At 43.9% G+C, this 70801-nt stretch overlaps 1 protein-coding gene across 5 annotated transcripts; it reads left to right on the forward strand.

Annotated features, from left to right (window-relative positions):
* The first annotated feature begins 12702 nt into the window (after window positions 1–12702).
* LOC140898599 (transient receptor potential cation channel subfamily V member 6-like) lies at window positions 12703–59689 on the forward strand. Of its 5 annotated transcripts, XM_073312640.1 has the most exons (16): window positions 12703–12789; window positions 13072–13383; window positions 29238–29335; window positions 30166–30288; window positions 31469–31609; window positions 32119–32217; window positions 32466–32641; window positions 35597–35743; window positions 46255–46467; window positions 46739–46825; window positions 47318–47394; window positions 47730–47895; window positions 48239–48305; window positions 50278–50546; window positions 52495–52601; window positions 53818–59689. In XM_073312640.1, exons 2-16 carry the CDS (start codon window positions 13256–13258, stop codon window positions 54092–54094), a joined length of 2175 nt encoding a protein of 724 aa, XP_073168741.1. In that variant the 5' UTR covers window positions 12703–12789; window positions 13072–13255; the 3' UTR covers window positions 54095–59689. The 5 variants fall into 5 exon arrangements, with proteins under 5 accessions (XP_073168741.1, XP_073168731.1, XP_073168750.1 ...); XM_073312630.1 differs by having other exon boundaries at window positions 12751–13383; XM_073312649.1 differs by having other exon boundaries at window positions 12751–13383; window positions 31478–31609.
* Window positions 59690–70801: the final 11112 nt, after the last annotated feature.

A 70801-nucleotide genomic window follows, 5' to 3' on the forward strand; every position in this document is an offset into this window, starting at 1 on the left:
TATCGACTCTAACCTCATAATTAATTTCACAGAGAGGAGGATGTGAGTGAGGAGAGTGTATTTGCTAAGCATGTCTCTGGATAAACTCAGTGACTCCAAAGAATGTAGTGTGGAAAAATGCCCTTGGGTGGATGGAGGATGCTCAGATGGAAAAACACTCTAGACACAGGGTCTGGATGAAGGTCACACTGAACAGGCCATCAATCACTGACCTACGGTATATTTGGGGCAGCCCAGGAGACCTGCCCTGTATCCCAAGACCTTGAAATTAGAAGAAGCTGGGAAGGAATGAGGGCCCACTATGCCAGTCAGTAACCCTCTTGCTCTCATGAAGAATCAAGCACATGGGATGTTCAATGCATTACAGGAAGATGAACCCCAAGTTCTTACAACTGTATCCCATAGGTTTGGCGAGTGGGGAGTGACTCCTTCACAACAACAGACATGACGGTCACATATGCAAGAATAATTTATAATATTCCCAGTTTCCTTTCCCTGTAGGTATACTTGATCCTGCTGCAGCAAGGGGGGATGAACTAGAGGACCTCTTGAGATCTCTTCCAGCCCCACCTTTATATGATTCTTTCAACTCTTCCATCACCCCAGACCGCCCCCTACTCAATCCTGTGTCCTTCCTGCTGCTTTCCCGACTCTCACCACCAAGCCTTTCCTCAAACTTCTACTCTAGGCTGAACCCCCACCCTGCTGCTGCATTCTAACCTAGGAGGCATCAGATTAGAAAATAGATGGATCACATGGTGTTGTTGGGTCTTGGCAAAGTTAGGAGGGTTTCTGAGTGAATCATGGGTGAAGCTGGAGTTTAGGAGGATTGGCAACAGCTTCTGGCATTGGGTAGAAGGTCACATGAGAATTACATCCTAGGTAGGACAGATCAGGAAAGGTTTGCCTCCTACACTGTAAGGTGTCCAGGGCAGTGATTGTCTTGGTGTCTAGTTGGACACTTTCTTCTTCTGAAATCATTGGTCATGGTTGTAAAAGGAGCCCCTGGAATCAGTGGATATTCACTCCTGCCATGTGACAGGGGTTATACCTTAAAACCTTTTTTAACCCTGACCACATAAAGCAACTAACAACAGGAAATAAAGAGCAGCCTTCAGCACTCCTGTGTGTCCCACCTTTACAACAATGATAAACATTCCATCATCAGAATTCAGTAGACAGGTATTAATACCAAAAAGCTATAGGTGTGGCAGCTTTTTTGCTGGTATTTTGGGAGATACTGCTCATTATTTACAAGGATTTAGATGATTGCCAACTTATTTGTGAAGAAGTTCATAAATCCCAAAATGTTCATGAATTTTAATGCAAATAGTCATTCATCCAAAAATTCAGACAACAAAGTTAATTGCTTCTCTTTCTCATAAATCATTATTCTTCTGTTTTAAAAGTTTCAATTGTCCATCTAAGGACTAGAAACAGTAGATGTAACATACAACCAACTGGACCCACAAACAGCAAAGAGCCAAAGATATCAATGAAACTGCTAGTTTGTGAACATCCCATAAACTGACATTTGTTTGTAAAAACTATTCAGTAAATATCTGAAAATGCTGAAGAGAGCTGACTATATTTTAAAGAATCCTTATTGAGGTTACAGGGACAAACCATCCCGATGCGTAGAAAGAATAGTAAATATGGCAGGCGACCAGCTTGGCTTAACAGTGAAATCCTTGCTGATCTTGAACACAAAAAAGAAGCTTACAAGAAGTGGAAGATTGGACAAATGACCAGGGAAGAGTATAAAAATATTGCTCGGGCATGCAGGAGTGAAATCAGGAAGACCAAATCACACCTGGAGTTGCAGCTAGCAAGAGATGTTAAGAGTAACAAGAAGGGTTTCTTCAGGTATGTTAGCAACAAGAAGAAAGTCAAGGAAAGTGTGGGCCCCTTACTGAATGAGGGAGGCAACCTAGTGACAGAGGATGTGGAAAAAGCTAATGTACTCAAGGCTTTTTTTGCCTCTGTTTTCACTAACAAGGTCAGCTCCCAGACTGCTGCGCTGGGCATCACAAAATGGGGAAGAGATGGCCAGCCCTCTGTGGAGATAGAGGTGGTTAGGGACTATTTAGAAAAGCTGGACGAGCACAAGTCCATGGGGCCAGATGCGTTGCATCCGAGAGTGCTAAAGGAGTTGGCGGATGTGATTGCAGAGCCATTGGCCATTATCTTTGAAAACTCATGGCGATCGGGGGAGGTCCCAGATGACTGGAAAAAGGCTAATGTAGTGCCCATCTTTAAAAAAGGGAAGAAGGAGGATCCTGGGAACTACAGGCCAGTCAGCCTCACCTCAGACCCTGGAAAAATCATGAAGCAGGTCCTCAAGGAATCAATTCTGAAGCACTAGAGGAGAGGAAAGTGATCAGGAACAGTCAGCATGGATTCACCAAGGGCAAGTCATGCCTGACTAATCTAATTGCCTTCTATGATGAGATAACTGGCTCTGTGGATGAAGGGAAAGTAGTGGACGTGTTGTTCCTTGACTTTAGCAAAGCTTTTGACATGGTCTCCCACAGTATTCTTGTCAGCAAGTTAAAGAAGTATGGGCTGGCTGAATAGACTATAAGGTGGATAGAAAGCTGGCTAGATTTTCGGGCTCAACGGGTAGTGATCAATGGCTCCATGTCTAGTTGGCAGCAGGTATCAAGTGGAGTGCCCCAAGGGTCGGTCCTGGGGCTGGTTTTGTTCAATATCTTCATTAGTGATCTGGAGGATGGTGTGGATTGCACCCTCAGCAAGTTTGCAGATGACATTAAACTGGGAGGAGAGGTAGATATGCTGGAGTGTAGGGATAGGATACAAAGGGCCCTAGACAAATTAGAGGATTGGGCCAAAAGAAATCTGATGAGGTTCAACAAGGACAAGTGCAGAGTCCTTCACTTAGGACGGAAGAACCCCATGCACCGCTACAGACTAGGGACCAAATGGCTCGGCATCAGTTCTGCAGAAAAGGACCTAGGGGTTACAGTGGACGAGAAGCTGGATATGAGTCAACAGTGTGGCCTTGTTGCCAAGAAGGCCAATGGCATTTTGGGATGTATAAGTAGGGGCATTGCCAGCAGATCGAGGGACGTGATCGTTCCCCTCTATTCAACATTGTTGAGGCCTCATCTGGAGTACTGTGTCCAGTTTTGGGCCCCACACTACAAGAAGGATGTGGATAAATTGGAGAGAGTCCAGCAGAGGGCAACAAAAATGATTAGGGGACTGGAACACATGACTTATGAGGAGAGGCTGAGGGAACTGGGATTATTTAGTCTGCAGAAGAGAAGAATGAGGGGGATTTGATAGCTGCTTTCTACTACCTGAAAGGGGGTTCCAAAGAGGATGGCTCTAGACTGTTCTCAGTGGTAGCAGATGACAGAACAAGGAGTAATGGTCTCAAGTTGCAGTGGGGGAGGTTTAGGTTGGATATTAGGAAGAACTTTTTCACTAGGAGGGTGGTGAAACACTGGAATGCATTACCTAGGGAGGTGGTGGAATCTTCTTCCTTAGATATTTTTAAGATCAGGCTTGAGAAAGCCCTGGCTGGGATGATTTAGTTGGGGATTGGTCCTGCTTTGAGCAGGGTATTGGACTAGATGACCTCCTGAGGTCCCTTCCAACCCTGATATTCTATGATTCTATGATTCTAAGAGATTCATAGACATTTTGGTAGGTTTGCAAATAATTCATGAGCAGAAACATGGGCCAAATTTGTTGGATACTTTTTTTTGCAGTGAATAATTCACTGAGTTCCAGCAGACACTTAGGATGATGGTGCATGAAGAATAGACTCCATCTAGAGGTTGCCAACCCTCCAATATTGTCCTGGATTATGTCATATGAGGAAGTCTCCAGGAATACGTCCAACCAAAACTGGCAACCCTAACTCCAGCTCTCAAGTTTTGGTGGCTCTACTGTTCTGACAGGAGAAAAAATGTATCTGAGTCAGTGAAGTAGGCACAGGTATGATTCAGGCACAGTGGTAGCAGATGTGTTGCGTAACAAAGTGCCATTTTTACACAGCTGTCATTTTTCAGACCTTAACCGCACTTTTAAGAAGTTCGTAAATGACAGAGAAACATGGCAAAACCTTGACCGAATACTCTCATTACATCACTAGAGGGCAGTAACTCACTTCTCGGTGCAGCGAAGAGAAGGGTTGAGAGGAATATGTACTGGTATGCATTGTTACACCATATTGCAATCATGCCACCCCTGAGCTGTGATCTCATCGGGTCTCTTAGCTAAGTAAATTCAGATTAGGACACTTGGATTGGAGACCCAGAAATAACCTCAGTGCAGCAGGTGATTCTGTAGTGGGTGCCTGTACTCTCTGAGTCAGCCTTAACTAGTGTTGTGGAATGCTAGACTGTGCAGTGCTCCCTAGCACTATGGTGGAGAATTGAGATCAGTACTGAATCAGGGAGAAGTAAGCCCCCCTACTGAGTCACCTTCCAACATAGCACTCCCTAGTATTATGCTATGTTATTAACTTCAATGCTGACTCTATGAGATGGGTGCCCTCTACTGCATCACCAGGACTACTGTCTGCAGCTTCCCCAAACTATAAAAGAAACTAAAGTACTGAAATATAGTGAATAAAAATAATGTGCACCACAGCAATATGATAATCTCAGTTTTACTGGAGGCTGCAGGGGGCTAAGTGCCTGGAGAATTTTTTGAGGCATAGCTATGAAGGGAGGAAATAACCTATTAGGTAATCTCTTATCTCAAACCCTATTCCCCCAAGCACCAAGCCAATGGAACATTTTTCCTTACAGTCTATTTTCCAGCACTTCATCAAGTCTAATTCTAAATAATTTAAGTAATGGAGCTCGCCCCATCTTATTTAGGAGACAATTCAGAGATTAGTCTATATAATCGCTAAGAAAATGAGCTTTAAATGCTCTTACTTTTATCAGCATAAGGGAAATTAAAAACCTCTGCTTCCTGTGAATTTCCCAAAGAGCTGATCTCTGAAATTAAATCCCCATGGATAAAAACAATCTCCTACTCGAATGGGAAAGCACAGATGCTTATATTTGACTGCAATGAATGTCAAAGCTGGGAGAGAGGGGTTTTGTTTTTTTTCAAGACTTTTACCCTTTTATCATGTTCCTAACTTTGCAGCTGGGGTGACAATTCAAAATTTTTGCTACAAAGTGGAATTTTTTTTAACTCCCAACATACCTTAAGACTACTGACTTAACTGCAGCTGGACTAGAGGTTTTTCATCTTCCTCTGCTAGGGTAACCAGATGTCCCAATTTTATAAGGACAGTCACGATTTTGGGGTCTTTTTCTTATATAGGCTCCTATTACACCCCACACCCAACCCAATTTTTCACACTTGCTGTCTGGTCACCCTATCCTCTGCAGCATGGGGCATGGGTCACTTGCAGGTTTAAACTAGTGTAAATGGTGGATTCTCTGTAACTTGAAGTCTATAAACCATTATTTGAGGACTTCAGTAACTCAGCCAGACGTTAGGGGTCTTTTTCAAAAGTGGATGGGTGAGGTTCTGTGGTCAGACTAGGTGATCATGATAGTTCCTTCTGATCTTAAAGTCTATGAATCTATGAGACTACTTTGGGGTCTTGTGATTTCATCAGATTTCACCAGCTACATAGATTTTAGCCTATGTGCCGCTTGGATGGGATACCTACAAGGAATATCCAGACTGCTGCAAGAGCTAGTGAAGGGAATGCTCTTCCCGCTGACTGAGTATGAAGACCATTGACCGGGCATGGTATTAGGGGCACACAGTACTGCTCAAGATATCAACAAAGACATGGGCCATTAAAGAGCCCTTGACACATGACACTCTTTGGTTTTAGTGTCCTGGCCACATCACAATTCCCTTTAAAGAAAAGTCCTATATAATTTAGTAAGGATGTTTTACCCTAAAGAATTTAAAATTTGTATGGAATTTTTAAATCACCCTATAAAATTTAATACGTCAATTAAAAATTCCATTGAAAGGCTATCAATTCTCAGTTAAATTCTGTAGGACTTTTTTCTATAGGGGTTAGTTAGGTGTATTCTAGCTTCATCAAATTACCCTTGCATTTTTCAGTTGGATACAAGATTCTTCAGTTCCTAACCTAAACTGTTATATACTTGGCACAGTTCAACAGCTAGCAAGCTCCACCTTGGTGGTGGCTGCACTTTAGTGGTTGGTGGGGTGAATGATCCATGTGTATACACCCCTTTTGTACCCCTCAAGATAAAATTTTGTAAAGAGCTGTGAGATAGTATTATTAGCATGCTCTTCCTAGAATCTCTAGGCATTGTACTGTATTTCACTACTGCTTAGTTTTGTTTTACTTCAATATGTATTTTTATGCATTTACATATTATCTTTACAGGAGCATAATGTGGCTTGGTGCTGTCTGCATATGTAAGCTGCTATAACTTGGCTGAGGAACTATTGTGTTGTAACACTATCCTTTAACATGGTAGGAATGCAGTGTAATTCAAAACCTAAAGAAGTGATGTAAATGGCTTGTTGGATGCATGTATACTCTCTATCTGAAGATGGCAGCATATCCCTGACTGTATGAACCATTCCCTTGCTCTGGAATGGCTGTATCTCTCTCATGATTTGTGAAATAGGGGCCATCTAAGAGGAAACGTTTAAGAGGTGTGAACTGGAATCCATTTGTGATTCAGATCACAAAAGCGATCCTGTAATCTTGTTTCAAGCAGGTTGAACATGAAGAAGAGATTCAGAGAGGAGGAGAACAAGAGAAAGTGAAAGAGGAAGCAAAAGAAGGAGGGCGAGTGGACGGACCACAGGACTGGGAGCCAAGACTGGAGCCCTAATCATGGTCTGCTACTTACTCTCAGCCTGGTCTTGGGCAAGTCACTTGACCTCACTCTGCCCCAGTTTCTGCAAGTGTAGAATGGGTGTGACTATACTTATAGCCCACAGAGATGATGTGAGTATTGGTTAGTCAATGGGCTGCTCAGTGCTTTGAAGATGTAAAACCTGTTCTAAATGCTAGGTATTGTTATTGAGGCAAAGAGCCTCGTGTGTCCATCAGGTGAGTGGCATGGATTGGGGAGAAAAGTTAAAGTTACACACAAGTACAACCACAAAAGAATGTAAGTTTACCAAAACGCTTTCGTCATGAGCAAGTTCTGTTAATATCATCCGCTGTCACATTTTCTGTTCTCTGTTTAAAAGAGATCTAAGTCTCTTCAGGAGCTATAAATGAGGGGCTCTTGCAGCATGTCAATACACATAGCTTCTTCCTTAGATGGAACATCCTCCCTCACTCTTGTAATATCCTCCATCACACCCATTAGCTGCTCTTCACATTGCAGATATTGTAGGAGAATAAGGTGCACTTACCATTTCCTCTTTGGAGAAATATTTGAAGCATCTCTTCTCCCTTGTATTTTTTTCTATTCCTAAGGAGATGTTTGGACCCTGTGAATGAAAGGGGGGGGGGGAGAGAGAGAGAGAGAGCTCTCTTTCTGACTTGTCACAAGTTAAATACATTGGATCCAATCCTACATTCCTTGGGCACTCAAAATTCCCACTGAAGTCAACAGGAGTTTTGTGAGAATAAGGAATGCAAGGGTCAGAGTCATTTAGACTAAAGGAATCCATACCCTATAGTGAATGAATCATTTGTGACTATAATTTAATTTGCATATGCTGGCATCAACTATTTTGATTAAAGTCAAGACAATAAAACTGCCTCCTGCCTTGGCAAGGTGGGTAGAAAGCTGGCTAGATTGTCGGGCTCAACGGGTAGTGATCAATGGCTCCATATCTAGTTGGCAGCCAGTATCAAGTGGAGTACCCCAAGGGTCAGTCCTGGGGCCAGTTTTGTTCAATATCTTCATAAATGATCTGGAGGATGGTGTGGATTGCACTCTCAGCAAATTTGCGGATGATACTAAACTGGGAGGAGTGGTAGATACGCTGGAGGGGAGGGATAGGATACAGAAAGACCTAGACAAATTGGAGGATTGGGCCAAAAGAAATCTGATGAAGTTCAATAAGGATAAGTGCAGGGTCCTGCACTTGGGACGGAAGAACCCAATGCACAGCTACAGACTAGGGACCGAATGGCTAGGCAGCAGTTCTGTGGAAAAGGACCTAGGGGTGACAGTGGACGAGAAGCTGGATATGAATCAGCAGTGTGCCCTTGTTGCCAAGAAGGCCAATGGCATTTTGGGATGTATAAGTAGGGGCATAGCGAGCAGATCGAGGGACGTGATCGTTCCCCTCTATTCGACATTGGTGAGGCCTCATCTGGAGTACTGTGTCCAGTTTTGGGCCCCACACTTCAAGAAGGATGTGGATAAATTGGAGAGAGTCCAGCGAAGGGCAACAAAAATGATTGGGGGACTGGAACACATGAGTTATGAGGAGAGGCTGAGGGAGCTGGGATTGTTTAGCCTGCAGAAGAGAAGAATGAGGGGGGATTTGATAGCTGCTTTCAACTACCTGAAAGGGGGTTCCAAAGAGGATGGCTCTAGACTGTTCTCAATGGTAGCAGATGACAGAACGAGGAGTAATGGTCTCAAGTTGCAGTGGGGGAGGTTTAGATTGGATATTAGGAAAAACTTTTTCACTAAGAGGGTGGTGAAACACTGGAATGCGTTACCTAGGGAGGTGGTAGAATCTCCTTCCTTAGAGGTTTTTAAGGTCAGGCTTGACAAAGCCCTGGCTGGGATGATTTAACTGGGAATTGGTCCTGCTTTGAGCAGGGGGTTGGACTAGATGACCTTCTGGGGTCCCTTCCAACCCTGATATTCTATGATTCTATGATTCTATGGCCTCAGCTCCTCCAGATGGTCAACACCCAAGGCTCTAGTGTTTCTACATCATGCTGCAAACAGACATGATCCTGATGTTGTCTTCTGACTCGACTATTATTGAAATAGACTTTAAAAGACAAGGGTCCAGTTTGCTCTAGGATAATACCTGGAATTCACGCTGGCTGTTGCGTAATGTAACTTTGGGTATAGATTAGGCCCTTTAAGCCTCACAATACCCCAAGAGTTAGGGAAGTATTATTATTTTCATTTTGCTGATGAGAAAACTGAGGCACAGAGAGGGGAAGTGACTTGCCCAAGGTCTTGCAGTGAATCAGTGTCAGAGCTAAAAGTAGAATGTAAAACTCTTGACTCCCAGTCCACTGATTTAAAACTACATTTCCTTGCACTGGAATGGGAAGTACTGGGATTGATTAGGCCATCTAGTACAAATCCACACAAAGCAAGATTTGATGCATGAAAATAAGAATGGGAAGCACCACATATCTGCTCAGTTAGTGCTCTACATGGTTTATGAATAGCCAGCAATTGGTGGTGATGACAGAAGTACCCCATGTGCTGAAGAGAGCAGAAGGACTGTGTTATAACCATGGCAATACTATATGACCAAACAGCATGTTCCCAGTGGTCAACGTGGTCTTGCAGTTCCCCTTAACTTGTAGTAGACATGTGCAAATGGCCATTCTCTGGCCTTGTGAGTATCTCTATTTTTCATTTGTCTCTCCACCAAATAGTACCATCTACTGATTTATCTGTGCCGTTCCACTTGCTCTCAAGGCGAGGCCTGTGCTGGCTGTGATGTACACAACACTGATTGAGCTTCCCCCAAAAGATAGGGGACCTGAATGTGTGCCACCACAGAACCATCACCCCCAATTGTCATTACCACTTGTTCTGACCATTGTGTTGTGTGTCATCTTTCCATGAGGTCACTATTACACATGCTCTGTAGCCTTCCTTCACCCACAAAGACCTTTACAATGTTTTGTCTGACAACCAGCCTTGGCCTCTGGAATGTTTTCCCATGGTGTAGCCAGCTTCCATCTGTTGTCCATGCTGGCAATTCACCTAAAGCACATCCACTGCTATAAGCAGAGAAAACGCCCTCTTGCAATGTCTGGGTGTTATGTGTGTATGTGTGTTGTGTCATGATGCCCTCCAGTGGCTGAGCCACAAAAAGGATAAGAGACCTACAATTATTGTTGGAATTCTTCTTTAGCTCAAGTGTGTTTGGAGCTGAAGGACCAGCTCCCCAAGTATGCATGTGTATGTGTTTGTGTGTGGCTGAGCTAGTAACTATGTTGCTAGTCTGCAGATGCAATGTATCCTTGTATCCACTTTCATCCATGGCTACATTGTGGTACCACTGCAAAGGGGCAGTGCTTATTGCTGCTTGGAACAGCTTTGGGAAGAAATGTGTACCACTATTCATTCCCTTTCACCTAGTCACGTCCCCTTTTAAAGTAACCAGGCCCTTGTCTCCTTGAGACACATCACTCACACTGCACTGCCCCCCCTTCCCTATGCCATTGGGCAGCAGGATGACATTAGTTACAAAATTACATTTTTCCCCCCTGCATCAGTCAAAATAGACACATTTTCCCTACACAGCATTGGGTTAGGGGGATACCTCCAGAGAGAGAGAGAGAGAGAGATTTCCCACTCCTGGCCTGTAATGGCTGTACAATCAGCACTGGATTTAACCTATTTAAATTGAAGGTGTAACATTTACACACTAGAGTCCTTCTAACTGTTAGTCTTAGCCTGCAGGTATGACAATACCCCCCCACCCTCCTCTCACCCCCCAGAGAGAGAATGCCAACTATGCACCAAGAGCCAGTAACCCAAGAGCGGGGGTGGGGAGAGCAGCTCAACTAAATGGGGACTTATCTGTCTATCTACCTTAGGTATTTGTAAGGTGCCTATCATCTTGGTATCTAAGAGCCTTATCTTACTTCGACCCTGGCTTCCCTACCCCACCCGCTCTCCAGGAAAAGCAGGAGGGGTGTGTGTGTTTATTTAATTATCCAAAGGCTGCATCCCTCCCACCACCATCTGTCTCTCCTGGCTGGCATTAATGGCTGAGCCCTCACTGACTGCAGTGAGGAATGAATGCCCGCAGAGTTCAGAGATTCATAAATTCCAAGACCAGAAGGATCATTGTGATAATCTAGTCTGACCTCCTGTATAACACAGGCCATAGAACTTCCCCCCAAATAATTCTACAGTATCTTTTAGAAAAGCATCCAATTTTGATTTTAAAATGGTCAGTGATGGTGAATCCACCACTTCCCTTGGTAAATTGTTCCAATGGTTAATTATGCTCACCGTTAAAAATTTACACCTTAGTTCCAGCCTGAATTTGTCTAGCATCAACTACCAGCCATTGGATCATGTTATATCTTTCTTTGTCAAATTGAAGAGTCCACTATTAAATATTTGTTCCCCATGTAGGTGCTTATAGGCTGTAATCAAGTCACCTCTTAACCTTCTGTTTGTTAAGCTAAATAGATTGAGCTCTGTGAGTCTATAAATATGAGGAAGGTTTTCTAATCTTTTAATCATTCTCATGTTTCTTCTCTGAACCCTCTCCAAGTTACCAACATCCTTCCTGAACTGTGGACACCAGAACTGGACACAGTATTCCAGAAGTGGTTGCACTTGTGCCAAATACAGAGGTAAATAACCTCTCTGTTTCTACTCCAATTCAAGATCCCTGTGTTTATGGATTCTAGGATCACATCAGCCCTTTTGGACACAGCGTCACATTGGGAGTTGATTATCCACCATGACCCCCAAATCTTTTTCAGAGTCACTGCTTCCCAGAACAGAGTCCCCCATTGAGTAAGTAGGGCTTGCATTCTTTGTTCCTAGGTATGGACATTTACATTTAGGGTTATTACAACACATATTGTTTGCTTGTGCCCAGTTTATCGAGCAATCCAGATTGCTCTGCATCAGGGACCTACCCCCCTCAATATTTACCACTCCGCCAATTTTTGTGTCATCTGAAACTTTATCAGTAATGATTTTATGTTTTATTCCAGGTCAGTTCAGTTTGACACTTACACTTACACTGCAGGATTCAGAGAATCCTAGGAGTTAGAGATCAGAAAGACCTGTTAGGTCTCCTGCATCAGCCTCTGCAGATTAATCTTTATTCCTCCTTCCCCTGGTTATTTTGGTGCTTTACTCACCTTTCTTCCCCAAAGCCCTCCCTTCAGATTTCTGTTCCTAACTGCTGATTCTGCTTAATGTCCAATGCCAAGTCCTTCAGACTTCACTCAGACAAAATCCCTACTGACTTCAATGGGAATGTAGCCTGAGTAAAGACTAAAGGCCTAATCCTGCTCCCATTGAATCATGACAAAACTCCCATTCTCTTTGTGAATCAGGGCCTTGTTGCAGGGTTTGGCCCATAGTTTCTTTGCTCTCAGGTAATATCCCCTACTGTCTTTGCTCTGACAATGTGGCTCCTGCTTATCAATACCCCAAGCCCATGGAGTCACTTTGTGCTTCTTTCCATCAATGAAAGAATAGTACAGACAAATGGTAAATTTCACTCTCCTTCCAAATACATTGTACTGACAAAACAAGGTAGAGCAAGAAAGTAAGAGAGAATGCAAGGGAAAAAAGGAAGAGGAAAGGGAGGAGGGGAAGTCTTTCTATACAAATATCTTTAAACTCTTCTGCCACCTCCTAAAAGATTTGGAGATTGGAAATTATTTTGTATGCGTGCACGCGGGGGTGTGTGTGTGAGAGAGAGAGGTGGGGATGGGGCAGGCCGGCCAGCTCCTTAAACACAAGCTGTGTCTCTGATGTGATTTGTGGAGAGGAGAGTTGGGAGGTGTGGCCTCCTTTGTACTGTGCCTCGGTGCCTTCCCAGCAGATAGTATCTTTCATGACACACTCTCATATGCTCACAGAGCTAGATGCTGCTCTGCCTGATCTGCTCAGTCCTCTGTCTATGATCAGATGCACCTTCCCACAGGTAGCCGGGGTGGATAAGGAAGAAACTTCTCTAAATCCTAGACCTTAGAAATGGAAAATACATGTTAGGAGCTGAAGCCTTAGATATTCCTCAGCAGCTGGGCAGGGTCAGAGCACCTGAAGCATAGGATCCCAAGTGGCTGTCTCCAAAACAGACACACTTTTGGGGCGGGTTATTTTGGGGATCAACTCGCTGCTCTGTCTGTTTTGTTTCATTCTGATGGTCGGCGTGGCTCAGGATGGCCTGCTAGCCAGAGGTGGTTACATTTTTCTTTTTGAACAGATACATCTGAGCTAGCTGTGCACAGGAGATTCCGGGAAGAGTTAATAAACAGTGCGGAGAGGAGAGGCAGCCCAGGGCCATTCAGTAAGACTGCCTTAAATCTTTCTGGGTGAGGGTTGCTGGCTTCTGCTTTGGTATAGAAGGCTGCTCCAGCTGAAGAAAAGGAGGAGAAAGGGAAAAGACAATGGGGTTGCCCCTGCCTGGGAATAGCAAACCTTTCATCCAGCTCTGGAACAGGCTCAGACACAAGTTACAGGGCAAAAAATCCTGGGCTCGGCGTCTGGATGAAATCCACCTGCTACAGCAGAAAAGGTACAGTGTCGCTCAGACTTCTTGCTTTCCCTCCTCTGCATGCTGCTTTCTCTGTTAAAGCTTGTGTGTCTCTGCCCAGGCTGTAGATAAACTCAGCAAGTGCTTGCAGCACTTGTCGATCGGCCTTTCTTTCAGACTTTTTTAAGGAGGAATATCTCTGGAGTTCAGATTGTATCTCTGCTCATCTGTGAAATGAATTTAGTGGGTCTCAGTTTCATCCCCACGAATTCATTGTGTAAACCTACTGCATGACTGGGCACAATATGTAGTTTCTGCTCAAGAGGGATGCAGCGCTAGAATAGCAGGGTGTGTGTTAGGATAGAGAGGCATTGGCAGAACTGGGTGAAGTTCCCAGGACTGGAATAGCCAGGGCGAGCACTGTAGGGCAGTATTGAAGGGAATCGGGACAACTGATTGTAGTTCCCAAGGCTGGAACAACAGGGGGCTGCAGGATAGGTGTGGGGTCCACTGACGCATTTGTGTGGGGAGCCCAGGTAGAGATTAGCAGTTGCGTTGCTGGAGGTCAATATTGAGTTGTATGTTGAAGAACTGTATGTGGGGAAACACATAGCATATGTCTTCATTATGCCTGCCTGTGACTCGCAGTATCTGCTCCTTGCTTTCACAAGTACTGATTTCACTCCCTTAAAAATATACCGGTTATGCTCTCTGTCCAGCTGCCGCTCATTCAGAAAGGTCATGTCAATATGAAAGCGTTTTTGTGCAAAACATCTGATGAAGCATCAGCAGGAAATTCATGTACTTGCTAATTATGTGTTTGTAAGTGCTGCCATAACGGCTTGCTTTGAAAAAATGAGGGCTTGTTTCAGAGGAATTGCTTCCTACCTCCCTGAAACCCTTTGCCTTTCTTTTCTCCCTGAGCACAACGGGTCCGAACCCTGCACAGCCACTTGCACCAAGTGGGTATAAAATGCTACTGGATCAGACTGATGTTTTGCACCCACTTGGCACAGGCATAGGTGACTACCCAAGGTGCAGAGCAGCAATGGGCTTAATCTTCCTCTCCAGGGGAAGTTATAGGTGCTCAGAGCTTCTGTCTGTATGAAGTATATTGCCCATCACCTTAATAAGTGTTGGATCAAGCTCTTTGCTGCTGACATTGCTGCTTGTTGTGTGAAGTGTACACTGTGCACGCTCCGTTTGTGGTCCTGTGGAATCTTTGTATAACAGACCTTTGCAGAGGTGACAGTCTTTAGCCTGATGTGTTGCACACCGTTCACTTAGAGATCTCTAAGATCTTCAGAGAGCTTGTTTTTCATATATGCTTATGAAAGCCCTCTTCAGCTTATCCCTTCCAAATGCACACACTTGATAGTTGGGGGGGGATGTGGACATTCCTTCCTTTCCAATACCCCTTCATACAGTTTATGCCACTTTGGAAGCAATATAAGCAACACTGGCATGAAGTCCCCACAGGGAGTTATACCATAGAATCATTGAATATCAGGGTTGGAAGGGACCTCAGGAGGTCATCTAGTCCAACCCCCTGCTCAAAGCAGGAACAATCCCCAATTTTTGCCCAAGATCCCTAAATGACCCCCTCAAGGATTGAACTCACAACCCTGGGTTTAGCAGGCCAATGCTCAAACCACTGAGCTATCCCTCAGCATAACTATGGAATAGCTATAGTAGATGCAGTATGTTTATAACACTAGAGTTCTGCCAGTCACTTTCCCCATGGAGAGAAGCCCTGAGTCTTATCTTTAAACCTTTATTCTCTCCCATTATTGTTTATTATTTTATTATTATTTGTATTAAAATAGCAAGACCCCACTGTGCTGAGCACTGTACAATCAGAGAACCAAAAGATGGCCCTTAGAGCTTAATCTTCTCGCTTCTGAATAAGGTGCCACTGAATTTGATCAAGCCTTTAATACAAAATATTACAGAGAGGTAATATTACAGAAGAGAGAGAAAATGCTTTTAAAGGTAGAAAAGTTTTAAGTCATACTAGCCTGTGGAAATTCTCTCTCAGAAATAGGGACAATATATAAACCTACCCAGTCCTTTCAATAACAGCTCTGTCCAGTGCATTTCTATTACCTTTTTCTCTCCAAATAGATCTAACTCCTTCCTTTGGGGAGAGGGAGGGAATGTTTTACAAGGAGCTGGAGGCTGCTTCGTGGATTTCAGTTTTGTAATCCATGTATAGGCAGAAACAGAAGGGAAACTTCTACTTTGGTGTCTTACTCATTGAACTGTTCCTAGAAATCCTTCACTTCTCCAAGTTTTTGGGAAAAAAACTAGTGTAAGCCAGTGAGGCTTGCACCACATTTGGGTCATTTTGTTTTTGCAGTCTTAGTGGACCATTCTTGATTAACTTGTTCTACTACTACTATAGAAAACACATACTGGATACACAATAATATTTCTCCTTTTCCTTTCAAAACTCCAGACTATCCCATTATAATCAGTGCTGAAACTAGTGCAGAATTTGGCTCTATTTGTCTGTCTAGTCCACAAGCCTATCTAGGATAGCAGCTGATTTTATAATTTGCCTTGTTGTGTAATATTTGTATGATGGGACAATAACAGAATTTCTTCCTGAACTCTTCCAGTTGACAAAGCAGAGGGATTGATAGCTATTTCCCCATGTTTATTTCCCTCCCCCTGCTCCCACTGTTCCTCAGACGTTCTTGTCAACTACTGGAAATGGCCCACCTTGATTATCACTACAAAAGGTTTTCTTCCCCCCCTCCCCTCCCCCACTCTCCGGCTGGTAATAGCTCATCTTAAGTGATCACTCCCCTTACAGTGTGTATGATAACACCCATTGTTTCATGTTCTCTGTGTATATAAATCTCCCCACTGTATTTTCCACTGAATGCATCCGATGAAGTAGCTCATGAAAGCTTATGCTCACATAAATTTGTTCGTCTCTAAGGTGCCACAAGTACTCCTTTTCTTTCTCCTTACAGTGTGTATGATAACACCCATTGTTTCATGTTCTCTGTGTATATAAATCTCCCCACTGTATTTTCCACTGAATGCATCTGATGAAATGAGCTGTAGCTCACGAAAGCTTATGCTCAAATAAATTTGTTCGTCTCTAAGGTGCCACAAGTACTCCTTTTCTTTCTCCTTACAGTGTGTATGATAACACCCATTGTTTCATGTTCTCTGTGTATATAAATCTCCCCACTGTATTTTCCACTGAATGCATCCGATGAAGTGAGCGGTAGCTCATGAAAGCTTATGCTCACATAAATTTGTTAGTCTCTAAGGTGCCACATGTACTCCTTTTCTTATAGCAGTAGTAATTTCTCATGTGTGTCCATCCTTCTTTGAATCTTATTGTGCTATTTCCACAGCTTAATCTTGCATTATATAACAGTTCCCATAGGAGTATCAGAGTGTAGCAAACATGACAGCATTTCACACTGAGAAAGAAGGGTCTTTGAGTTCACTTTTCCTCTCCCCTACCATTCCTTTATTGCTAAGCAGCATTTCCTCCCCTGAACAGCATGCAACTGGGCATGGGATACTGGGAACTTGGCAGCTCTCATCCATGTGTCTGCTTTGTGAGGTTATCTGTGTAATTGAACTCTGAAATTTGCACAGGATTTAGGTGTATTAGCTTATAAAAAGCCAGTATAAAGGAGATGTGCAAGAATGCAGCAATTACCAGCCCATCACCTTAACTTTTCTACCTTGGGGTAGGAATAGCTCAGTGTTTTGAACATTGGTCTGCTAAACCTAGGGTTTTGAGTTCAATCCTTGAGGGGGGCATTTAGGGATCTGGGGCAAAAATTGGGGATTGGTCCTGCTTTGAGCAGGGGGTTGGACTAGATGACCTCCTGAGGTCCCTTCCAACCGTGATATTCTACGATCACGTTAAGTATTATGGAGGGGGGTCAATTTGGGTTTATGCCGAGAAAGTTAATAATGGATGCAGTGTTTGCATCCCGAATAGTGCAAGAGGCGGACAGGGAGAAATGCATGGAGCTGCGTTGAGTGTTTGTGGATTTAGAGAAGGCTTATGACAGAGTTCCTAGAAAATTGTTCTGATGGTGCCTGTATGTACTGGTCAGAGTGCTGGCCAATGAGGAAGAGAGAAAAACAACTACTTCACACTCCCAAAATGACAATGCTCAGGTGGACACCGGACAAGACGAGAGCTGATAGTCTATGCAACAAAACAGTATGAGCCATAATGCAGATAGGCCCCATCATGGAAAAGCTGAGGGAGTATCAATAGAGATGATTGGGTCTGTGAAACAATGAAATCTGAGATATGTTGGCCAGATAGTACAAGAACCAGTAGTCATGGGACAAAGACCATGAGGAAGACCTAGAAAAAGGTGGTTTGAGAAGCTGAATGATGACGTGAAGAAGGTTGGTGTCAGTTTGGAAGAAGCACTTGACAAGAATGTTTGGAGATTAAGAACAAAAGTCTCCAATCCCAACTGATGGGACATGGTAAAGGCGAAAAAGGAGAACTGATAAAAAGTAACATTTAGCCTGGGATTTTAGTGAGCTAGGAACTAAAAATAATTCATATTAAAATAATACCTATTTTACCTCATGAGACATTGTGAGGCTTAATTAATTTATGTGTGTGAAAAGACTTTGAGATCATCAGTTAAAAAGCACACTAGAAATTAAAGGTATAATTATAATTACATGTAAATGGCATGGGGTGTTATAAAGATTCTATTGCCATGAGTTTGGGATAACCTGCATAACTTGCAGAGAGATATGCAGGTCATTCTGAAGTAGTCGCAATATGAGGTTTATATCCCTCTACATCATCACGTATCTTGGTAATGTACATATTTGCCTTAGTTTACTGGGGAGGGTGGTTGTGTGACTCTTTAGTCTCAGGTAATTCAAAGGGGGTGGCAATCTAAGGGGAATCACACACCTACAGGAACTTGGTACAATATCCCAAGAATAGCAGCAGTATTTATTTAATCTTAGCTGGCTTTCTCCAGGATAAGTAATAAATTTATACAAAATCTCTGGAATCTGATTATAGAAACTACACCATAAGAGAATTCCACCGAACACACCCAAAAATTCCAATACATAAAACTTGGGTATACAGTGCAGACTAGGAGTTAGAGCAAGCAGGTGACTGGGAACCAGGATAACTGGGTTTTCTTTCCATTTCTTCCACTGACTCACTACATGACTTTGGCTGGGAAAATCATTTCACCTCTGCACACTTCCCATTTGCCCCATCTGTGCCATAGGAACAGTAATGCCTATTGTACCTCATGAAATATTGTAAGGCTTAATTAATTAACGTGTGTAAAAAGACTTTGAGATCATCTGTTACAAGGCACAAAAGGAATTAAAGGCATTATTATAATTACATGTAAAGAGCATGGGGCGTTATAAAGATTCTGTTGCCATGAGTTTTGGGACAACCTACCTAACTTGCGGAGAGCTATGCAGGTCATTCTGAAGTAGTGCCAATACAAAGTTTACATCAACATATCTTGCTAATGCCACATATTTGCCTTGCTTTATTGGAGGGGGGAAGGGGGAAGGGGGAGAGAGAATTGTATGACTCTTGAGTCTCATCCATGCAGTTTTTTTTCCATTTGAAGTACTTTAATTACTGTGTACTCAGTGTCATAGCTGTATGAAATAAACTCAGCTTTATGCCATGAGGTTGGATGGCTCAGGATTCGTGAAGGCATACACAGAGCCTTTTGCCTCTAGATCGGTGGATCCAATCTGCCCTGTGCTGCTGGCAACAATGATAATAGCATTTTTCATCTGTAGTTCTCAATGCCATTTACAAAGGAAGTTGGTAATGTTTTAGAGAGTGAGAAACTGAGGCACATGACTGGCCTAAGGTCACCAACAAAGCCAGGAACGGAACCCAGGTTTCTTGAGTACCACTCCAGTGCTCTAGCCGCTAGTCAACAGTGTCTGAAAGTTAGTATCAGCCCTTAGCATTTCATTGGCCTAAGCGAAATGATCAGCGACTTAAGGCCTACATGTGCCATGGAGCTACAGCTACATGCTTGCCCCCTTGAGCTTCATTCCCCTGAAGTCAGTCACAGTGTTTGCAGAACACAAACAAATGGCCTGTCACTCCACCTACAGGCTGTGGGATAGGCACCTCTCTTCTTACGTCTCCTGTGTCTGCACCCCAATGAAAACAGTAGGCCAAGATTTTCAGAAGTAGTAAATAAGTGACCTGATTTTCAAAGGTGCTGTGCAAGCAGCCCTCGCTGAAGTGAGTGGGAGTTGTTGTGTGTTCTACACCTGTGAACATCAGTCCTCTCTCTCTTTTTTTTTAATCTAAATAAATATGGATTTAGGAGTTTAGCTCTATGCAGCCAAATTTTTAAAATCTTGGCCTTCATGTTTTCTCTGGGAAAGGTGTGGAAGTGCTTCTCCATTACAAGCAGCTGTCAGGGGAGTGGGCCTGTTCTAGGCCTGGCTGGTAAGGTTAATGAAGACCTGCAAGGAAGGGTCTTGTGATTCAGGACTAGCTGGTTCTTACTGAGGGGGTTAAGATTTGTGTTGCAGGATGGGAGATAAGTTTCAGAGAACAATTTAAACTTGCTATTGTCTTGGTGGATGTACAAATGATGAATTGCTGGCGCAGTTCTAGTCTCTTAGTACACACCTTAGGTCCCCTAGTGGAGGAGTCCTGGGATGTGGTTCCTGACTGGATACTATCCCCCAGGAGGAGTTTCTGTTTGCAAGCCAGGTAAGTAGTTTAACCTTTGAAGGGGGGACGCCTGGGTTTGCAACTTCTTGTCTGTAAGTATCTGTAATTAGTAACTCAGAAACACAATGAGTTTTATTTAATCTGAGTTTTATTGCTACACGTTGTTTTCACATATTCATGCTGATAGGCACCTTAGAAATACCTAACATACTTATTGTAACAAACCTGAGGCCACCTAAGACTTCACATTTGTCACTGAGCTGGAACACTATGGCTTTTTGGTGCTTAGAAGTAACATCAGGGATAAAACATGGATTCTTGGCCTCCTGCCCAAAAGCACAAGCCCCAACACTTCAGAATGGGGTCTGACATGCAGTTGGCAGTTCTCCATGTCTCTCTCTCTCTCTCTCTCTCACACACACACACATACAGTTCCCAGTCTCTCTCTCTCTCACACACACAGTTCCCAGTCTCTCTCTCTCTCTCTCTCACACACACACACACACAGTTCCCAGTCTCTCTCTCTCTCTCTCTCTCTCTCACACACACACACACACACACAGTTCCCAGTCTCTCTCTCTCTCACACACACAGTTCCCAGTCTCTCTCTCTCTCTCTCTCACACACACACACACACAGTTCCCAGTCTCTCTCTCTCTCTCTCTCACACACACACACACACACAGTTCCCAGTCTCTCTCTCTCTCTCTCTCTCTCACACACACACACACACAGTTCCCAGTCTCTCTCTCTCTCTCTCTCTCTCTCACACACACACACACACAGTTCCCAGTCTCTCTCTCTCTCTCTCTCACACACACACACACACACAGTTCCCAGTCTCTCTCTCTCTCTCTCTCTCTCTCTCTCACACACACACACACACACAGTTCCCAGTCTCTCTCTCTCTCACACACACAGTTCCCAGTCTCTCTCTCTCTCTCTCTCTCTCTCTCACACACACACACACACAGTTCCCAGTCTCTCTCTCTCTCTCTCTCTCTCTCACACACACACACACACACACAGTTCCCAGTCTCTCTCTCTCTCTCTCTCACACACACACACACACACAGTTCCCAGTCTCTCTCTCTCTCTCTCTCTCTCTCTCTCTCTCTCTCACACACACACAGTTCCCAGTCTCTCTCTCTCTCTCTCTCTCACACACACACACACACACAGTTCCCAGTCTCTCTCTCTCTCTCTCTCTCTCTCTCTCACACACACAGTTCCCAGTCTCTCTCTCTCTCTCTCTCTCACACACACACACACACACAGTTCCCAGTCTCTCTCTCTCTCACACACACAGTTCCCAGTCTCTCTCTCTCTCTCTCTCTCTCTCTCACACACACACACACACAGTTCCCAGTCTCTCTCTCTCTCTCTCTCTCACACACACACACACACACAGTTCCCAGTCTCTCTCTCTCTCTCTCTCTCACACACACACACACACAGTTCCCAGTCTCTCTCTCTCTCTCTCTCTCTCTCTCTCACACACACAGTTCCCAGTCTCTCTCTCTCTCTCTCTCTCACACACACACACACACACAGTTCCCAGTCTCTCTCTCTCTCTCTCTCTCACACACACACACACACACACACAGTTCCCAGTCTCTCTCTCTCTCTCTCTCTCACACACACACACACAGTTCCCAGTCTCTCTCTCTCTCTCTCTCACACACACACACAGTTCCCAGTCTCTCTCTCTCTCTCTCTCACACACACACACAGTTCCCAGTCTCTCTCTCTCTCTCACACACACACTCTCACACAGTTCCCAGTCTTTTTCCTGGAAGCCCTTGTTCCAAAGTATTGAAGTTTCGGTTCCCCATCCCTTAGTCCCATCTCTCCATACCCCAAATGGTTACCCATTCATTTTCTCTCCTTTTCATTCCGTTCTTTCCCTTCTTATCTTGGCTTTCTAATTGAAAAGTAGTTTTGCTCCTTTTCATATTTTTTGCCTTTCTCATCATTCTATAACTCACCTGAAGGCTACATGCTGCTGGACGAGAGGAGGAGGGACTCTGGTGGTAGCAGGGAGGAGGGGGAGGGATGTCTGTGGGTGATTCCATAGTGCTGAGCTGCTTCTGTTCTCATGGCTGTGCTGGGGACCATAGGTACAGAGGAGTGAAGCTTGGGCCAGTGGGCTACTTCTGAATATGCGTGTTAACCCTGTTTATGTTAGAGCTGTGAGGTGGTATTACATGCTACCACAGGACCAGGGAGTAAAGGTTGGTAGGTTTCAAGATTCTGTCTGAGGCTTTATCTGCAGCTTTCAGAGGTACAGCAGGAGTTTGGGGTGGATCCAACATCAGGGATCTCTCTCTGCCCTTGCTGCTCCTCTTTTCAGATTTCACCCTTTGGACTAGTCTCATGTCCTTGTGGTGAGCCCAGTCTCAGATGTAAAACCCTGACTACACACTAGATCGTTTGTTTCATTTCAATCAATACACTGGCTTTGCAAATATAAATTCTTTATTTAAAAAAAAAAAACCATAAAGCCAAATTCCCCTGGGGTAAATTGCATTGAATTCTATGGGGTTATCTTAGGGATGGTTTGGGCCCATATCCTTTCCCTCCTTACCCTGTCAGCCAGGGTTCAGCTTGCAGACTCTTTAAAGAACTGGCTAAGAAGCTGTCAGTACAGAGGGAAGCCACCCCTTCTTGCGCTTTAGCAGAAGATGTTTGTGAAATCCCATGTTTGGAACCATTTCTATTAGGAGGATACAGTGACTCTCCCAGTCAGTAGTTGACCCACATGCTCCCATCCTCACTGTTTCCTGTTGGGTTTTCCCCTGCTCCTTACTTTACCCCCATCCAGCTGATGAAAAACAAAGTGTGACTTCTGCAACATATTACTGAGTCATTTACTAATAATTATATCTAATAAATGCTGCACAGCTTTGATACACAGGACATAGGCTCAAGGAGTAACTGCAAACAGCCACATTCCTTCCCTTGCTACAAAGAATCCAGTTTAAGTTTCAAGATCTTCCTCATTGCCCACTACACTGTGGTGTGGTGGGGTTGTGCTTCCTTATAGCTTATGGGACAGTCCCAATCCAGTCTTATAAAGGGGTGTTCACTAATTAAAGACAAGTCTCTGCAGCTCCCAGGAGGCACCCTCAACTTCCTTGGCTTTTCCAAACCTCTGGAGACTGGGCAAGCAGGCTAGAAATCCTGGGCGGGATCTTTGTGAAATTCCCTCTTCTTGCCACTGGTCAGACCAGAAATACGCAGAAACAGCCTTCCTGTCTTCCAGTCATGTAAAGTGGAGCCAGAGGAGGCAGCTCAGTGAAACAGGGAGTAAAAATTAGTTGACATTTAAAATATTCCAGAAAGAATTAATATTTTCAACTGGCCCAAGATTTTGTGACTTTTTTTGGTTTGTTTCTCCCATTATCTGAACTGGTTCACCCCTTTCCTGATATTTACACACTTGGAACACTGCTGTAGCTTATAAAAGTCTGGTTCATAGTTATAATTATATGGTTTGGATGACTGCCAATTTCCCCTGTTAGGTGCCAGAAAATTAAATGAGGATGCATGTGGAGCAAGTATGTAGGTTGAGGTAGTATAATTCAGTGGTTACAGCAGGGAATTAGGAGTCAAGGTTCCTAGGTTCTAGTCCTGGCTGAGCCACTGATTTTCCTGTGGGTAAGTCCACATTTTGAAAAGTGGCCACTGATCTGGGTGCCCAACTCAAGACCCCTAAAATTAGAGGGTATTTTTGAAAAAAATTGGCCTAATCTCTATAAAATGAGGATAATAATTAATATTTTTCTGAGAAGAGACTGCTGAGCTTCAGTTCATTTGCAAATTTGACACTATCAGCTCAGGGTTAAACAAAGACTGTGAATGGCCGGCCAACTACAAAAGCAGTTTCTCCTCCCTTGATGTTCACACCTCAACTGCTAGAAGAGGGCCTCATCCTCCCTGACTGAACTAACCTCTTTATCCCTAGCCTGATTCTTGCTTGGATATTTATACCTGCCTCTGGAAATTTCCACTCCATGCATCTGAAGAAGTGGGTATTCACTCATGAAAGCTCATGCTCCAATACATCTGTTAGTCTATAAGGAGCCGCAGGACTCTTTGCCGCTAATACTTGGCTGTCTCTCAGAGGCTTCATTAGTAGTTTGCAAGGGGCATACAGATCCTTGTATGAAAGGTGCTACAAAAGCTTATCTGCATCCATGCCCTCCCAGAACAGTCTGTTGCCCAATCCTCCCTTCTCCTGCAGTTCATTCTAACAGCAGAGGGCTACCCAGTAAAGCATCAACATGTTAATTATAGCATTGTTAGTATTGTCCAAATGTCTTCTTAGCATGTCCTGGTTTTTGGGGACTTTTCCAGGAGCATAGGATCTTCCTGGGCCAAAATCCTGACAGCACAGTACTACATCTTGCAACCTTGCTTCACTTGTCCTGAAGGTTATGTTCCTGGAGTGTGATTTCCTCCCACCTTGTCTGGTCCTAGCCATAATGTCATTAAGTCCACCTGCTTTAAGCAACAACATACAAGTAGGCTAAACAGAGCATTCCTGTAACCGAATATGTGCTAGGGCAGTGGTTCTCAAACTTTTGTACTGGTGACCCCCTTCACACAGCAAGCTTCTGAGTGCGACCCCCCACTTATAAATTAAAAACACCTTTTTATATATTTAACACCATTATAAATGCTGGAGGCAAAGTGCAGTTTGGAATGGAGGCTGACAGCTCTCGACCCCCCCATGTAATAACCTCACGACCCCCCGAGGAGTCCTGACCCCCAGTTTGAGAACCCCTGTGCTAGGGGTCAGAAAGACACTTACAAGATCACACTTTAACCGCTCCCTGGCTTATTCAGGATTGTTCCCTATAGTCTGTTCTCCAGGGCTTTGTTCAACCTTGTTTTCTATAACTCAGGCAATGAGGCTCATACTGCTTCCTCAGTGACAGGAAATATTTCCTGATATTCAGTAGGAAACACACCCCTTTGTTCACTTTCACCACTTTATTCCAAGTCCTATCTGTACTCAATTCCTCCCCTCCCTGCTGTTTGCAGCCATCAAATATGCATAGGTAGTTACATCCCCCCACACACCTTTCTTAGTTGTGACTTAATCAGACTATTTTTTCCACTTATTCTTCTAATGTTTCCTGATTTTTCTTTCTTCTCTGAATTCCCTCCAGTTTGTCGACATCCTTCTGGCACAGAGATACTCAAAATTCAATGTCACATTCTAGGTGTGACTAGATGAGAGAATGAAAAAGTGGATTTCAAAAGAGCTTTTAGTTTCAGGGCTCTAAGGTAGTGCTAGCAACAGAGAGACTGAAATAAAAAATTTCATCAAGAAAAGAAATCTGATTTTTATACTTTACAATGTCTCCAACTTAAAACATTAGTTTCCTTGCAAGTTCCCTGGTAATGGTGTGGTGTGGTGTGGATTTGCATGTCAGTTCTCCATTCAATGGATTGCTGTTGAGAGACCCTGGCTGTGTGCTACTTCTCATCTCTGGGACTGCCCATTCTAATAATCAGAGTGGGTTGCAAGGTGATTTTTGTGAATAAACAAGGCTACTTCCTTCCATTATGATTATGTGACTGACCATGGGTGTATTGGTGAATATGTTCTTGAGTCCCAAATGTTTTAAAAATGTTAGAATCCAGAAATTCATCCCACAAAGTGCATAGTTCATTATCAGCTATTTCTTATATATTTAAAATGGTTTGGTCATCCCATAAGGGAGTGGAAATGATACCATAAGACTTAACAGTATGTAGCTCATTGGCCAGTTTGTAATGCCCTGCCATGGGCCATAGGAGCGATAGAACTACTTAAACTAAAGGAGAAGTGTTGCTAGATGCTAACATTAGTAGTTGGTTATCTTCTGTGGACTACCTACTAGAGGCTCCTCATGAATAGTGAAGAGTTGAAGAGAACTGTATGTAAACACTGCATAGGCTGAAATTTGTTCCCATAAACCACTGATTCGCAGAAACCAGGACTGGGTATTGTATGATTCACAAACAGAAAAGGGGTAAACTCATTGGATAATGTGTTCGGACAAATTCCACCAGTTCTATTAACAATGCAAAGCACCTTTTGTTTTGTGCAGCACCTTTCATACAAACAGAGCCCTGAACCCACAGAAACCATAGAGCTAAATAGTAAACCATGAGTAAGAGACTTGGGAGGTAACTTTAGAATTGTCCCAAACTTTATGATTTTGATTTACAGGGGTTTGTGCCTTCTTGCTTTCATTTTGAATTTCAGGCTACAAGGATCTCCACCAACAGTGACTAGATTATGAGAAGAGACAAAGAAGCACCAGTGCCGTATAAGAGACAAAAGAGGCTGGATTCTGCTCTCACATCAGCATGACTCTGGAGTAACTCCAGTCATTAGTGGCACTTACTCTCACTAGTACACCAGTGTAAATGAGATACAAGATGGCCTAAGGCCTCTTTTAGGTAAAACGGAATAAGTGTAATGAATGTATTACATGAGTGTAGAGATCAGACAAAGTTACAGAGTTTGGATCCAGACTCAGATTTAAACTGGAATTTACCCAACGGGAATTTCATTATCAATGTTGCCAGATCTCACAATGTCATCATGAGTTTAGTGATACTTGGTCTTTTGTCTTAAAGCTTCAGCTCTTGGAGTCAAGTGACTCTGACAAACTCAGATTTCTTTTTTATTTTTTTTATTTTTTAAGTAAGTTTCTAGGCCTTGTGGTAGAGGAAATAAAAATACATGTTCTGAGTGCACCTCAAAGGCTCAGAAACTGGGAGGCAAAAAAAAAAGGAATCCAAAATTAGCCTTTAAAAAAATCATGATTTTCTGGATGTCTGATGAATGAATTTTGAACACTTGGGGTTTGACAATACTAATTTCTTGTTTGGGCCTGCTATATGGAGGCATGACCATTTCAATTCTCATCCAAACTTCATTACAGTGTGAAGGGTTTGGGTATGGTTATTTTTTTTTAGACCCAGGAGACATCTGACAATGTAATAATTTGGTATGATGGGGAACCTTCAGTCCCATCTAGTGAAAAGTTAAATTTAAAACTCTGCATGTGGGGTGGGGTGGAGAAGCAAGCCTGCAAAGGGCTTGGGAAGTGACTGGGTGAGGGGAGACCAGCTCCTTCTAGTCCTCTGTATGCATTTGTATTTCTCTGTGTGTGCTTCTTTCATTCATTATCCAGAAAACTGTGATCATTAACCCTTCAGTCTCAGGGTTCCTTAATCCCCCTGGGAAACCGGATACTTCTTCCTTACAAATGGGCCTAAGCTCTAGCCTGTCTCTATCACAAGGTAAACGTCTTCCTTCCCCCTCCTCCAGAGACTGAAGCCCACATAGTAGGGTTAAAGGTAACACTCCTGTTGACTATCCTTGACCCCTTTCTACTGAGATTCCCAAGGCTGGATAGAGCCAGCCACTTCTTATACTCAGGTTGGAGGGACACAGGCAGACTTCAAGGGGTGGCCTATGGAATTTCCCCAGCCCTCTGTGGAGGTGGAGGGGCTGCACTATGACTCATTCCTCACACTGAGAGTCTGTGCATCAACTCCAATCAGGGCAACCGTTCTACCTTGGGAAGAATGCTGGCCTGGCAGCCATCCATGCTTGGGTCTGGTGGGGCTTTCAGTTACTACTGGCTGACTCACTGAGCATATTTCCCCTTTTGCTTGTTTCTCAGAATTTTTCTTACCATGTTTGCTAATTATTGAATGTAGGTGTTGCCATAAGACCTAAGACCATTGGTCCATCTAAGCCAGCATCCCACCTCCGGCTGTACTGGGTCAGATTGATGGTCCTCCTCGTGTTGAATCAACAGTGAGCTACTGTATGTGAAAACAGCAATAGCAGTTGGCAGACTGGGCCTGCAGCATCCCCCCACCAGTTCAAATATCATGAGCCAGGCACCCAAAAATCCTGAGACCAGATTAAAAATTATGAGATTTTTAAAAATAATACATTTGGGGTTCTTTTTCTTTGCCGCCTGGCTTTTGAACCTTTAGGGGACACTTGGGTCATGCTTTAAACTCTTTCCTGCAACCATGAGGGCTAGAAACTTGCTGCTTTAAAATTGAATGCTGAGAATTTCACATCATTATGTGGGGCTAGAAGAAAAGAACCAAATATTGCAAGACTGGTGGGCGTTGACGGCCCTCTCTTGGCAAGGCTCTGTGGAGTTCAGGAGATTGATCTCATCATGGGACCCTGCCATAGGTGAAACCCAGGGCACTGTGTGGATGCAAGTTCTTAGTCAACCCAAACAAATCTGCTGAAATAATCAAGACCCTGGGGTGTGGGTAAAACCAGCCAAGGACATGCTTCTCCTAGAGTTATTTCACTTTGTCTGGAGCTTGTTTGATGGCACATGCTTTACCGGCTCAGTTTCCCGTAGCTGGCATCAAACCAGGCTGCACAATTTCAGTGATCCATAACTTCCATAATTCCCTTCAGCAACAGGGGAAAGATTGTTCGTTTTAAGATTTGGGTCTTTAGCTTCCACACAGCATGAGATTACCGTTTAGCTCTTAGTCCATTCATTGTGCCTCTGGAGCTTTGGGGTGTTGACGAGGGGATTTTTCTTTTTATCTCCTTTTCCTTCCTACCCATCATGGTGACAATTTAGGTTTCCAAGTGAAGACACACCATTTGTATAGGGATCCCTGAAATAAGGGGATGTAGTTGCTGGCTTTTGTGCTCCCAAGCTACCTGGACTACTGATAGCACAGGTCTCTAATGACTGGCAATGCAGTCTCTGAGCCTCTTTCACTGACACACTTTCAAACAAAGAAACTATCTGTTTTAAATGTGGGTAACAATCTAGAAATTGAAACAGTTTGGGAGTCACTTATTCCAAAGCATAACTGACTCTTTCTCATCTCTTTCCCTTTGCTGCCACCATGTGGTCTCATGTCAGTGCAGTAAGAATTGATGATTTCCCGGTTCTTGTTATTCTTTTATTGAGCTCTGTTTCTCTATCGCAGTGTTGTTGTTTTTCTTTTTGTACAGGGGAGGAAATTCAAAGAGTAGCACCAGTGCATAACAAGCACTTACCTATCAGAGAAGGTGCTAAGCTTGAGGGTTGCTACTGGCTCCAGAAAGCCATGTTGATCTTGAAGAATTAAATTCTAGGTCAGAGAGAAGTGGGTGAAATTGTGGTTTTTAACATTTGTTTTTTCTTGGTTGCAGAATCTGGGAATCTCCACTTCTCCAGGCTGCCAAGGAGAACAATCTCCGGGCCATCAAGAAACTGATCTCTGATGGCACCTGCGATGTCTATCAAAGAGGTAAATTGTCCCTTACTTTCCTGCTCCCTACCCATGACAGACATCCAGGCCCTACCAGTGTGAGTCTGTGGTTATTTGTCCTGAGTTTCTTCATTCTTCCTTGGGAAACCAAGACACTACTGCAGTGTTTGTGCACACCACTACCTTCCCGTGCGTGGTATCAGAACTGCCTGACTGTATATCCTTAGCCCTTTTACTGCTAACAGCTGAAGGAGAGTGTTTAAGGCCTGGGCTTTTGGAGCAGGAGGAAAGGAGGAATCCAATGGCCTAAGTACTGCCTCAAAGTAAAATTCCTAGTTCAGTCCCAATTATTCTATCAAAGAACTATTCAGCTCGTACTGTGAAACTTAGAGGTGGAAAAGACCTATTGGGTAATAGTTTGTCTAGGCCTCTCTTCTCCCTTGCCCTACCCAGCCTACTGTAGGACTGTTCTCTGCAATAAATATCTCCACCCATCACCTTTGAGAAACTCTCTTCCACACTGGCATATTATTGTATTACAGTAGTGCCTAGAGGCCACAACTGAAATCAGAGGCCCATTGTGTTAGTCACTGCACCAACACAGTAAGAAGTAATCCTTGCCCCAAAGAACTTACAAGACAAGAAGGACAAAGGATGGGATGGGAAACAGAAGCATGGAAAGGGAAAGTCAAGGTCACACAGCAGGCCAGTGGCAGTCAGAAATAGAACCCAGGTTTCCTGAGTCACTCTATTTGCTAGACTTCACTTCCACTCAGAAAGCTCCCACCATTAATATGAAATCTGTGCTCAGCTTTGTCTTATACATATGAATGACTAGATGACTTGTATGCTTCTCCCACTCTCTCCAGGCGCAGTGGGAGAAACAGCTCTTCATGTGGCTGCCTTGTATGATAATATGGAGGCTGCTCAGGCTCTGATGGAGGCAGCTCCAGAACTCATTAATGAGAGGATGACATCGGAGCTATATGAAGGTACCATCACCAAGACATGAGACTGAACTGGGATCCCTCTGGAGGGTCAGGAAATAAATATTACCCAGTGAGGACAGTGGGTTAGAGATCTCCTGTTTTGCTGTATTGCTAAACTATAGCATTGTGAAACAAGTCCTCAAATGTCTCCTGTTTGCTTGGTGTAACCTGGGGTTGAACTCTGCATAGGAACAAAAAGAAAAGGAGTACTTGTGGCACCTTAGAGACTAACCAGTTTATTTGAGCATAAGCTTTCGTGAGGTGAGCTGTAGCTCATGAAAGCTAATGCTCAAATAAATTGGTTAGTCTCTAAGGTGCCACAAGTACTCCTTTTCTTTTTGCGAATACAGACTAACACGGCTGTTATTCTGAAACCTGCATAGGAACAGTCACACAGATACACAAAGGACAGGCTCTGGTCCCTGTTGGATCAGCTGGCTGTGCAATGGAATGTGGAAAATGATTATCATGCTATTTATACTATATTAGATTTTTGATGTTCAGTTATCTGGTCCTCAGTGATCCCAGGGTTAACTCCTCCCTCCCCTTGCACAACTACTCAGGGAAAGGGCTCTAAAGCATCAAGAGCTAGGCAGATAGTGAGGGTAAGCATATACAGCTGAAATTTTTTTAAAGATTTAAATGGTGCTAAATGGCCAGATTCAAAAATAGGGAAGGAAAATGGAGCCAGGTCTGAAAGAATAAGTGCAATTGCAGAAACAGGAATGCCAAGCTAGGATTCAAAACAACAATGTTCCTCTCCAAAATACTTTTTTTTAAAAAAGAGGGTTTTTTACCCCAATCTCCATCTTGAGAACTGAAGCTGGTGTCCCTGTCTAGTCACAGCTTAACCTGCTATTCATTCCCCGTGAGAAAAAACAGGGTCTTCATCTGAGTATTTGGGCTCTCAGTTCACTTGCCAGATGAGCCTGGCACCTCTCTGCCTCATGGAAAGCCATCGTTCAAGCTGCCCAAGTGTTTCTTCTGTCTCCACTAGGAAAACATCTCAAATGTGCAGCCTGCGCATCTTCTTGGCAAGTGGCAGAACTCTTTCTGGCACAAGCCTATTAAACTTCACAATGTACACACAATAAACCTGGGCGCAGATCACTGATTTCTGCTTTAATGGCTGGAGGTGGATTTCCCAGAGGATGTGTTTTATTTGGGTGCACGTGTGTTGCAGGGCAGACAGCTCTCCATATCGCTGCAGTGAATCAGAACATTAATCTGGTGAAGGCTTTGCTCAAGAAGGGGGCCAATGTCTCCAGCCCACGGGCCACTGGACTTTTCTTCAGGCGCAGTGCCCATAACCTTATCTACTTTGGTACGTCCTGCCTGCAGCTCCCAGGACAGACTGGGTTTCTTTTCCTTCTCTCTTACTAGAGGATTGGGTGATGGAGGGAGTGTGGGGAAGGCTTGCAGTGATGCTGCCCATGCTATACCCACTCTAGATAAATACAGGGCTCTGATCTCCAGGGCTGTCAGTTACACAGTTTTTACCAGGCACGCCAATTCATTTTAAACACAGATCATCCTAGCAGCATAGCAGCAATTCTCTCACCTGTCAACTAGCTAAATGGTGTCCTTTCTAAAAGCCTAGGTCTCCCCTAGCTGTGACCCATCCTGTCATATTGATGGGGGGGGGGGATGTGTTTCACTCAGTAGTATGACTTTTTTGAGGGGTGGAATTTATTGAACTTCTGGGTAACTCTCTTCCCTTCCCAAGCTCAGACTGATCAGCATGCATAGATTCCCATACATGTCTCCATCTGGCTTGTGTGCTTATTTCCTTGTGGTCTGGGTTGTATTTTCCCTCTGTCGCTTCCTCTTCAGGGGAGCATGTTCTATCATTTGCTGCCTGCGTGGGGAGTGAGGAGATCGTCCGGTTGCTCATTGAAAATGGAGCTGACATCAGAGCACAAGACTCTCTGGGTAAGAGTTCTTCATGGGCCAAGTGACTTGTGTATGGCCAAGTTCTGCCACTTTTACACACACTGAGCAGTTACTTTACTCCACGTGCAGTCTCTGGTATGGAGGGTGCTAGGGAAATGTAAGAAGATGTTAATGTTATCAATCAATGATATGCTCCTTAGTTTTGTTAATCAAGAATTCTTTTTAATGCACATCAGCTGTTCGAGTCTGTATCATGTCTCATGGTCCCTGCATTGCTTCCTCCATAGGCAACACTGTTCTCCACATCCTCGTATTCCAGCCCAACAAGACTTTTGCCTGCCAAATGTACAACCTGCTTCTCTCCTATGACAAGAGCGATGGGAGTCTGGGAACCCTGGACTCAATTCCAAACAGTGAGGGGCTCACTCCGTTCAAACTGGCTGGAGTGGAAGGCAACACTGTGGTAAGTTCATTCACAGCACAGTTAGCTCTTCACAGAAGAAGGCTTTCAGAAATGGGTAGCTCAGGTGTTCTGTGTCTAAGGCGACTGGCATCCAGGTAGCCTATTAATTGTGTAGAAAAGGAATATCAAGTCTTGTCTTTCTTCCTTTGCTGTGGATCTTCACGGACATGGAGGACCAGGGAACTTCTCTCCATTACCTAGCCTTCATTACTCTCGATGCCATACATTTAGCATTTCTCCAGTCAGCCACAATCTTCCAAGAAAAACAGTGTAGACAAGAACTGAATTTCTAATATAAAAACTAGGGCTTTCAAGCGATTAAAAAAATTAGCACTGTTAAACCATAATAGAATACCATTTATTTAAATATTTTTGGATGTTTTCTTCATTTTTAAATATATTGACTTCAATTATAACACAGAATACAAAGTGTACAGTGCTCACTTGATATTATTATTTTTATTACAAATATTTGCACTGTAAAAAAAGAAATAATATTTTTCAATTCAGTTAATACAAGTACTGTATTGCAATCTCTTTTATCTTGAATGTTCAACTTACAAATGTAGAATTATATGTACAAAAAAACCTGCATTCAAAAATAAAACAATGTGAAACTTTAGAGCCTAGAAACCCACCCAGTCTTACTTCAGCCAATAGCTCAAACAAACAAGTTTGGTTATAATTTGCAGGAGATAATGCTGCCCACTTCTTCTTTAAAATGTCACCTGAAAGTGAGAACAGGCATTTACATGGCACTGTTGTAGCTGGCGTCGCAAGATATTTATGTGCCAGATGTGCTAAAGATTCATATGTCCCTTCATGCTTTGACCACCATTCCAGAGGACATGCATCCATGCTGATGATGGGTTCTGCTCAATAATGATCCAAAGCAGAGTGGAACAACACATGCTCATTTTCGCCATCTGAGTCAGCAGAAGCTTTATTTTCTTTTTTGGTGGTTCGAGTTCTGTAGTTTCTGCATCTGAGTGTTGCTCTTTAAAGACTTCTGAAAGTATGTTCCATACCTAGTCCCTCTCAGATTTGGGAAGGCACTTCAGATTCTTGAACCTTGGGTCGAGTGCTGTAGCTATCTTTAGAAATCTCACCTTCTTTGCATTTTGTCAAATCTGCTGTGAAAGTGTTCTTAAAATGAACATATGCTGGGTCAGGAGCCGAGACTGCTATAACATGAAATATATGGCAGAATGTGGGTAAAACAGAGCAGGAGTCATACAATTCTCCCCCAGGGAGTACAGTCACAAATTTAATTAACACATTATTTTTTTAATGAGCATCATCTGCATGGAAGCATGTCTTCTGGAAAGGTGGCCAAAGCATGAAGGGGCATACGAATGTTTAGCATATCTGGCATGTAAATACCTTGCAAAGTCAGCTACAAAAGTGCCATGCGAACACCTGTTCTCACTTTCAGGTGACATTGTAAATAAGAAGAAAGCAGCATTATCTCCTGTAAATGTAAACAATCTTGTTTGTCTTAGCGATTGGCTGAACAAAAAGTAGGCCTGAGTGGACTTGTTGTCTCTAAAGTTTTACATTGTTTTGTTTTTGAGTGCAGTTATGTAACAAAAAAAAAATCTATATTTGTAAGTTACACTTTCATGATAAAGAGATTGCACTACAGTACTTGTATGAAGTGAATTGAAGAATACTATTTTTTTTGTTTCTCATTTTTCCAGTGCAAATATTTGTAATAAAAATAATAATATAAAGTGAGCACTGTACATTATTCTGTGTTGTTATAGAAATCAATATATTTGAAAACGTAGAAAAACATCCAAAATATTGAATAAATTTCAATTAGTATTCTATTGTTTAACAGTGCAATTAATCACAATTAATTTTTTAAATCATGATTATTATTTTTTGGTTAATCGCATGAGTTAACTGTGATTAATTGACAGCCCGAATAAAAACAAAATGGTGGGAAATCATCCAAACTTTCCCCTAAACAAACACACACAAAAATGTCAGGACTCTTTTTATGTACCAATATAGGACAAGAACACTTCCCCCCCTTACCAGGTTGCCTTTAAAACAGAGTAAAGGGAATTTTTTTTGCGACCAGCATGTAATTAAGCTGTGGAATCCATGGCCACAAGATGGCATTCAGTCAGATATCTTAGTAAATTTCAAACAGGTAAGGCCAGTTTGGATGAAATTCAGATCTAGATCTCAATTTGGTGATACAGGCTCAGTGCTAGATTAGACACGTACACAAAGGAGAATTGAGAATCAGGTCCTCAGCTCAAGTTGATGGAGCTAAGCTAATTTACACCAGCTGGCTAGGCTGATCCTTCTACCGCAAGGCATGAATTGATCATCAGCTGGGGATCAAGAAGAAATTCCTCCCCTCCCGCCATAATATTGCATTTCTAGATGCTTGAAAATACACAGATATAAATATTGGGGCTTAATGCCTCTCTCCAGAGTATTTGTTATTGGCCACCACTGTAGGCAAGGTATTAGGCTTAGTGTTCATTGATGTCTTCCAGAATAGCAGCCCCCTGTGTCGCCCTAGATAGATCTGTGTGAAATATTTGTGACAAAAGGTGAAACTGCTCGAACTTGTGGGGGAGACGGGATAATTTTTAAAAAACGCTTTCTTACAAATGAGCTCGTTTCATCCCTGAAATTGCCTTTTTTGTGATTTTATTTTTGCTTGAAGGTGCTAAAAATGACACCTGAGCTAGAGGAGGCTTCAGCACTTTGTGTGCGGCAGATGGTTGGATGTAGAGTTTGTTAATGCAGCAGCAGCCATTTTGTCAATGGCACAGAAAAGCAAACCTTTGCAAGATATGAAAACTGCAAAAAGACCCAGTGCCAAATTTTAATGCAGAACTTGTTTTACCCAGTTTGGCATATGCGTACTGTAAATTGCATGAATTCCTGGGCATTGACTGATTCCGCACCATCCATTTCCTTACTCCTCAGATGTTTCAGCACCTCATGCAGAAGCGAAAGCACACTCTGTGGACTTTTGGCCCTGTGACTTCTGTCCTCTATGACCTCACGGAAATTGACTCCTGGGGTGAAGACCAGTCCTTCCTGGAGCTTGTTGTCTCAACCAAGAAGAGAGAGGTACACTGTGGTGTGTGTGTGTGTGTGTGTCAGATTCTCTGTACAGAAAATGTTTGTTATGTAAAGAGAAATCCAAATGGACACTGAAAGTTCCAGCTGTGAGGCTATTCCATATAGCCCACAAGACCTGGCACTTCTTGCCCATTTGAGACAGGGAACAAGTGAAATGCAGCAAACCCTTTGTGACACAGCAAATATGATTCTACACAGCAGTTACACCATAGACTTGCAGTCTGAGAGGCTGGTTTAAAGAATGTTGCCTTAGGCTCTGTGCCATGTTCAATACGCCCAAGGATGCTAAAGCTACAGGAGGCGATGTCGCTAATTCAGCAGAAGGTGCTCTGTGATTCTGTAGTATCACAGACATAAATAAGATGTATTCTGTGCAGCTGTAATACTCCTTGCCTATATCATGGGGGTGTTGTGAGCTTTTCCTTAACAGTTATCAAGGTGCTTTGAGATCCTGGGCTGGAAGGTGCTTTAGAAATGCAAAGTTTGATTATTATGTCCCTCATTAACTAATATTCCGAATTATCTTCTGAAACAAAAATGGATAAAACCCATCCAGGTTTGATGTTGGGGAAAAAAAAGATACCCTCCAACAACAGGTTTCCTTACAGAGAAAACGCAAACATCTTCAAGGTTCAGTTAGTGTCCTAAAGCATTAATTGTAATGACATCAACAAGCAATGAGCTAGACCTCCTAATATATGGAAAATATCAATAGATACTGAAATTATAAGAAGGGGAAACAAATCCAGCACATTGTTAGTTATGTTATTTAATTTCCATACAGCAGAAGTCTAGAAACACTTATGAAATAGATAGTCCTAGATCAAAAATGAATGATGCCTCTTCCAGCTACGAGAAACCGTGGGAAAATATGCTGATGTCACTATGTTTTTTTCCCTATATTCAGCATCCCTTAAATCCCTGAATGAGTTGGTATCTGTGAGCATTGAGAGGACAGTATACGTTATGAAACAGATCTATAAAAAGTACCTGAGAGCCAGTCCAGGAGACTAATTCCAACATTTAAAATAAATTCTGATGACTCCCTTTCTTCCAAAGACATGCATACATTTGCAGATCCACAATTCTTGATGCCATGAGCTAAATAATGTCCAGAAAGCCATTTTCCCAAATAGAGGAAAACATGATGGGCTCATACTATGTAATAACTCTTTCTCAAACACTGAAAATTACATTTGTTGTCAGACTAGCCCTTCCTTTTCTATCCCATACATATATGGATCATACTGTTAAAGCACTATTTCCCATTCAAACCCTTCTGTAACTTACACACCCACTTTTGCTCTGCTGTAACTCCATTATTATAAGTTATTTGCACTGCAGTAGTATCTCGAGGCTCTAACTGAGATCAAGGCCCTATTATGCTAGGCACTGTACAAATACATGCCAAGAGATAATCCTTGTCCTTTTACAGTTTAAAAGGACAAGAATGGGAGAAATGTTTATGTCTGGGAGCTGAATCACAGAGAGATTACCGGTAAAATTAAAAAAAAACACTTAAATCCCATTTGAAAATGGGCCTTAGGCTCTTAAATCACTTAGGTGCTTTTGACAGTTTTCCACTCAGTGCAGTGCCCAAGGTCGCAGAGGAAGTCAGGAGCAGAACCTGCATTGACACTCAGTTCAGTGGGATTTAGGCATCAGTTGAGTTACTTTTGGTTTACACTGATGTGAGAGGAGAATCAGGCCCTGGGCAAGGGATGGGGGGGGGGGGGGTCAGAAGAAGCTAAATCTCCTCATTTTAGGCTCCCTTATATTCATTTGGGTTCAGCTCCATACTAGGCTCACAGAATCCTCACCTCTGCTACCATAACTGGACTAGTTCAATATCAGTGATACACTGCCACCATTTTAGGCAACTAGAGGATTTTAAGCTTATTATAGATTGTTTTCAAGACAAAAGCCTGTATTCAGGTGAATATTTGTAATTTGTGTACAAAACAGAAAATATTGTATGTACTGTGGCTACACTGCTGTTTATACTCGCGCTAACCTGATGAGAGCTAGTGTATACGCAAACAAGGAAATCGCACCCCTAGCTCAGACGCAGGCTTAAAGTTTGTGCCCTTTGATCTACCTCTCTTTCAAAGTTGAGTAGATCACAGCGCACTAAGCAACTTTTAATGCATGGTACAGGGACAGGGTCCATATACCCAGTTAGTGCGCTGTAGATTTACAGCCCAGCTTCCCACGCACTTAACTCATCATCTAGACAAGCCCTTAGACTCACACCTACTTACCAGCATGTAACTTAGCTATGCACACCCCATGCACAGCACCCACCACGTCTAAGGGAGTCTAAGCTGGAATGATGTAAGCGCTTGGAAGAGGAGTGTAGCAAGAGAAACAAAAATAGGGTATTCTAAGAATCATAGAATCATAGAATATCAGGGTTGGAAGGGACCTCAGGAGGTCATCTAGTCCAACCCCCTGCTCAAAAGCAGGACCAATCCCCAATTAAATCATCCCAGCCAGGGCTTTGTCAAGCCTGACCTTAAAAACTTCTAAGGAAGGAGATTCCACCACCTCCCTAGGCAACGCATTCCAGTGTTTCACCACCCTCCTAGTGAAAAAGTTTTTCCTAATATCCAACCTAAACCTCCCCCACTACAACTTGAGACCATTACTCCTTGTCCTGTCCTCTTCTACCACTGAGAATAGTCTAGAGCCATCCTCTCTGGAACCACCTCTCAGGTAGTTGAAAGCAGCTATCAAATCCCCCCTCATTCTTCTGTTCTGCAGACTAAACAATCCCAGTTCCCTCAGCCTCTCCTCATAAGTCATGTGTTCCAGACCCCTAATCATTTTTGTTGCCCTTCGCTGGACTCTTTCCAGTTTATCCACATCCTTCTTGTAGTGCGGGGCCCAAAACTGGACACAGTACTCCAGATGAGGCCTCACCAATGTCAAATAGAGAGGGACGATCATGTCCCTCGATCTGCTCGCTATGCCCCTACTTATACATCCCAAAATGCCATTGGCCTTCTTGGCAACAAGGGCACACTGCTGACTCATATCCAGCTTCTCGTCCACTGTAACCCCTAGGTCCTTTTCTGCAGAACTGCTGCCTAGCCATTCGGTCCCTAGTCTGTAGCTGTGCATTAGGTTCTTCCGTCCTAAGTGCAGGACCCTGCACTTATCCTTATTGAACCTCATCAGATTTCTTTTGGCCCAATCCTCCAATTTGTCTAGGTCCCTCTGTATCCTATCCCTGCCCTCCAGCGTATCTACCACTCCTCCCAGTTTAGTATCATCCGCAAATTTGCTGAGAGTGCAATCCACACCATCCTCCAGATCATTTATGAAGATATTGAACAAAACCGGCCCCAGGACCGACCCCTGGGGCACTCCACTTGACACCGGCTGTCAACTAGACATGGAGCCATTGATCACTACCCGTTGAGCCCGACAATCTAGCCAACTTTCTACCCACCTTATAGTGCATTCATCCAGCCCGTACTTCTTTAACTTGTTGACAAGAATACCGTGGGAGACCGTGTCAAAAGCTTTGCTAAAGTTAAGAAACAATACATCCACTGCTTTCCCTTCATCCACAGAACCAGTAATCTCATCATAGAAGGTGATTAGATTAGTCAGGCATGACCTTCCCTTGGTGAATCCATGCTGACTGTTCCTGATCACTTTCCTCTCATGTAAGTGCTTCAGGATTGATTATTTGAGGACCTGCTCCATGATTTTTCCGGGGACTGAAGTGAGGCTGACTGGCCTGTAGTTCCCAGGATCCTCCTTCTTCCCTTTTTTAAAAATGGGCACTACATTAGCCTTTTTCCAGTCATCCGGGACTTCCCCCGTTCGCCACGAGTTTTCAAAGATAATGGCCAATGGCTCTGCAATCACAGCCGCCAGTTCCTTTAGCACTCTCGGATGCAACTCGTCCGGCCCCATGGACTTGTGCACGTCCAGCTTTTCTAAATAGTCCCTAACCACCTCTTTCTCCACAGAGGGCTGGCCATCTATTCCCCATGTTGTGGTGCCCAGCGCAGCAGTCTGGGAGCTGACCTTGTTAGTGAAGACAGAGGCAAAAAAAGCATTGAGTACATTAGCTTTTTCCACATCCTCTGTCACTAGGTTGCCTCCCTCATTCAGTAAGGGGCCCACACTTTCCTTGGCTTTCTTCTTGTTGCCAACATACCTGAAGAAACCCTTCTTGTTACTCTTAACATCTCTTGCTAGCTGCAGTTCCAGGTGCGATTTGGCCCTCCTGATTTCATTCCTACATGCCCGAGCAATATTTTTATACTCTTCCCTAGTCATATGTCCAACCTTCCACTTCTTGTAAGCTTGTTTTTTATGTTTAAGATCCGCTAGGATTTCACCGTTAAGCCAAGCTGGTCGCCTGCCATATTTACTATTCTTTCGACACATCGGGATGGTTTGTCCCTGTAACCTCAACAGGGATTCCTTGAAATACAGCCAGCTCTCCTGGACTCCTTTCCCCTTCATGTTAGCCCCCCAGGGGATCCTACCCATCCGTTCCCTGAGGGAGTCGAAGTCTGCTTTCCTGAAGTCCAGGGTCCGTATCCTGCTGCTTACCTTTCTTCCCTGTGTCAGGATCCTGAACTCAACCAACTCATGGTCACTGCCTCCCAGATTCCCATCCACTTTTGCTTCCCCTACTAATTCTTCCCAGTTTGTGAGCAGCAGGTCAAGAAAAGCTCCCCCCCCAGTTGGCTCCTCTAGCACTTGCACCAGGAAATTGTCCCCTACGCTTTCCAAAAACTTCCTGGATTGTCTAGTTTATTTAGATTGAATGTGTAGTTTAAAGTAGCCTCTCAGTCCTTAATTTAATTTACAACTTTTTTCCTGCTTCTGGGTACATAAGCTGGCCAAACTTGGACTCTGTACACCTGTAAATAGATTTTGGGGAGTCTGAACTGGGTGTAAGGGTATCTAGCTCATACTTCTGAATTTAGCCCCATACGTCTCCACGTATCTCATACAAAAATCTCAGGCTTAGAGAAGACACCTAGGACTTGGTATAGTTGAAGCAAATGGGTATTGGCAACAAATGGGCAACAAATGTACAGATTGTTTAAAATATGCAAATATAATATTTCATTGGCCTGAGAATCTTACTTGTTGTCCATTGCTAATCAAATTAGGAAAGATTTACCTGCTTCTTGCCCCTAAAAATATCTGATATCAGGAACTCCTGTATTTCAGGGTGTATAGGAATGTATCATGATCCCAAATGTTTGGGAATCATAGGATTTCTTAAAGTCCTTCCTAGAACAATAATAGATCTCATTCTCTTGCTGTCTCTGCAAAGAACTGTCATAACTCAGACTAATTCTAAATGAGTTAGAAATCTGCCATCCATCTTCCTTTTTGGAGAAAGAACTCATTCACCTTCAGTGGTAAACCAATTGTGAACTCTTTGAAACATAAATTGTTTGCCAGTGAGAAGCTTGTTAACCTGGCCAACTCTCTTTGAGAGCAAACAAATAAATTCCCTGAGGTTCATTTTTTAATATGTGAATAACTTTCAAGTGAAATAACATCATATGCTGACTTCTGCTGAAGCAGTAAGCAGCTGGCTTTGAGTCTTGCCTTAGCATGTTATGACTGATGTCTGTATAAACTATTTCTCTTGACCTCTGAAGCAGACTTTGATCCACCATAAACGTATCAGCTATGTACCTAATTCTGCCTTTGAATACATGGGTGTAATTTCTACTGAAGTCAGTGGGAGTTACGTTCATATATGGGAGAGAAAAACTGAGTCCCAAGGCCCATCTGGAATAAACCAGCATAATTCCATTTACTTCAGTTGAGCTATACTGATTTACACCTCTTAGGATCAGGACCTACATCACTACAGTGAAGTTATTGACGAGAATGGCCTCTGTGTCAATCTTTTGGCTTTGTTTTTCAGTTCAAATATATAAAATATCTCCTTTCTATGGGCCATGTCTAGGAAGTCAGACAGTCTGTGTGTATCTTCCTTTAAAAACTTTTAACCAAAGTGTACAATTCTAGAACAGGGACACAATTTGATAGCTGCTTTCAACTACCTGAAAGGGGGTTCCAAAGAGGATGGATCTAGACTGTTCTTAGTGGTGGCAGATGATAGAACAAGGAGTAATGGTCTCAAGTTGCAGTGGGGGAGGTTTAGGTTGAATAGTAGGAAAACTTTTTCACTAGGAGGGTGGTGAAACAGTGGAATGCATTACCTACAGAGGTGGTGGAATCTCCTTCCTTAGAAGTTTTTAAGGTCAGGCTTGAGAAAGCCCTGGCTGGGATGATTTAGTTGGGGATTGGTCCTGCTTTGAGCAGGGGGTTGGATTAGACGACCTCCTGAGGTCCCTTCCAACCCTAATATTCTATGATTCTATGAATACCCTAACAAGTATTATATATTAGTAAAGAAATTTTATAGAACATGTCTCATTCTCTGTTACATTGGACAGGACATTTAGAGACATTTCTATAGAATCCTATTGTCTCATGCCTTTTAAATTCTATGGGCTTTTCCCATAACAGTATGTACCAGAATGTTCCCATGAAAGAACTATCTATAATTCAGAATCTTTGCAAAAGGATGTGTTAAGCATTGATTACTGAAAAGCTGTAAATGATTTTCTCAGTCTGATCCTATGGCAGATCTATGAAATTTTTTCTTCTTTTCATTCTGTAGTTACAGGCTTGATTTCAGTTTTGTAATAGCCTGTAGGTGCCTTATTAATGTTGTGGAAAAAACTCACATATGAAAACTAAAAAAACAGTGCAGTGTTATTTTTACTCTTGCAGTTAAAACCTCAATAAAAAGATTGACATACACTTATAGGATTATTTTATATCTATGAACTCCTTGGCTGGTGAATAAACAAGCCAAACCCTTTGTATAGTTATCACTTGTTTCTCTTGTTTTCTCTGGACTGTTTTTCTTTTGCTGTGTTTCCCAGTCAGCTGTCTTCCAGCCCTCTCCCTTTCTTCTCCTAAAGGAGATAATTGGTTCAATGCCAACAAAATCTTTGATGTGAGGACTTTAGAAACCTACTAAGGCAAGACTCAAACCTGCTCCTTTGCAGGAGGAACTTCATCCAGAAGGAGCTACTGGAAATTCTGTTTGTGAAATCCTAAAAATGTAAAGGTGGCCAGAGGGAGAGAATATGATTACAATATATTCTTATTTCCATTTTCTCCATGCCCCCATTCCTAATACATCCTTCATAGCCATTGCAGAAATGCTGTTTTCAAGTGCTATTTCAACTGGCTCAAATAGACAGAGCTGCCATCATTTCCTGGAGTCAATTATCCTACGTTTTGATGGACCCTTCCCCATTAGCAAATGTTGACTGATGGTCAGGGTCAACATCACCCCATTTATAGTAATAAAAACAATGCTTGACACTTCTAGAACATTTCCCATCTGAGGATCTCTGCACACTTTGCAAATATTAGAGAATTAAGGGCCAGGTATTCAAAAGAGCTCAGCAACGAACAGTTACTATGTACTCTATTCTGTGTAATTTAAGTTCTTATATTACCTTCATCATTGTTATATGTGAATGCCTGTCAATAATGCATTAATCAAGGGGACTAATGTTTGTCACGTTCGGTTCATTCTCTCTCAATCCCCTGAGAGGTAGAGAAGTGTGTGTGCAGTGGAGTGTTTAGTTGTGGTAGAGTTTTGTTTTTTACAATGTGTACGGTCTCCCACAGTATTCTTGTCAGCAAGTTAAAGAAGTATGGGCTGGATGAATGCACTATAAGATGGGTAGAAAGTTGGCTAGATTGTCGGGCTCAATGGGTAGTGATCAATGGCTCCATGTCTAGTTGGCAGCCGGTGTCAAGTGGAGTGCCCCAGGGGTTGGTCCTGGGGCCAGTTTTGTTCAATATCTTCATAAATGATCTGGAGGATGGTGTGGATTGCACTCTCAGCAAATTTGCGGATGATACTAAACTAGGAGGAGTGGTAGATACGCTGGAGGGCAGGGATAGGATACAGAGGACCTAGACAAATTGGAAGATTGCGCCAAAAGAAATCTGATGAGGTTCAGTAAGGATAAGTGCAGGGTCTTGCACTTAGGACGGAAGAACCCAGTGCACCGCTACAGACTAGGGACCGAATGGCTAGGCAGCAGTTCTGCGGAAAAGGATCTGGGGTGACAGTGGACGAGAAGCTGGATATGAGTCAGCAGTGTGCCCTTGTTGCCAAGAAGGCCAATGGCATTTTGGGATGTATAAGTAGGGGCATAGCGAGCAGATCGAGGGACGTGATCGTTCCCCTCTATTCGACATTGGTGAGGCCTTATCTGGAGTACTGTGTCCAGTTTTGGGCCCCGCACTACAAGAAGGATGTGGATAAATTGGAGAGAGTCCAGCGAAGGGCAACAAAAATGATTAGGGGTCTGGAACACATGACTTATGAGGAGAGGCTGAGGGAACTGGGATTGTTTAGTCTACAGAAGAGAAGAATGAGGGGGGATTTGATAGCTGCTTTCAACTACCTGAGAGGTGGTTCCAGAGAGGATGGTTCTCGACTATTCTCAGTGGTAGAAGAGGACAGGACAAGGAGTAATGGTCTCAAGTTGCAGTGGGGGAGGTTTAGGTTGGATATTAGGAAAAACTTTTTCACTAAGAGGGTGGTGAAACACTGGAATGCGTTACCTAGGGAGGTGGTAGAATCTCCTTCCTTAGAAGTTTTTAAGGTCAGGCTTGACAAAGCCCTGGCTGGGATGATTTAATTGGGGATTGGTCCTGCTTTGAGCAGGGGGTTGGACTAGATGACCTCCTGAGGTCCCTTCCAACCCTGATATTCTATGATTCTATGATTCTATGATACACTGTTCTGTATTTGTGTCAGAGAAGGCAGGTTGAAGAAGTGCGCCTTGCACTTGGGGAAGATGATGGTGAAGTTGTGATGGTCCTTGATTCTTGTGGAATTTCATTCCACAGTCTGGGACAAACCCCAGGAAAGTTTTGTCTCCTGTGCAGATGAGCTTTACCCTGGTGGTAGAAAGTTCCATTGTGCCTGAGGAGCACGGCTGTTGAGCATGGTCTTCGTCCTGGAACATTAGCCAATCTTCTAAGGACGAGTGACCTGAAGAGGAGGACCAAGACCTTGAATTTGATTCATGATTCTATGGGAAGCCAGTGTGGAGAACAGGCCTCATATGCTCCCAATAACCTGTGCTGCTGAGGAGATGCACTGCGGTGTTCTCAGTGGCAGCTGTTGGGTGATGAGCACATTTGAAAATTTGACATCTTCATTTAGGGGCTTAAAGGGGAGTTAAGCAATTCTGAAGCTCTGGCCACAAGCCTTTCAAACCACCAACACCCAGTAAGTTAAGAGAAGTATCTACCCACTTTACAGAGGAGAAAAAGAGGCAGAGACATTAAGGGCAGAATTTTTCAGCTTTGGGGACAAGTTTTCCACAGATGCAGAATTTCCAGCACTCCAAGGGACAAGGTGGGTGAGGTAATATCTTTTGTTGGACCAACTTCTGTAAAAGATATTACCTCACCACCTTTTTCTCTCTGATATCCTGGGACTGACACAGCTGCAATTACATTGCACACAACTCCCAGTGAAGTCAATAGAAATGCCTTTGGAAAACATACCATTTATTTAGGAGCCTAAGTTTAGGCACTGTCTAAAAACTGACTTAAGTGACTTACACAAGATCACTTGAGAAATCTGTGCCACTACTGGAAATAGAACCCAATGTTCTGACTTCCAGTCCTTTCCTTTAATGACTGGATTATGTTTTTCACAGTGGAAGGTGTCTTGTCTCTTATATAACACAGGTTACCTTTAGCTTTAATTGAGTCAGTCTTCAAAACAACTTCCAATCACAGGAAAAGAAGATTCACAAACTTGAACTAGTATTGTGCACCCTATGAACCTCCAGAACAGTTCGCAAGGTTCAAAAACCACTGACATCATGAGGTTAGCCCATCCCTATTGTATACAAATCATACAGTGTGTAAAATTACTCATAAAAGAGGTAGAGATCTTTCTAGATGGAGGAGATCATAAAAAATAGATTACTGTTTTCAAGAATACAGTTTCTTTTCTTCAGTGCCTTATATCCCCACAGATTTTATAGGGGTCATTCAATCACTGCAGAAATATATCCACCTCTGGTCTAGAACCCAGTAGTAAGTTAGCAGTACAGAGCAACACATCAGGATAGTAAGTGTGCACACACACACACACACACACACACTCTCTCTCTCTCTCTCTCTCCTCTCCTCTCCCCTCCCCTCCCCTCCCCCCAAAACGAATAAACCAGAGTGCAAGGGTGTTCCCTCTTTTCTTAGCTGGGCTAATGATGCAACTTGACCTGAGAATTCGCTTGTGTATGAGATGAATGTAGTGTCCTCATGCTGAGATGCCTTTGGAGAAATTAGCTTGTATTAATGTCTTCCCAGGAACTAGTGCAGAGTGCCCATAAACCAATGTCTCTCACAGTTAACAACCGATCTCTCTCTCTCTCTCTCTCTCTCAGGCCCGTCAGATTTTAGACCTGACACCTGTGAAGGAGCTGGTGAGCCTGAAGTGGAATATGTATGGACATCCCTATTTCTGTTTCCTGGCCTTGTTCTACGTGCTGTACATGATTTGCTTCACTATGTGCTGTGTTTACCGACCTCTGAAAGCTCGGTCAGAAAACAAAACGAATGACAGAGACAACACCATCTACGTCCAGAAAATGCTGCAGGTGCATTGTGTATGGGGATTGGCGGGCCACATGGGCACCAGTCTGAACCTATCGGGGAAATCCTACTGTCTCCTGACCTCAGTGGCTGCAGCTAGGCCTTATTTCATTTCCTCACCCTGTACTCTTTTTCAGAGCGGGAATACAGTTGGGGAAATTCTCTGTGTCCTATTGTCTTGGGTGCTCAGGCTGGACCTGGATGGCTCTTGTGGCCTCTCCAGACACGATAGTGTTCCCCCATACCAATCAGTAGCCCCTCTTTTTCTCCTTTCAGGAATCCTATGTGACATATGAGGATGAGCTCAGGCTGGTCGGTGAGCTGATCACAGTAATTGGAGCTGTAGTGATATTGATCTTGGAGGTAAGGACAACACTCTGAGTCATGCAGCCCTGGATTCTAATCAAGAGAGCGCTTACTTAAGCTAAACAGAGACTGGCCTGTGTTGGTGACTAAGTAGGGGCTATTCTTTGAACCCTAGTGCCTCAGCAGGGTCCTATGGAGCACTATGCTACGGAAGTGCCATCTATCAGATAAGACCTGAAACTGATGTTGTGACCACTTGGCAGTAAGGATTTCAGGCACTTCAGAGAAGAGTTAGGGTGTTGGCTCCACTGTTTTGGCCAAATGTAGCTCCACTTGGATCTGGGATGTTTGTGTAATGCTCTGTGCTCTTAAACAGCTTCCATGTTCCTCCCCATATGTTGCTGTATTTCCTGAATATCCAGGACAATTAGCTGTTAATTTAAGATCAATGGATGAACAGAACTCTATGTAGATTGAGAATTATCATTCTGATCATCTCCTTGTGCATAACCCAGTTGATTCCCAAATTTAACAGAGTGTTCCTCTTAGATTCCAGATATCCTTAGAGTTGGAGCCACCAAGTACTTCGGACAAACCATCCTGGGAGGACCGTTCCACGTCATCATGTGAGGTTCCACCTCTTCAAATCTCATAAATAGCTTGTCTCTCATTTTCTATCCATCTGTTCTTTACCTTGTCATTAGACCTGCCCTCTCTCCCCTTCTGGGTGTTGCTTTTCTTTGCTTCTTTCTCTTTCTGCATCAGTTTATGTGCATGAGAGAGACACCGAGAGAGAGATGCCGACAGCCAGGCAAGTGAGCAAGCACAGATGAGCATAAAGATATCACTAGCCAGTTTTCATCTAGATGTGGAACAGAGTGTACCTGTGTGTGAACAGAAAGGAAAGAAGGATGATTTGATTCCCATGCTGATCCTCCTGGCTCTCCCTCTTCCTCTACAGCATCACCTATGCCTGTATGATCCTGGTGACCATGGTGATGCGTCTCACCAGCACCACTGGAGAGGTGGTCCCCATGTCCTTCGCCCTGGTGCTGGGCTGGTGCAATGTCATGTACTTTGCACGAGGCTTTCAGATGCTGGGACCCTTCACCATCATGATTCAGAAGGTAAGGACAACACAGCCTTGTTACACAGAGACTGATCCCAGTACACAAGTCCAGAATGTGGAAACCAGAAGAACAGACTTCCTCCAACAGCATTTATATTAGAACATCGGAATGAGGTCTTTTCTGTGACAGGAAGAACTCAGGGTCTTGCCCATACGGGAAAGATGCATGTCTTTTCCAGTGGACACAGGTGTTAGCCATAAGGGCTTTCTGATGCTCCTTTCTTCAACATACCTGTAACAGCAGATATATTTAGCATCACACAGTGAGAAGGGGGAAAGGTCTTTGGGTTGGTGGGAAAGTCGGGTCTCATGGCAACTATACTTGTCGCTTTGCTCTGCAGATGATATTTGGAGACCTCATGCGCTTCTGCTGGCTCATGGCGGTGGTGATACTTGGCTTTTCATCAGGTGAGACCATAATTTGTAAACCAGGCTGTGTTCCCTCTGCTGTCTCTCCATGTCTTATCCGGGTAATTCAGCCTAGCATCACCTTGTCCTCTGTGAGAGAGCCAGCTAGGGCTGTGACAACATCTGGCTTCTATTTCTACTCCTGGGGCAATTCTGCACCACTGCTCGCATGCAGAATTAATATCTGCGGTAGATTTCTTTGCTTTCACACAGAAAAATGACTTTCTGATGGGGAAGCAAAGGGAAAATGAAAGAGTGGCCATGCGCCCCTCCCCAGCAGCACGGGCACATTGTTTCATGTGCCTGGAGCAGCCAGCAAAGAGGTAAATCACTGAGGGGGGTCAGGACTGGGGACACCCCAACTGGTGCCAGGTCAGACCCACCCCTCATCCACCCAACACCCATGCATCTATAGTCAGACTCCCTATATCCAGATCCTCTGCTGAGCCTCAACCCCTGAATCTGGAGCCCCCTGAACCTGGACCACCCCACCCTCCTCGAGCCCCACCCTCACACACCTAGCTCACGGGACACCCTGACCAGTGGTTCCTATCCTGCACTAGGATCAGCTGCTAGTCCCAGCTGGGCTGAGGGTGGGGGAGTAGCGTATTTCCCCTGCATGGAGTAGCTGATGCCAGAGAGGGGTAAGACCCATCCCAAGAAACCTCCCACAGCTCCGCAACCCCTCCCCCACACCTTCCTGCTCCCATCACTCCTCAGCCACCAGGGAAGGGGTCACTGTATGGAGAGCTGCTCCCCCATCCACCCACCATCCGTGCATTCGAGGGCCCCCAAACCCAGACCCTCCTGCTGAGCCTCACCCCCAGAACCCAACTCCCACTGCATCTGGACCCCTCCTCCTTGCAAACGGACCCCCGCACCCAAACCCTGACTCACCAACCCCCAACACCTAGATCTCCCCTGCCAAGCCCCACCCGCCTGCATCTGGACCCTCTCTGCTGAGCCTACCCCCCTGCATCCAGACTCCCACCTGTGCAATCAGACCACCCCTGCTGAGCCCCCCGCACTCGAACCCCCTCCCCAATGAGCCTCACCCTCCATGCACCTCGACCACTCCAATGAACCCCCCCCGCACCTGGACCCCCAACCCCACTGAGCTCCAAGCTGCACCCAGATGCCCACCCCACCAAGCCACACTACCCCACCACCCAGACCCTGGTCAAGCTCCAACAACCTTCACTTGGGTCCCCCTGCAGAGTCCCATTGCTCCTGCACCTGGAACCCCACAGCGAGCTCCTGTGCATTCAGATTCCCCCACACCCAGTTTGCCCCACACAGAACCCTCTCACCCTACACCTGGATTCCTCCACACTAAGCCCCTCCATACTTGTATCCTGCTGGGCTGAGCCTGCCTGCCCCCATCTGATGTGCCTGGTGCGGAGGGGCAGGGCCCAGGGTGTTTCTGGGGCAGGTCCGGGCCTTACGCTATGTCAGGATCAGGTGCAGCCTCACCACCAAGTCCATGTCCTGGGGGTGGTGGGGTCTGCAGGGTGATCTCCCACCTCCATGCAGCCAGTGGCCTGTGCTCCCCACTGCTGTGCTGGAGCCTTCGCATTTATTTGTGGACAAATCAAATTGCAGAATTTTGCAGAATTTTAAAATATTGTGCACAGAATTTTTTTTTTTGGCACAGAATTTTTAATTTTTTTGGTGCAGAATTTCCTCAGGAGTATATTTCTGTGGAAATGATGCTAGAACTTTCCCCAGCATGGCCTTCTGCTATGTCACAGCTTGTTTATTATTAATTGCTTATATTACTGTTAAGCCCAAAGGTCCCAGTCAGGAATTAACTCCCATCATGCTGTGAGTTACACACAGAGATAGACATAGTCCCTGTCCAGAAGATCTTACACTCCAAGAATCCCCATTCTGACCCCACCCCTCAGATTCTCTTTTGCTGACCACAGGGCATTATTCCTATTTTAACTTTCTCTCTCTTCCTTTCCTCCAGCCTTTTACATAATCTTCCAGACAGAGAACCCCACAGAGCTGGGCCAGTTCTACAGCTATCCGATGTCTCTGTTCACCACCTTTGAGCTCTTCCTCACCATCATTGACGGGCCTGCCAACTACAGTGTGGACCTGCCCTTCATGTACAGTGTGGTGTACTTTGCCTTTGCTGTCATCGCCACCCTCCTCATGCTCAACCTGCTCATCGCCATGATGGGTGACACCCACTGGCGCGTGGCCCACGAGCGGGACGAGCTTTGGAGAGCACAGGTGAGGGCCCTGTCGTGTTAGGCCATGCAATGGAGAAATCTTTCCAATACAGAATGAGGAGAGTTGGCCCTGGTGGAAGTGCTGATAGGTGCAGCTACTCGCTCCTGCAGTGCAAAGAAGCATGGCCACATCACCCCCATCCTTACACGGCTCCATGGGCTGGGCCTCCCATTCATTTCAAGATTCAGTTTAACTCACCACCACCTCGATAGGTCTGCTCCAGCCTATCTGTCTCCTGTCTCATGCCCTCTGCATATCAAGTACCATCTTTTCTGTTCCTTCACATAATAGGGGCACTCTCGGTGTGAGAGCCTTCTCTTCTGAAGCTCCTGACATCTGGACCAGCCTTTCTGTCTCTTTGTGCCCTATCCACATCTCCATATCATTTCAAACCACCATCCAGAAACCTGTTTGTCCTCTCTTGTCCATCCCAACCCCTTTATATTCCTCACTTACTAACACTCCTCATAGATTCACAGATTCCAAGGCAAGAAGGGACATTGTGATCCTCTAGTCTGACCTCTTATAAGAACACAGGCCATAGAACTTCCCCTAAATAATTCCTAAAGCATATCCTTTAGGGAAAAAAAACATTCAATCTTGATTTAAAAATTGTGAGTGATGGAGAATTCACCACGACCCTTCGTAAATCGTTACAATGGTTAATTACTCTCCCCATTAAAAAATGTACATCTTATTTCCAGTCTGAATTTGTTTCACTTCAATTTTTAGCCATTGGATCATGTTATACCTTTTTCTGCTACCTCCTGCCTTTCCAAGACAGACCAGGAAGTTTAATGGTTGACTTTCCTGATGTTGCAGGGTATTGAGTTCCTGATGGTAACTAGACACTCACCCTGCTCATGGCTGTAATATTTGCATAAGCACAGTGGCATCTCCTATAGACTGTACACTGACTGGCTTATTTCCTGCCACCGTGTGTAAGGGGGAAGAACATTCCATTTTCTGTTGTTTGAAGATGGTCCATGGTTTGCTCAACCCTTGGTGAAATTAAAGCAAAAATACTGAGCAACCATTTAGTAGACAGGATAGAGATGCTGCCTCTCTTTCCTTCAGTGCCTCTAAACCAGGGGTGGGCAAACTTTTTGGCCCAAGGGCCATATCGGGGTTGCGAAACACTATGGAGGGCCAGGTAGGGAAGGCTGTGCCTCCGCAAACAGCCTGGCCCCTGCCCCCTATCTGCCCCCTCCCACTTCCCACCCCCTGACTGCCCCCCTCAGAACCCTCGACCCATCCAACCTTGTCCCCTGACCACCCTCTCCCAGGAACCCCCACCCCAACCGCCCCCCCGGGACCCCATCCCCTATCCACCCCACCCCCCCGCTCCCTGTCCCCTGACTGCCCCGACCCCTATCCACACCCCTGCCCCCTGAGAGGCCTCCCCGGAACCCCTGACCCATCCAACCCACCCCCCCGTCCCCTGGCCGCCCCTCCTGGGAACCTCCCCCAGGACCTCCCCCATCCAACCCCCCTTCCTGGGACCCCCTGGGAGCCCCCCATCCAACCTCCCCTGCTCCCTGTCTCCTGACCACCACCCCGAACCTCCACACCATCCAACCGCCTCCTGTCCCCTGACAGCCCCCCGGGACCTCCTGCCCCTTATCCAACCCCCCCTCCCCATGCCCCCTTACCAGGCCGCTCAGAGCAGCAGGACAGGCTTATTGGAAAGCCTGGGAGGTGGGCGGGTGTAAGTTGTGCTGCCCGCGCAGCGGCATCACTGCAGGGGAGGGGGGACAGTGGGGGCAGGGCGGGGAGTAAGCCTCCCTGGCTGGGAGTTCAGTGACCAGGCGGGACGGTCCCATGGGCCATAGTTTGCTCACCTCTGCTCTAAACTCTGCTCATGGAGTCGTCAATGATTTTCAAAATGAGGTTTTTCAGATAGTGTTTTGGGTTATTTTTCTTATTTTCCTCTCTCTTATTTGGAAAGGTTGTTGCCACTACTGTCATGCTGGAACGGAAACTCCCACGATGCCTCTGGCCTCGCTCTGGGATCTGTGGACGGGAGTATGGACTAGGGGACCGGTGGTACCTCAGGTGAGTTCCCCTCTCCGACATGTCCTTTGTGGATGTGCATGCATGTGCATGTGTGCACACAAAAGAGCTGGTTAGAAAATGGATTTTCCATCTTGTGAAAAGTTTCAAGATTTCAAAAAAATGTTCATACTGAATCAAGACCAAAAACCAAAATTATGACATTTTTCACAAAATGAAATTTCAAAAAACATTGATTTCAAGTCAATTGAAATAATTTGTTTTGATAAGTTTGAAATGTTTTGCTTAAATTTTGACCCTTCCATTATTTTTTATATAAAATACAGTAAATTTCATACAAAAAGTAATTTCAACATGAAAAATTGAAACTTTTCATCCCTGGAATGTCAAAATGGGACACTTGGACATGGTCACAAAAACAGATTTCCATTTTTTGTCCAAATGGATGTTTTGTTGAAATCAATAGGATTTTGCAAAAAAAAAAAAAATCATTTTAATCGAAACAGTATTTTCCAGTGAAAAGATGGTTTGCCTAAAACTTTCTGGCCAGCTGTAGCAGGGGTTGGACTAGACGACTTCCTGAGGTCTCTTCCAACCCTAATCTTCTATGATTCTATGATACACCCACCTGTGAGGAAATTGCGCAGCACAGAGAAAGAGAAGGGGACAGCGTCACAATGCAAGGAATGAGATTGGGACTAGCTGGCTCCAGTAGCTCAGGGAATGGTCCATGAAGCTATTCCGCCATACAGATTCCAACCTGGCTTAGGACAGAGCTGGCTAAGCACTGGTCCCATTAGAGGCAATTCAGGCTGTAGCCCACAAAAGCTTATGCTCTAATAGTAAGGTGCCACAAGTACTCCTGTTCTTTTTGGGAAGAGGAAGTAGATTTGGGGTCAAGTCGAGCAAGTCCACCAAGAATTTGCAGTTGGTCAAAGGGAAAGGAAGAAGGTGTGGTTAGGAAATCAGTAAAGGGGATAGAGAACTGGGGAGCAGGGGGGAAACAATGCCAGTGAAGGTTTTGGGGCAGTGGGGAGAATGGATAGAAGCCAGTGGAGGTGGTGGGTCTCCTTCAATAGTGTGTGTGTGTGAACAGGAGGAAGCTAAAGGAGCTCTGCTTGTGACAAGTTCCCCCATGGATGTGCTAAGCCTTGTGCTGGATGTGGTGTTGGGAGAGGGCTGCTTGGTGGAGCTGCTAGTGGTTGTTGAGAAGCTGGGATGTTTCTGGTGTATTCAACTTCTTCTCATCTTTCTACAGGGTAGAAGACAGGGTCGATCCCAACAAGCAAAAGATGCATCGTTACACAGAAGCGTTTAAGACCCAGGATAAAGAGAACTTTGATAAATACTCAGAGAACCTGGATGGGGAGATCCCCTACAAGAAGGACCTAGCACCAGTTGCTGCTTCAGTGTCCCGGAGCACATCCCAGAGCAGTTCCCACCGTGGCTGGGAGATCCTGAGGCGTACCACCTTCAGACAACTTCAAGGGGAAGTCAACCATGCCATGGAAGAGGAGGAGGTCTACCATGTCTGAGACACATCTCTGCTGACTCCACAACGTGGATGCCCTGTGCTGAAGCAATTACCTTCTCCAGATGCCAGTGGAAACTACAGTATGGACACCACACTCCATAGCTATTAAGAGCTCTCCAGATGCAACAGGATTGCTCCATGCTGCAGGATGGATACTGCTGCCCAAGTCTCCTCTCCCCCTCTTCCATGTGTCCTTGTTGCTGTGTTGGCTAGGAGCTGAGTTGATGAGTTTGTTATTTGTCCAGCTCTGTAACTCTCCACAGAAACAGACAGAAAAATGTTCCAGCCCTGGGGTTTCATCCATTTACAGGAGATCCTGACTACAGGGCAACTATGAACTGATCAGTAACTCCTCTCTCGCCCTGTGATACATGGTATATTCCTTCCCTCAGTCCCACAAAGACCACAGTGCTTTCTGAATTGAGGAGAGCTGACTTGGGAGATTTTTTTGGTACAGAACTGAAAACAATATTTAAACTCAGGAAACTAGTAGCAGCTGACACTGCGGTGATTAAAGGGAATGTCCCCATACAGCTGGCATTCAAGAAGCTGCCAGATGTCCCTCCCTGAAGAAAGACAAACCTCTATTAGTGGCATTTTCCACACTGCTACTCGAGGAGGGACTGAGTGTTTTTCTGCCATATGAATGCACTTTAATCATATTTGTTACAGAAATGTGACTGTTGGTTTCCTAAGGATATGTCACACATTCTGTGCTGGGACTTTTACCCAGTTTTAAGAGGGTGCAGGGGCTGGTGAGATGACTCCCTGGTCCCAAGCAGTGTTTCCGATGGAAAAGTAGAAATCTCTGGCTCATGGTCTGATATCTGCCTGCCATCTATTATCTTTGCTGTGTTGAGACTGCAGACTGTTTGGTCCTTGTCTTCATGGAGATCAGTGGTGCAGCTGTGGGCCTGCTGTGGTGAGGCATGCCAGCTCCAACTCACCCTGTGCTATGTCATGAGGGGATGGGGGAGCTAAATGGCCACTGTCAATCAACATGGGAAGCAAGTGCTGGGTGAGACACAGTGGGAGGTATTGCTAGGCAACTTGGAAACAAGTCTTGACTCTTTTAACAACATATAATGATGCCTGGTCCATAATGACTCTGATTCATCCACATGGTCCCCCACTCCAGGTTCAGTCCTTTTTCACCTCTTCCTTTAGTCCTCTGCCAGAACGTCCCTTCAGGAAAATGACTACAGGGAAGAAATGAGATGCCCTTTTGCAGGGCCTCATGCCCTCAGCAACTCACAGTGTAATCCCAATAGCAGAACTAATTGGAATGCAACTTGTAGCCTGACATTTCCTCTGTAACAGGTCCTGTGAATCAAACTCTGTGTCTAAGGGGAACCCAAAGATAGCTTGCTTGCATTAGACCCTACCATTGTAACAGGACATCCTTTACTGCTCCTTGGCATCCAGAACCAAGGAGTGAAGGAACAGAAACCAGTGGCTTTCTTATTAATGGTGTTATTCCCACCCTTCACAGCAACTATCCCCTGCATGGGACTGCTGCAGACTTTAGTGCCATATCCAGATGCATGGCCTTTGAGGTTATGTGCATTTTATTACATGTACTATTTCCCCCCTACTTGAATGTGTGCTTGAGTCCTAAGGAGGAGATTTTTCCCCTTGGGTTAAGATGAATACTTGTATTAGATACACTGTGATTAATTGAAGTCATGTGAGTTGGTCTTCTTTTCATCTCTATACTCCCAGTCCGTCCTGTTGAACCACAGGGATTTGCACTAAATGTTTATGGAAATGGGAAATATGTGATTTTGCACATGTACCAAAACTGTGAATTGTTGCTGTAATTGTAATTTAATTTCCTTAATCAATGGAGGAGAGGAGGGAAGGGGGTTGGTGGAGTCTTCCTTAATCTTTCCACATCTGCCTGTGCTCTTCAACCAGTTGGAAATCTGCCTGAGAAACAATTAAGTTAGAACACCATGAGGTCATTTTTACCTAGCATTTCCCAGTTGTGATTGGCTTTATTTGCAAATCAAAAAATGATTGTTCTAAGTGTCAGCTGTGCATTTTCTGTCTCTGGTGTCACCATAATCACGCTTTAAACTTTTAGTGCCAGTATCTCTCCTCAGTTAGGCCTGCACAATTTCATTAAAGCCATTGGGATTGTGCAAGAGTAAATGAGAGGAAACTCCAGTTGGTCCTGTGTGTTCGTAAAGACTCACTAGCCAAAACTGGTGCCTCAGGGACAAGACCAGTGAGATCAGTAGGTGTAAAACCTCTATGAATTGTTGTTCCTGTTACTTCTAAATTCTGTTTATAAAATGGGGTTAAAATGTAGACCAATGTGATTGATTCTGCTGTTTTTCACTATGACATTAACTGGAGCTACTTTGCCTCATCGAATCCTCCAATTCATAATCTCTTTAGAATTATAGAAGGTTGGGATTGGAAGAGACCTCAAGATGTCATCTAGTCCAACCCTCTGCTCAAAGCAGGACCAACACCAACTAAATCATCCCAGCCAGGGCTTTGTCAAGCCGGGCCTTAAAAACCTCTGAGGATGGAGATTCCACTACCTCCCTAGGTAACGCATTCCAGTGCTTCACCACCCTCCTAGTGAAATAGTGTTTCCTAATATCCAACCTAGACCTCCCCCACTGCAATTTGAGACCATTGCTCCTTGTTCTGTCTTCTGCCACCACTAAGAACAGCCGAGCTCCATCCTCTTTGGAACCCTCTTCAGGTAGTTGAAGGCTGCTATCAAATCCCCCCTCATTCTTCTCTTCTGCAGACTAAACAAACCCAGTTCTCTCAGCCTCTCCTTGTAAGTCTCGTAAGTCATGTGCCCCAGTCCCCTGATCATTTTTGTTGCCCTCCACTGGACTCTCTCCAATTTGTCCACATCCTTTCTGTAGTGGGGGGGCCCCAGACTGGATGCAATACTCCAGATGTGGCTTCACCAGTGCCGAATAGAGGGGAATAATCACTTCCCTCGATCTGCTGGCAATGCTTCTCCTAATGCAGCCCAATATACCATTAGCCTTCTTGGCAACAAGAGCACACTGCTGACTCATATCCAGCTTCTCATCCACTGTAATCCCCAGGTCCTTTTCTGCACAACTGCTGTTTAGCCAGTCGGTCCCCAGCCTGTAGCAGTGCATGGGATTCTTCCGTCCTAAGTGCAGGACTCTGCACTTGTCCTTGTTGAACCTCATCAGATTTCTTTTGGCCCAATCCTCCAATTTGTCTAGGTCTCTCTGAACCCTGTCCCTACTCTCCAGAATATCTACCTGTCCCCCCAGCTTAGTGTCATCCACGAACTTGCTGAGGGTGCAATCTATCCCATCGTCCAGATCATTAATAAAGATGTTGAACAAAACTGGCCCCAGGACCAACCCGTGGGGCACTCTGCTTGATACCAGCTGCCAACTGGACATCAAGCCGTTGATCACTACCCAGTGAGCCTGACAATCTAGCCAGCTTTCTATCCACCTTATAGTCCATTCATCCCGCCCATACTTTAACTTGCTGTTAAGAATACTGTGGGAGACCAGGTCAAAAGATTTGCCAAAGTCAAGGAACAACACGTCCACTGCTTTCCCCTCATCCACAGAGCCAGTTATCTCGTCATAGAAGGCAATTAGATTAGTCAGGCATGACTTGCCCTTGGTGAATCCATGCTGACTGTTCCTGATCACTTTCCTCTCCTCTAAGTGCTTCAGAATTGATTCCTTGAGGGCCCGCTCCATGATTTCTCCAGGGACCGAGGTGTGGCTGTAGTTCCCCGGGTTTTCCTTCTTCCCTTTTTCCTCCTTTCTTACATCAGAAACTTGCAAAGCAAGGCAGGGGGAAATATAATATGGAGGTCTGAGAAGCTTTTGTGAAATACACAAAGGATACTATGAAGGAGAAAAGAATCTTTCTTTTTTTTAAATGGCCTTATGTATGTTGCTAATTATAACAACTTAGAAATCTTTTAAGAATTTCAAAGTCTAACTGACTTTTTGCCATTCCTGCTGTTTTTACTGACTTTAATTTGCAGTTCACACATACTGAATGGGAAGGCTTGACCTGCCAGCTTCATTCTGTCTCCTGTAACTTGGGCAATGCTATTGCATTTGGGCTTCCAACAGAACAAGGGAACATTCACATTTAAAAAACCAAACCCCCTAATTATTTTCACTTCATGCAAATGGTTTGGTTCAAATTAGATTTTGAGAGTTAGTGAAACTTCTTAAAATTACAAGCCCTACATTTTGAACCTAAATATCTTTACAGTATATCTAAGTAGCAAGTATAAGATCTCAGTCAATCATCAGGTATGTGTAGAATTTAAAATGAAAGATACTTGTAATTTTAAAAATAATTGTAAAATAATAAACTCAGTCCCTTACTTGTCTAACTGTGGACTCAGCATTTGGTATTAGGAGAAATGCCTGATAACCAGAACTTACATGGAAGTTGATGGAACTTTGGCCATTAACGGCAATAGGAATAAGGGTGGGCCCCAATAGCTGGGCTGGGAGTGTGTAAATACTCTGCTTTAGAGGCCCAAACCAGCCATAAACTGAGCTCCTCATAGGAGTTGGTGAGTGCCCTGAACTTCTGTTCACTTCAGTGCTCAGCTGAATGAAGCTGAAGAATGAAGCTGACATTCTTGCAATGACATCAGGTCTCTGGGCAGGCTCAGAACCTTACACAGGAAAGACTCCCGTTAATTTTAATTGGCTTTGGATCAGGCCCTAAAAAAGGATTCTAATCTAGTAAGGATGACTTTTTTTCAAATGCAATTTTAAGACATCTCGTTATTATTTAACCAATTTGAATCTTAAAAAGGGTTCTATATAAAAAAAACATGTTCCCATGATCCGTTTTTCTGAACTACCTTTTGCTGTAATTTAAAGTGTAATTTTTATGGTGGCTCCGTAACAATGATATTTTGTGTTTCATGGTCTGTGTTGCTGATTCAGTTTCCAGTCAAAAAGTTCTTCTAACTGGCAACTCTACAAACTACACATGGGTTTTGAAAATCCAGCTGTGTTTTTTCTATGTCTTTCCTATTCATCATTCATAAAGCTTCCACAATCATAATTCTGCTAAGTGCTCTGTTGGTGATGAGTGAAGCAGTCTCACTCTTCCACAGCTTTATTGACTCTGCAGAAGCAGAAACTTGTTTGGGTCAGGAAAGCCAGCAGAAATGATTCAGATCAAGGGCCAAATACATTGGGTAAGTTTATACTAAAACTTTTTATATCAAAACTGCACATTTGTACTGTATTCTCTTCTACCTCTGTAAACATGGATTAACACTTACACTGATGTAATTCGGCCCCAAGACTCTGAAATGTGGTACTGATTAGAACAGATGATCATTATTGCTATAATACTCAGTTTGTTTTCCTCCAATGTTGTTGTCATTTCAGAACAGACCTTCCTCTTTCCCCCACTCTGCCAACTGTTGACCTCAAACAATCTTTAATTGCTACTGAAGCAACTTCAGGGTTTTAAGATCTTGTCTTGTATCTGGAAAATTGGTAGGTCAGAAAATGTCTCTGAGATAAGATGGATGAACTAATTTGATCTGATTTTGTTGATTAAGTAAATTTTGTTCAAAATAAAAATGTAGAGATTAAGCATGCATTGGCTTTGTGTGTGTTTTTGTTTGTTTGTTTGAATAAGAGTAATAATTTATCACAGTTCTTGTGGTTGTCCCCTCATCAGCCACTGTGAGTACTAGACTTTACTTGAGTCTTTTGTGTGTCTCCAGTTATTTTTATGATCCTATCCCACCCTCTTCCCCCATCAAAAAACTGATTACAATGCATTTTAGAAAATCCTTGCTTCAAACTGTAACTGTAAAGGATTCAAATAATCATCACCAGAAGATAACATCAAGGTCCCTTATTTGCTTGATTTTGGAATAACTGAATGGGACTGGACCATATTTTCCTCTCTGTTTGTGTGTGTATATGTATGTGCAGCATGTGGCGTGATGGGACATAAGAACATAAGAACGGCCACACTGGGTCAGACCAAGGGTCCATCTAGCCCGGTGTCCTGTCTTCCGACCGTGGCCAGTGCCAGGTGCCCCAGAGGGAATGAACAGAACAGGGAATCACCAAGTGATCCATCCTGTTTCCCCATTCCCAGCTCCTGGCAAGCCATCACTAGGAACACCGTTATCCTGATTTGAGTTTGGGGGCACTCTCACAAATTTAGGTATTGAGCTTTGTAGAAAGAGTCATTCATCTGCAAAACTGGATACAGACAACAGTGTTTTTCTTTCCCAATATTGGACTTTATTTTTTTAAAAAAAGATGAACCTATGGATTTGATTGTCAATTTTTCGTTTTCACAGTACCTTCCCTCCTGTTCAGCTGTTACTTAGAAGAGTAAGCATATTGATCCTGGGGGAACACTTGCAAGGTCAGGTCCTAATCATGCAAACCTTTGTGGAGCTCAGCCCCCGTTCCTGTTGAAGTGCATTCAGTAGGCCTCAGCCCTAAGTGAGCCAGATCCAGCTCTCATTATGAGTAAAATTCCTATTGATTTAAATGGAAGCAGAATTGGGTCCTTGTACTGATACTTGCTTGTTCGTTTGTTTCCACTATTTATTTAGGTTTATGTACAACAATAACAAAGTGCCAGCATGATACTGTAGGCACTTTGAGAAAATCCTCCAGAATACAATCAATACAGCTAAGAAGTGCAACAGCACTTCACCCATATTCCATGAAGCAATAAAAAGATGTATTTCTAACTTCTGATTTTTGAAACCTTTTTTTCCAAACATTAATTGAGTTTAAGAAACCCCAAACACTCCAATAATGCCCCCGAACACTCCACCTTCAATAATGTTAGTGCAGTGTTTGGGGCCATTGCTGCCTTTTTGTTTTGTTTTTGAAGGGTGGCATTTTATAATTGAGCACCCATATTGCCACAAGGTACTTTTCGATACCAAAGACAAATTCCCTGTCAAAAAGAGCTTACAATCCCAGTTCAGACAAGACACAAGCAAGAACTGTAGACAAAAGGCACATTAAGAGAGAGTAGGACAATCACTAGTTATCTGACCTTGCTTCTGCTTTATGACTTGTTGATCAATGCAAGGAGGGTGTGTTCCACGGTTAGTTGTTTCAGTGACTGTGCATCATTCTGTCTCCCTGGCTGAAGAACTAATTTAAATTTGCCTGCAGGGTCACCTCCTTCTTTGTGTATTGAAGCCTGTTGTTGGCTGGTATTTTCTCTGCTGTGAAGGAGATGAATGTCTGCAAGGAGTGCAAAGCAGGGTGAGGTGATAGTGCAATGTTCTTCATGCCTGCAACTCCAGGGCTAATGATTTTATAAACTCTGCAGAGCTGTCCTCAGTTGAGCTGAGGATTTTCGATTTAAAATAGTAAGAAATGAAATATTTACACAGTCTAAGCCTTGTTCTTAGGGAAACCAACACCCCAGCACAAAAACCAGCTGGCTATCTTCCTCAGCGCAGAGGCCAAGGACCAAATGGCTGCTGGAGGATGAAAGTTCCTCTCATCTCTAGAGAAGGGGTCTCCATAACTGCTTACGCTCCCAACTTTTGCAAACCTGACCTGGTTAATTTCAATTTAGATTGCCAAGAAACACCCGCCATTTCCGTCCATCCACCCTACACAAACACAGTTATAGCTCAGTTAAAAATACTTATTGATGTAAAATTTGACAGGGATTATTTCTAATGATGCATTTTTTCACTATGCTCTCGGGCAGCTGGCTCCACTACCTGAGGCCTAGTTCCTGAGAATTGGTCTGTAAACTTTGGCTTAGAAGCATCTTCCATCCTTATGCATACCAAGGACAGAGGGAGTTTGTAAGCGGCTTCAGTGGCTCATTCAACTCCCAGATCATAACTGCTCTGGTCTCCAGGCTGGAATCCCAGCTTGCCAGCCTCCATGTCTGGCTGTCCCGCTTCTTGGCTGTAAGAGGGGCTCCAAACCCATCTCCCTGACCCCTGAATGCCTGGTTCCAAAGAACAGTGCAGAGAACGTGCACTCAAACCCAATTAATGTCCCCTCGTAGGGAAAACTGGAGAACAAGAGGCAGCTGTAGGCAGAGACAGAAAACGAAGGGTCAGGGCCTGGCTGAAGATATTCTGAAGATGATATTGTAAAAAAGGTGGCAAATTCCCTGACTGTTTAATTGCAAAGTCCATGGAGCGCTGACTGAGATGAATCGGGCAGTTTACATTTCTTGGTGCTATTGTTTCAGGCCCCCTGCAAACTCAGGAGACCATCGCTGTATCAGTTACGCTCTCCTCACATTTCCAAGGTTCACGCTGCAACCATAAAGGCGAATACACAATTTTTTATATAAAATTAAGATTCTGTAATATGGTTCTGCAGCAAGTGGTGAACTTCATGACAAATCCCATGGACACAGAATAAACTGGGCCCTGCCTCTAAGGAAATAACAGCAAAGGGGATGCTATTCTCCATGTCTGTTGTATTCTAAAAAGAAAAGGAGTACTTGTGGCACCTTAGAGACTAACCAATTTATTTGAGCATGAGCTTTCGTGAGCTACAGCTCACTTCATCGGATGCATGCCATGGAAACTGCAGCAGACTTTATTTATACAAAGAGAATATGAAAAAATACCTCCTCCCACCCCACTGTCCTGCTGGTAATAGCTTATCTAAAGTGATCATCAGGTGGGCCATTTCCAGCACAAATCCAGGTTTTCTCACCCTCCACCCCCCCACACACAAATTCACTCTCCTGCTGGTGATAGCCCATCCAAAGTGACAACTCTTTACACAATGTGCATGATAATAAAGTTGGGCCATTTCCTGCACAAATCCAGGTTCTCTCACCCCCTCACCCCCCTCCCAAAAACCACACACACAAACTCACTATCCTGCTGGTAATAGCTCATCCAAAGTGACCATTCTCCCTACAATGTGCATAATTAAGGTGGGCCATTTCCAGCACAAATCCAGGTTTTCTCACATCCCCCCCACCCCCATACACACACAAACTCACTCTCCCGCTGGTAATAGCTCATCCAAACTGACCACTCTCCAAGTTTAAATCCAAGTTAAACCAGAACATCTGGGGGGTGGGGGGGGGGGTAGGAAAAAACAAGAGGAAATAGGCTACCTTGCATAATGACTTAGCCACTCCCAGTCTCTATTTAAGCCTAAATTAATAGTATCCAATTTGCAAATGAATTCCAATTCAGCAGTTTCTCGCTGGAGTCTGGATTTGAAGTTTTTTTGTTTTAAGATAGCGACCTTCATGTCTGTGATTGCGTGACCAGAGAGATTGAAGTGTTCTCCGACTGGTTTATGAATGTTATAATTCTTGACATCTGATTTGTGTCCATTTATTCTTTTACGTAGAGACTGTCCAGTTTGACCAATGTACATGGTGAATTGTAAGCAATTTTCTCTATCTTTTCAACTCACCCATCTAAGAAAATAAGCTAAAACTCACCAGCATATGCAACCCCCGAGCAGGGAGCTGGTATCAGCCTTCCCCTCTCTGCCCCACAGAGCTTTGTGCTTCTTTCTACTTTACATCCCTCAGCAACCCTCTGTGCTCCCTCTCTGTTTCCCTCTGCCCGGTTTCCTCCCCCAACCCTGCCACTTCAGAGCTTAAGAACACTTAGTTCATACTTCTGCCTTTACATGTTCAAAGACAGTAACTAATTAACCCTCCCAGCCCCCTCGTGCTGAGTAGGTGTTATCCTGCTTTTCAGCTGGGGGAACAAGGCACAGAGCAATCAAATGACTTGTCCAAGGCACACAGCAAAATAGTGCAGTGCCAGGATCTGAAGTCAGTAGCGTCTGATTCCCAACCCCCATGATTGCCTTGGACTCCCCTGACTTGTGGTGTAGGAGACCTCTGAAATAGTTTGACTGTCTGGCTCAGATAATGTGATTATAGAGCACTTAGACCCAACAGGTTCTCTAGTTCAAGTTCAGTTCATGTTGGCGGTAACTGAAAAATATTATCACCTGAGGGATGACTGCTGGACTGTGTGAAGTCATTTTGGGTCTCTGTCATGTTCCGAGTGGGCATCACAAAAGACATCACTAAGCAGCCTGTTGTTGGCAGGCTCAGTGGAAGGTCCAAAGACTGCATGGGCCTTGGAGACTGAACCCAAGAGGGGAGTGAGAGGCTGCTGCTTGTGCTGCTCCTGTTCTGTGGATACAGAGATTTGTTCTCAGTTCACCTTTTTTTACAAGGCACTGGATTTGTTTGGAAGACGTGATAAATAAACAGCCCAGCCTGAACTGGTTTAAACTGTCATTAAAGGGATTGAGACTCCATTTCTTCCAAGGTTACTGAGTCTGAGCCCCACCTTGGTTTGGCACCTTGCTCCAAAAGGGCACTGAGTGTGAAGTATGTCTGACTCAGCCTTTCCCACTGCTTTGTGGTGCTGCCAGAACACATAAAGACTGGCAAATTGCTCTCATGCCCTCATCATACCATGTGGGGTGATGCGGGGTCAGCCTCCCCCAGCCATCCCATCTGCACTGCCTGGCCCATGCAGCCCAGGGCTCCGGCCACTGCTGGGAGACCCAGGCCCTTTTAAATTGCCAGCCCCAGGGCAGATGCCCCTTTTGCCCCCCACCTTCCCATTGGCAGCCTGGGGGGGGGCAAAAGGGGCAAGGATGTTATAGCACTGCCATGGCAGTGCTTTACCCTCGACCGCGTACAGGCTGGTGCCGGCTTCTTTCTGGTACACCGTAGTGGCCCACTTTCACCCCTGATGCAGAGTCTACATTCCCACATGCTTCCTAGAGGATCCCCAGGAATCCACAGGATCCAGCTAGGAGGATGCTTCTTCTCATCCCCACACCTCTCCCAAGTGTGAAGCAGTGGCTATATTTCTTCACCAGCAACTTCCTTACTACAATATTCAGTGAAACAGGTAAGGGATCACTTTACTCATTGCTAGTGTTTCCAACCCCAGGCACATGAAAAGAATGAGATTTTTAAAAAATATTCAATTTGGGGTCCTTTACCTTCTGATTGCTCAACCATTTGGGTGCACTTACTTCACTCTTTCAAACTTTTCTCCACAACCATAAAGGATAGCAGCCTGCTCTTTTTACAGAATGAAAGCTGAGATTCTCAAGCATTCTCTTGAATTCAGATGTTTGGGCTACTCTGAAACTAAATATCATGAGAGCTGGCAACAGTTTTTGATATGCTGCCTTCTCTGCAGTGGAATACAGAAACTCTTTAAGTGTGTGCAGCCATGTCATAAATATAAAGGGAAGGGTAACCACCTTTCTGCATACAGTGCTATAAAATCCCTCCTGGCCAGAGGCAAAACCCCTTCACCTGTAATGGGTTAAGAAGCTAAGATAACCTCGCTGGCACCTGACCAAAATGACCAATGAGGAGACAAGATACTTTCAAAGCTGGAGGTGGGGGGGGAAACAAAGGGTCTGTCTGTCGGTCGCTTTTGCTGGGAACAGAAAGGAATGGAGTTTTAGAGCTTAGTAAGTAATCTAGCTAAATATGCGTTAGATTCTGTTTTGTTTAAATGGCTGGTAAATAAGCTGTGCTAGAGGGAATGTATATTCCTGGTTTTGTGTCTTTTTGTAACTTAAGGTTTTGCCTAGAGGGAATCTCTATGTTTTGACTCTAATTACCCTGTAAGGTATTCACCATTCTGATTACAGAGGTGATTCTTTTACCTTTTCTTTAATTAAAATTCTTCTGTTAAGAACCTGATTGCTTTTTCATTGTTCTTAAGATCCAAGGGTTTGGGTCTGTGTTCACCTACACAAATTGGTGAGGATTTTTATCAAGCCTTCCCCAGGAAAGGGGGTGTAGGGCTTGGGGGGATATTTTGGGGGGAGAGACGTTTCCAAATGGGCTCTTTCCCTGTTCTTTGTGTAACACTTTAGTGGTGGTAGCATAAGCTCCAAGGACGAAAAGGTAAAAGTTTGTACCTTGGGGAAGTTTTAACCTAAGCTGGTAAAAATAAGCTTAGGGGGTCTTTCATGTAGGTCCCCACATCTGTACCCTGGCGTTCAGAGTGGGGAAGGAACCTTGACAAGCCACATTATAGAACATCTTAGGCCAGCATACAAAAATCAATAACAAGTGAAACTGCAGACTGGAATTTGACCACAACCTCAGAGTTACTTTGTGTTACAACACCCTTTTGCTTTTATGGGATCACATCAGCAGATATTTAATGGCCACATAGGGCCAAGAATTTTATATCCTGGTGGAGAGATAGTTTTATTAGAAATTGTACATCAATAAAGTTTTCACAATAGTAAATTAAAGACTTGCAGGTACAAGGGATTAAGTGCTGTTGAAACTCATATATTTGAAGGTGTCTGTCCATATGAACATCTCTCTCTTTATCAGCTAATCTATGAAGCAGCTACTGCTAGCAGCTAGTAGAATTACTCCTTTAGTTCAAGACAAAGAGGTCAGTGCTCTTGGTGCTGAAAGTTTCAGGTTCTAAACCAGCTGCGAGGGGAGTCCTTAGAAGTGCATGTGAATCTGCCTTTCTCTGTATGTTAAAGAAACCTGAGGCAGGAGCAGCTTAACAGGAGGGAATGTGTGGGTTTTTTTATATCTATTTTCTCTCCACATCACCCTTCACTTTGTGCCCTGCTCACACAGCTTTCTTTGAATTGTAGAAAAGGCCACACAGCCCTCCCTGCCTTTCAAGAGCAGCTACATTCACCCCTCCGGTGCTGCAGTGGGTCAGCAATTGGAAAATCCACACCTGTAGACCCCTCCCCTGTGTATAAAAACATAACTCAAGAAATGCGCTGGCTGTATGTAGTGGCTTTACAAACTTCTTTGTAAAGCCCTCAGAGCTGTGCAACTTATCAGAGTACAGCAGCTGCCAGTCATTTCCTAATCCTGCAGCTTTGCATGTAGAAGTGTGTGCAGGTAACTGTAACACAGAATGAGACAGTAAGAATGAATGTTCATCATTCCTCCCACTCCCATTGCAGTCCAGGGAAACTGCCAGAATGAGCTAAATCCCTTACTCTGATTTGGCAATGGACTATCCCTCCCTCCCTCAGTCCTACAACCCTAACCCAATATGTCTTGAGGATGGGAGGGAAGGGAATTCCATCTCCAACCCACTTCTGGGTGAGCAAAGATCCCTACTTGAGTCTATAGAATTCCCTTTCCACCTAAAGATGATTATTACATATAAGCTGTGTATAAAGCATTGGAAATGTGTGATACAATGCTTTACAGAATATGTAGTCTTGTTCCCTGCCCCCAGATAATCTAAAGAAGGGAAGACACAAGACAGGAACTCAAAGGTGGGGTGTCTGTGGGATATTAATAATGAGAAGAACAGAGGAATTTCATTTTGAGGTACCTTTGAAGAAACAGAGAATCATAGAATCATAGAATATCAGGGTTGGAAGGGACCCCAGAAGGTCATCTAGTCCAACCCCCTGCTCAAAGCAGGACCAATTCCCAGTTAAATCATCCCAGCCAGGGCTTTGTCAAGCCTGACCTTAAAAACCTCTAAGGAAGGAGATTCTACCACCTCCCTAGGTAACGCATTCCAGTGTTTCACCACCCTCTTAGTGAAAAAGTTTTTCCTAATATCCAATCTAAACCTTCCCCACTGCAACTTGAGACCATTACTCCTCGTTCTGTCATCTGCTACCATTGAGAACAGTCTGGAGCCATCCTCTTTGGAACCCCCTTTCAGGTAGTTGAAAGCAGCTATCAAATCCCCCCTCATTCTCCTCTTCTGCAGGCTAAACAATCCCAGCTCCCTCAGCCTCTCCTCATAACTCATGTGTTCCAGTCCCCTAATCATTTTTGTTGCCCTGTTGTTGCCCTGTTGTTGAGAAGTCATTTGGCAAATGAGGACACTGTTAAGTTTCCATACATAAAGAGCAAAACAAATATTTTCAGTATAAGTCCCGGTCACCAAGAGAAAATGGTACCGATTTCACTTAATTGGTTTAGAAACTGATTTAATTAAATTGGTATAATCCTCAATGTGGACAGTAATTTCACTTTGATAGTGCCTTATATCAATTGAGTTTAAAAATGAGTGTCCACTAAAGGAGATTGCACTGATTAAAGTAAATCAGTTTCACCCATTTAGTGAAATTGATACCATTTTCTCAAGTAGACAAGGCCTGGATGGATTTTATTTTCAGTTAAGGAAAATAATAAGAAAGAACAAAAGTAAAGTCTCCACACGATAGAGCACAGTAAGTGTGTTTCCTTTGCACAGGATGCTCCACCTCTGAGAACAATATGGCTGCTGAACTCTGCAGATAGTTAGAGGTTTTAGACACATAAATGTGCAGTACACAGAATACAAAGGCATCAACTTTTCACAAACATCACCTCTGATATCTCCTCTCTCTCTCTCTCTCTTTCTCCTCAGCCTCTTTGTCTTTTAGTTCCATGGCTCACTTGTGCGCTGCCTCTTCAGTCTCCCTGGCTTGCTTTTGGGCTTCAGCCTCCAGAGCAGCAGCTGCCTCTTTATCTTTTGGCTCCATTTCTTTTGTTTTCAGTCCCATTTTGGCTTTTCTATGGGCTACTGCTTCTGCTTTCAGTCTCATTTCTGCTTGCCATTTCTGATGCTGGCGTTCGTCTTTCTTTTCTGCTGCTTTCAATTTGGCCTGCTCTACCTTTGCTTCATCATCTCTCATTTTTACATTTTACTGTTTCTATTTCCTTCACCTGAAATAAGCAAACAGAAAACAACAAAACTGCAACTTTTCCTTGACTGTTTCCAGCCATCATACTAAAGCAAATAACAGAAATATGCAAAACACAAGACCTGGTAGCAAGTGGGGATTTTAACTATGCAGACATCTGTTGGAAAAGTAATGTGGCATAACAAAAGTCTCCAATAAATTCTTGGAATGTGCTGGGGACAATTTCTTGTTTCAGAAGCTAGAAGAACTAACTGGAGGAAAGCCATTTTAGATTTGATTCTAAGTAAGAGAGAGGAATTGGTTGCAAATCTTAAGGATGAAAGCAATTTGGGTGCAGGTGATCATTAAATTATAAATTATAAGGAAATGAAGAAATGAGAGGAGCAGAATAAGGAAAATGGACTTTAAAAAAGAAGACTACAACAGACTCAGGTAAGGTCCAATGGGAAGAAAATTTAAGGAAAAGGAATTCAGGAGAGTTAGCAATTTCTCAAAGAGACAATATTAAAGGTTTCAGAGTAACAGCCGTGTTAGTCTGTCTTTGCAAAAAGAAAAGGAGTACTTGTGGCACCTTAGAGACTAACCAATTTATTTGAGCATGAGCTTTCGTGAGCTACAGCTCACTTCATCGGATGCATACCGTGGAAACTGCAGAAGACATTATATACACACAGAGACCATGAAACAATACCCCCTCCCACCCCACTATCCTGCTGGTAATAGCTTATCTAAAGTGATCATCAAGTTGGGCCATTTCCAGCACAAATCCAGGTTTTCTCACCCTCCTCCCCCCCTCCCCTCCCCACACACAAACTCACTCTCCTGCTGGTAATAGCCCATTACCATTAGCAGCTATTACCAGCAGGACAGTGGGGTGGGAGGGGGTATTGTTTCATGGTCTCTGTGTGTATATAATGTCTTCTGCAGTTTCCAAGGTATGCATCCGATGAAGTGAGCTGTAGCTCACAAAAGCTCATGCTCAAATAAATTGGTTAGTCTCTAAGGTGCCACAAGTACTCCTTTTCTTTTTACAATATTAAAGGTACAACAGCAAAGTATTCTGATGAAAAGAAAAGATAGGAAGCATAGTAAGAACCCTAAGGTTGACTGGCTGAGGGTGTGAAGGAGACTCCCAAACCTGAGCCATTCTTTTTAGGTGATTAATCCGGGGAACTGGCCCAGATTGAGGTGTCATTAGAGGAGGCTTTGGACTAAATTGATAAAATAAACAGTAATAAGTCACCAGGACCAGATTATATTTACCCAAGAGTTCTGAAGGAACCCAAATATGAAATTGTAGAACTACCAACTGTGGTTTTGTAACCTATCATTTAAACCAGCTTCGGTACCAAATGACCAGAGGATAGATAATGTGATGCCAATTTTTAAAAAGGACACCAGAGATGCAATTATAGGCTGATAAGCCTGACTTCAGTACCAGGCAAACTGGTTGATACCATAGTAAAGAATGAAATTGTCAGACACACAGATGAACATAATTTGTTGGGGGAAGATTTCCAAAAAGCCTTTGCAAGGTCCCTCATCAAAGGCTCTTAAGGCAAAGTAAGCTGTCATGGGATAAGAGGGAAAGTCCTCTCATGGACTGGTAACTGGTTTAAAGATAGGAAACAAAGAGTAAAAAAAAAAAAAGGTCAGTTTTCAGAATGGAGAGAGGTAAATAGTGGTGTCCCCCAGGGGTCTGTTCTGGGACCAGTCCTATTCAACGTATTCATAAATGATCTGGAAAAAGGGGCAAACAGTGAGGTGGCAAAATTTGTGGATGATACAAAAATACTCAAGATAGTTAAGTCCCAGGCAGACTGTGAAGAGCTACAAAAGGATCTCACAAAACTGGGTGAACTGGTCAACAAAATAGCAGATGAAATTCAGTGTTGATAAATGCAAAGTAATGCACATTGGAAAACATAATCCCAACTATGCATATAAAATGATGGGCTCTAAATTAGCTGTTACCACTCACGAAAGAGATCTTGGAGTCATTGTGGATAGTTCTCTGAAAACATCCACTCAATGTGCAGCAGCAGTCAAAAAAGCAAACAGAATGT

Source organism: Lepidochelys kempii, chromosome 1 (genome assembly GCF_965140265.1).
Source record: "Lepidochelys kempii isolate rLepKem1 chromosome 1, rLepKem1.hap2, whole genome shotgun sequence".
In the NCBI taxonomy this organism is placed as follows: domain Eukaryota; kingdom Metazoa; phylum Chordata; order Testudines; family Cheloniidae; genus Lepidochelys; species Lepidochelys kempii.

What these genes read in the sequence shown, in the direction of transcription:
- LOC140898599 (XM_073312640.1), top strand. Translation starts at nt 13,256, where the DNA reads ATGGGGTTGCCCCTGCCTGGGAATAGCAAACCTTTCATCCAGCTCTGG. An exon ending in GATACTTGGCTTTTCATCAG is followed by an intron (nt 48,306 to 50,277) that starts GTGAGACCATAA and finishes CCTTTCCTCCAG; the next exon opens with CCTTTTACATAATCTTCCAG. An exon ending in GGGGACCGGTGGTACCTCAG is followed by an intron (nt 52,602 to 53,817) that starts GTGAGTTCCCCT and finishes ATCTTTCTACAG; the next exon opens with GGTAGAAGACAGGGTCGATC.